The 72,089-nt window shown below is 40.9% G+C and overlaps 1 protein-coding gene across 1 annotated transcript; it reads left to right on the plus strand.

Annotated features, from left to right (window-relative positions):
* The first annotated feature begins 13,664 nt into the window (after positions 1-13,664).
* On the plus strand, positions 13,665-40,322 carry LOC131096055 (solute carrier organic anion transporter family member 4C1-like). Its single transcript, XM_058044293.1, has 13 exons — positions 13,665-13,899; positions 18,728-18,991; positions 22,733-22,927; positions 25,506-25,602; positions 26,492-26,613; positions 27,460-27,575; positions 27,856-28,000; positions 29,886-30,081; positions 33,250-33,403; positions 34,949-35,136; positions 36,690-36,754; positions 38,520-38,657; positions 40,198-40,322. Exons 1-13 carry the CDS (start codon positions 13,665-13,667, stop codon positions 40,320-40,322), a joined length of 2,040 nt encoding a protein of 679 aa, XP_057900276.1.
* Positions 40,323-72,089: the final 31,767 nt, after the last annotated feature.

A 72,089-nucleotide genomic window follows, 5' to 3' on the forward strand; every position in this document is an offset into this window, starting at 1 on the left:
CCCTCAACCAACCAATCTACTCTTTTATAACACTCTTCTTATTGGCTACAGCTGCGGCCTGTTAACATCAGGCCTGCTCCTAATCCTTAATAATTGGCTCAGCTGCAACTTTTTAGGGAGGTAAGATTATTTTCTATACTACCTTTATTTACTTATGTTCTATCACTCTACAGTCATTGATTACTTCACAACTCTCTGGGAGGCTGGAGGTGATTTTTGCTCCCTCAGGTCTCCTGAAATTTCACAGTCTCAGTGTGTCAGTGCTGAAATTGCTACTTGGAGAATTCAGGGTGTTTATGGAGAAATTTGACTAAGCCACTCTTCAGCTGATCCTTAGCTATTGAGAGATGATGACTAGTAGCAGAAGATTCATGGGCTGTTCTCCTGCCTACCTTTACAATGTCCTTTTCCAAGTTACATAAGTGAAAAGATGATAGCAACCTCTCCCCCATCACATAACTGAAGCCTCAAGCCATCTTGGGAAACACAAGAGGTTTCTGCATGTCATTTTAGCTATACACAACTTAGACTCGAAATGTTAAAAGCATCGCCATTGGACTATCAATAATTCCTTGATTAGAGGTCTAAGTGTGTTTCCCCTAGAAATGTGAGTTTAACAAACTATTCAAAATTCAAGGAAGCTATTCCAACTTGGATCCCATAACCTGGTGATAGTAAGACGGGCCTGTAGATCTGTCAAAATCTTCCCATGCCTTCCTGTTAGTGCCACGTCTCCTGAACCTTCTGGTGGGTATGTTATGCCCTCTCCTGTTGCATTTAGTGGGAAATCCTCTAATCCTTTTTCACCCTATAGCTCTTTTGTCACTCTTGAGGCTGTTAAATAGATTGACTGTAAGGTTTTGGTTATTTAATCTTGTGTTGAATACAGCCCTTTCTTTTTGCAAGGTACTTTAACATCACCTACTTTATTAACTATACATTATACAAAAATGTAAATATAATTTATTTCATAGAAGACCATCAGTTTAGCTTATTTCTGTTTTCTCAGAGCTTCAGCTTCCTAATCACATAATCTCCAGCAAATTAGGTAGCTCTGACCCAGATACTTTACTTGTATGATCTGAAACAGAAATCTTGTTATTCCATTGCATTAGTCACTATAAAAGTAAAAAAAAAATCTAGTACAAAATCAGACTGTATATGAAGCAAATTTTAAATCTGGTATATACAATCTCTCAATCAAAAATAAAGAAATAGAAATGTATTATTATGGTTTCTTGTGACCAACACATATCATATCATTTTATGTATAAATAAATTGCAATTTTAATTATTGTGCTATGGACCTCTAAAGTGGTACTTGAAAATAAACCATTGAATGAAGAACAACACTCTTTTCCAGTCAAATAATCACTTGAGCATTTTTGCAAAAAATATAAAAGTCTTCTCATTATTTAACTTCATAATTTGGCTACTGCCTTTGTTAAGAGCTAACATACAAAGGGTTTGAGGTTTTCCTTCACTTACATTTGTTTGATATACTCCATGAATTATATCTACTTGCTGAACGTGGTATTCAGTGGGCTGCTGAGTAGGTTAATTGTTTAATTTTTAGCTAAAATTATTTGAACTCCAGTGCAGTTTTTCAATTGACTTTGAGTTGTCAAGTTCTCTATTTTTTTCTTTCCATTTAGAGCTTTTAATTTATACATTTGCTTTTTAATGTTATTTTCAGTATTTTGTTGTTTTCTTGTTTAAAATAAATAAAAAAAGGTAATTAATGTGTGCAAAGCTTAAATTTTCTGTTAAAAACAGTATTTTTCTGTTCAAGTGTTCTGGTTTGAAAGCAAAACCAGTGAGAGACTCCAAATCAGGAATACAATTTATTAGGAAAAGGGAAAAAAAAGCCTAAAATACATGCAATAATACAAAAGAAAAACCACTGACAGAGTCAGAATACAACCTAACACCCTGTTGTCAGGATGTTGGTGGCAGTCCAGTTGGAATGATGGCTGCAGTCCTCCTGGAGCGGCAGATATGGTTCGATTGGAGCAGTGATCCTGTAGAAGAGTGTAGTCTTCCTCTGAAGATTCAGTGGAAAAAGGCAGCTGTTCCTCTGGGAATCCAGTGGAAAGGCTGTTTTGGGGTCCCAAAAACTTGGATTATATCCAGTTATGCAGGCTTGGCTCCTCCCTCTGGGCAGAGCATCTCACAATGGGATGATGTAATTTTTATCAGTCATGCAGCGACACTCAACAGCCCAGTAACAGCAGGTATCTCCCTGGAGGGAGGGTTGGTTTGTGGAAGAGATAAAGAAAACTGCCCGAATAACAGAAGAGAACTGCCACACTTCTAACAGATGGCAAATAGAATACATATTGCCTTGCAATCTAGGGCATCAAGGAAACATTTGAAGGCTTAATTTGTTAATAGATTTTTGTGATAGAGATATTTTATGGTGTTGTCCAGATTAATAATTTTCTGGCACAGATTTTTCAATTTGTAATATATATTACTGGTCACCTTTTATATACCCCATATACAATTATCATGACTAAGCACATATAAAAATAAACCTGGAAACATTTTTAGCCAGGAGGATAAGTGAATGAAATCATACTAAAAATCTCCTATACAAACAGAAGCTTTATAAATTCAGAAAAATGGGAAAATCCCTGAAAACCCCAGGTAGGTTTATGCTGCATCAATAAAATCATGGGGCAAAACTGTGTAATTTTAGTTTTATTATACTTAATGTTAAGATTTTCCGGTAAAAGGCTAGAACAGTTGGAAATATTTGACATTCTGAAAATCAAAGCAACAAATTCAGAATTTATATATTTATCTGGATATACTCTGGCATCTAGACAGAAATATCTGCTAGTAAGATGTTTTCAAGCAATGTGTGGCTATGATTTGCTACAACCACCCTATATGTGGAAGGGGCTAGCAGCAGGCCTGTTAGCTAAAGGAGCGAGAAGTAAGAAGAAGCTGAACCAAGGAAATCGAGAGAAGAAAGAGCATTCTGCAGCTGGGTGGGAAACAACTGGACAGTGTATAAAAGATCAGCCATTTTCACTAATAAAGTGTTGCCAATGGTTGCCAGCGGTTGCAAATGGTTGCTAACGGTTGACAACTGAGACTGAGACTGAGAGTGCTTGTGGTCTCTGCTTTAATGTCATGACCGCCTCGACTGCGACATTTTGGTGATCCCCGATGTGATAAGAACATAGTTGGTGGGGGCCCATACGGGGTCCTAGCAATTGGCAACCGTGACCCACTGGGACGTGGTGGGGGAGGCGGCGTTGGTGCAGCTGAGTGGCAGATGGAAGCCACAGGGAGGTCCGGACCTGATTCTCTCAAATCAAGACACCTGGAAGTAGGTGAGCCACCAACTGGTAATAATGGGACAAAATTTATCTAAAGAGGAAGAAAATGTTCTGTCTACATGGAAAGTTTTGTTAAGAAATAAGGGAATTAATACGTCAGACTATGCACTTCGTAATATAGTGCTGTGGGCTAAATCACGGAATTTTGGTACTGATTCCGACACAGCATTTATTGTTAAGGCATGGAAAAAGGTCAGGGACAGACTTTGGCAAGTCATTCGAGCGGGAGATAAAACAGTTGTTGATCTAGCAGTTACTTGGAACTTGCTCTTTGAGGCTTTAAAGGAATGGAAAATAGAGAGAGAAACGGAGCAAGATGCTGACGAAGAGTCAGGCCTGATAACAGAACCTGACGGGAGGGCCTCTGAGGTAGAAGGGGGCTCTGAGGGAAAAGCTGCCAAGGCTTCTGGGAAAGCTGCCAAAACTTCTGGACAACCTGCCCTAGCCTCTTCTTATCAGACCCCTAAGCCTCCTTATCTCACACCTGCGCAGCAGCTTGCGAGAGTGCCTGTATATACTACACCTCTACGCCAGTTAGCTGAAATGTCTCTAGCAGATAGAGAAACCCAGCCATCTGCCCCCCCCACTTCCCTCCTCTCTGGTCCAGCCGTCCACCCCCCGCTCCCCTCTGAGCGGCTTGAACAACCTGCAAGGCTGTATCCTCCTTTACCTGACAGTGACAGCAACAGCGAATCAAGTGATGAGTCGCCCGCAGTAACACCTGACTTGGGGCAAGGAGCTCTGGTCCCTTCATCTCCTAAGAGCTCCAGCCTTACTGCCTCATGCACTTTGCCTCCATGCCAAGTCACTGTGCTTCCTCGACACCCTCAGGAGTTTTGGGAATTTGTTAGGAGGAAAGCAGTTGAAGAAAAGAATTGGGACATCATAGAAAGGTTAGGTGCTCCAAGAGTACCTAAGGAGAACAGTGCCAATGCAAATGTTGCTTGTGATAATCCTATGGCTTTTCCAGTTTTCAAAGCAGCTCCTGGAACAGGACAGAACGACAGTCATCACGTCTTCGCCTGGAGGGTTGTGCAAGACCTCCAATCGAAAGTAGCTCAGTATGGTATTAATTCCTCAGAGGTAATGCAATTAATATGTGTGATTAATGCAGATTTGCTTGCACCTTATGACATCACTCATCTTGCTACAATTCTATTCCAGCCAGTACAATATGGTGTATTTCAAGAAACTTGGAGGCGAGTGGCTGAGCGCACGGCTTTAACAAATACACAGTTGCCTCAACATGACCCTCGTCATGCTGTGGGTGTTGATGCCCTACTGGACACTGGGCCTTTTGCTAATCCAAATTTACAGGCAAGGTGGGATCCTTCAATTTTGGCACAAGCTCAGCAAATTGGCATGAGTGCCTTAACTAAAACAATGGAAATGGCAGCTCCAAAACAGAAATATGTCACTATACAACAAGGGACGAGAGAACCATTTTTGCAGTTTGCAGAAAAACTTGCTGCCGCTATTGAGAAGCGGGTAGATGATGAAACTTTGTGAGACAAATTGTGCGTACAATTGGCTAAAGAAAATGCAAACCCAGACTTCAGAAAGATTATTGACACTTTGCCTGGGGAACCCACCTTGTCTGAAATGGTTACTGCTTGCTCGAAGGTTGGTTCAGTGGAGCATAAAATGGCAGCTCTTGCTGCAGTGCTAATACCTTCAGCGAAGTGTTATAATTGTGGACAACAGGGGTACGTAAAGTCACAGTGTACTGTCCGGAAAACAACATTTATGCCAAGTGCAAGCAGTGATGTTGTATGCAACCGTTGTGCTAAATCTGGGCACTATGCTAAGCAATGCAGGAGTAAACATCATGCAAATGGTCAGCTATTGCCAGGAAACCCAAAGAGGAGCGCGAGGGGGCGCGTGGGGAAGCAAATAACCCAACAACCACAACAGCAAATGCGGGCCTTCCCAGCCCTGCAAAGCTACCCATTTGTGAACAATACTCAGGGGCAATAAGCGGGTCCGCAGGGATTGATGTACCCACAGCTGACACAGTAACCATTTTAACAAAAGAAATATGTAAAGTGCCTCTTGATGCCTATGGTCCAATAGGACGGGGATTGAGTGTATTTTTGATAGGGAGATCAAGTACTAGACTTAGAGGTATTCGTGTGCATCTAGGGCTTATTGATGCTGATTATTTAGGGCAGATTCATGTTATGGTATCTATTGATGACCCTCCTGTCACTATTCAGAAAGGAACTTGCATTGCTCAACTTGTACCTTTTGTGAGTTCTGTTCCAAATACAGTGGACCGAAGTCGCAGCACAGGAAGCTTTGGATCGACAGGAGTACCTCAAGTGTTTTGGACTGAGAAAGTAACAGAGAGCCGTCCAGAAAAGACATGCACTCTCACCGCCAGTGGATGTCATCCAGGAGCTATATCAGTTACAGGTTTGATTGACACTGGAGTAGATGTCACAATACTCTCGCGACTTTGCTGGCCTCAATTGTGGCCTCTCACTCGTGCAAGTTTTGGACTCCTGGGAGTGGGTGGTGCTACAACAGGTGGCCTGTCAGCCATTGTAATTAATGTGAAACATCCCGATGGCCAACAAGCTAACATCAGACCCTGTGTTGCTGATGCTCCTCAAAGTTTGTGGGGACGAGATTGTTTATCTCAATGGGGTGTCAAAATTACTATGGATTTTTAATGGGGGCCACTGTGTTGCAGGGCAATGAACGTCCAGTTGTACCCCTGACATGGTTGACAGATAAGCCTGTCCAGGTTCGCCAGTGGCCCCGACTACTGAAAAGCTTACTGCCCTGCAAGAATTAGTTACAGAACAATTGCAAACAGGACACATTGAGGAATCATTCAGTGCCTGGAAAAACTATTCTTTCCTCTTGTCTTGACTGTCATATGACTCATGTCACTCAGAATAATGGTACCAACCCTAGAGGTCTTTCTGCGTTAGAAGAATGGCAAACTGATGTTACAAAAATGCCAGAATTTGGTCGCTTTAAGTATGTTCATGTTACAGTTGATACTTTTTCTCATGCAATGGTTGCTTCAGTATTCACAGGAGAAAAAACTTGAGATGCTATTCATCATTTTTATAATGCCTTTTCTATTTTAGGTGTTCCATGTCACGTAAAAACAGATAACGGCCCAGCATATGCTTCACAGAAAATGCAAGCATTCTTTCGTGCCTGGGGCATTGAGCATTCAACAGGTATTCCACAGGTCCCCATGGGCCAAGCAATTATTGAATGAGCTCACGGACTTCTTAAACATCAGGTTCAAAAACAAAAAGGGAGAATGCAACAGGAGTCACCTCAAGTGAGATTAGATAAAGCTGTTTATGTGTTAAACTTCTTGCGTCCCCTACCTGACTCACAGTTATCTCCAATCTTTTGACATTTTTCTTCTTTGAATTCTAAGCAACCAAATTTCCATAGAAATGTTAAGGTATGGGTCAAGGATTTGATTACTGGTATATGGTCTTGTCCAGTGGAACTGCTAACCTGGGGGAGGGGTTATGCTTTTGTTTTGATAGATAATGGTCCTCAATGGGTTCCTGCTCGCTGTGTCAAACCTTACCTAGAGCATGCGGGAAAGGACAGGATCGATGGTTCTGCAGCTGAAGCAGAACGTGCGGATGACACTGGCTAAGACCATATATCAGTACTTAAAGATGGATGAAGGACAGGAATGATTGTATTAAGAATGGAAATTTTGTTGATGGTTGTGATTGTGATTTTGTGTGTCCCCTCTCTGCTTGGGCTTTTGCAAAGAGCCCTGCAAAAATCCATAGCAGCTGTATTTACAGTTCAAAAAACAAAAAAAGGGGGAATTGTGGAAGGGGCTAGCAGCAGGCCTGTTAGCTAAAGGAGCGAGAAGTAAGAAGAAGCTGAACCAAGGAAATCGAGAGAAGAAAGAGCATTCTGCAGCTGGATGGGAAACAACTGGACAGTGTATAAAAGATCAGCCATTTTCACTAATAAAGTGTTGCCAATGGTTGCCAACGGTTGCAAATGGTTGCTAACGGTTGACAACTGAGACTGAGACTGAGAGTGCTTGTGGTCTCTGCTTTAATGTCATGAACGCCTCGACTGTGACACCTATATAATCTTGATGACTTGAATTACAAAGAATGTCATATCAATTGACCCATCCCTTACAAAATAATGGGTTTTCCAAAACTGAAACCATAGATTTTTTTAGAAAAATGTGAGATTCAGGAAAGAGAAATAGAGAAATATTAATTATTTATTATTAATAGACCAAAGTCTCAAGTCTCTGCCAATTTAATTTAGAACTCAAATCTTATAAAAAAATAATTTTATAATCTATTTTTAAAGGTTAACTATATGGGCTGTACTTAGTACTGACTGGACTTCTTTTGTAGCCCTGTCTCTAAGATATTAGCAAGTTTCTTTTTTACACATTTCTGTCAGGGAATTTTTTTAACAGCCCAAGTGTAGATATTGATAATTTCTCTTTCTGCATGCACATTTACAGCAGTGTTCTCAGTTAATAAAGAGGAAAAGTCAACTAGGCTACTTCCTAGACTAATAACTAGAACTCTGACAAAAGAGAATTATTCCATGCCACTCCAAAATATGCACTTTTTTTTTCTGCTGTTGAAATATATGTTTATGCAACAGAGCACAGAATGACAGACTGATCAAACATGGCAGGGACCTCTGGAACCAGTCTGGTCCAACAGCCTGCTCAAGCATCACCTACAACCAGGTGCCAAAACCATATCCAGTCATCATTTTAACATGTGTAAGCACGGATATTTCCTCAACCTCTCTGAGAAACCTGAGAAACCACTTGAGCATCCTCACAATTAACTGATGTTCCGACTACATCCTGTGTCTCAATTTGTGTCCATTGCCTTTGATCCTGTCACAGGGCACCACTGAAGTCTGGCCCTGATTTCTCTGCTTCGTCCCTTCAGGTACCTTGATAAGATCCCTGTCCAGAGCCTACTCTTCTCCTGGCTGAAGTATCCTGTCTATTTCAGCCTTTCCACATAAGAGAGATTCTCCAGTCCCTTCAACATTGCAGTGGGCTTTCACTGCACATTTTTCAGATCCATTTCTCTCTTGCTGTGGCGCAAACTGGACAGCTCCATGAGTGTGCTCTCACCCATGATGAATAGAACTTACCTGGGAATGAAACTAGTGAAGCAAATTTAATACAGAGTGGCTGTATTGTGAACATTATATTTAGATCAAATTCACTGCTAAAAAAAAGAAACTGCCATTATTGTAAGCATTGTATGTAAGACAGAAATGCTGTGAATGTTCCTGCTCTGGATATGCAGAATTTACTGTATGTCATAAAACTTTACTAGCTGCCTGCCACTACAGGCCATCTATTTGCTGATGAAACAAACAATGAAGCAGATCCAATTTTTTGGCCATAACCTTTTCTGGCCATAACCTCATTCTGAGCTGAGAAAACAGAACAATTTTGTGTCAAGTCCAATAGTGCAAAAACAATCAAATGACAACCAGTCTGACTGCAGTACAATGAAATCCTGCAAACTTTTGTTAGCTGCCATAGCTTGCAGGCAACATACCCACAAGCACAACAGCAATTGCCACCATTACTTAAATTTGGGCTTCATAGTTAAGAGAGGTCAGTTATTCTGTAAAAGCATGGGTCAAAAAAGGGACAAAGCAACCAAATTCTGTAAAATTGTTTTGTTCAATCTGTGAACCAGGCAAAAAGAAAAGAGTATTTAGAAAATACTGAAACTAATGTTTCTGAAAAGAAATAATTCATTCTTCTCTGTTGATCTACTCATTAAATTCCAAGGCTAGGAAAATTCCAAGGATGAAACTTACTGCATGAAAAATCAATCCCTCTGGTAGTGGTAGTAGTATTGTATTAGATAGTGGCTCTGAGTATGTTTACAGCTCAAACAACATGAGGGTTTCAGAAAGCAGGTGAGGTTTGGCTGAAACAAAAAGATTATGGCATTGAGACAAAAACAGGAGAAGCCTTAAGTTTCCATATTGAGACATATTAGTTAGGCAGCTTAATAAATTATGGGAATTATGGAACTATAGATATTAATTGTAGGATATCACTTTAACCCTCTTAGTATCACTAATCTAGTAATCAAACAAGCACAGACTTAAATGTGTTGCCGTTCAGGATGTGTTGGTTGGACTTAAAATGGGATGCCTTAAAAAAGATTTAAGAAAATATCTCATTTGTCATATATTCAAAATAGGAAAGTTGATATTGCTTCCTTTGGCCCATACTAGTGTCAAAATTAGGTACAGTCCAAACTAAAAGCTACACTGCTGTAATTTATGTAGATAAAAGAGTCTAAATAAGCACTACTGTGGTGACAGAAGAATATGATTTCCCTGAGGCACAATGGGATTTGGAGATACAGACAGCTATTTCGATCCTACAGAAGTGTACATAGCTGTAGGTTTTCTTTTTTCCCTTAAAAAGATATTAGGGTTTTCAAAAGGAGACCAAAGCAGATAATTTTTACATAAATAAGTAGAAAACTACACAGGGGCAATAAAAATGCTTTTTTTAAACATTATTTTGAGAACAAACACACCATCAGGACTGGAAAAGGATTAAGATCTTACAAACGAATGAAGATAGTCTAGAAAAAATAACTAATATATAAAATTCCTAGTTCTATAAGTCAATCAAGCAGGCTAATTTCTATTTCATTCTGACTCTCTCTGGTTACTAAAATTCCTCTTCAAAACAGGAAATACACTTGGTAAAACTGCTAGCTGCATCTTTAAATAGCAAAAAGTATGTAAAAATTCAAGACCAAATTTCATAACTTGAAAAAATTTAAAAAGAAGATGCAAGAGGAGATTCTTTGTTAAAAAAATAAAAAGTAATACTGTTTTTTCATAGTATTCTTTGCATGAATTCTGACCCAGCCCAAACTGTAGAAAATTATGCAGAGAGAGCTAGTGACAAAAGAACTAAAAAAGGAGGATTTTTGCCAGTGGCAAGGTATCAGAAATAAAGTTGTGCAAGCATTTGAAGTCTGAAACATTCAGCAAACACTCAAAAGCTGCCTGGAAACTTTGTTCTAAGGACCCCAGGTAATCTACTTTGCATCTTATTTTATAGCTGGCTGACTCAAAGGAAATATTGTATTGAAAAAATGTTTTACTGAGTTTCTGGGAGATAATCTTGCAATATGAGAGTGGGTTTGTGCTCCACTTGGGCTTTATATGACAGGGGATGGCTTTGAGATCCTTGAAAAAAATATTTTGGATATGTATTTTCCCCTATCTGCCTTATCTGATTGCAAAATCTCAATTACTTGAAATTCAGAGAATGGCAGTTCTGAGACTTCATAATGCAATTAATATTTCTTAAACATAACCACAGGTATTATCTGGCATTCCCATGACTGCAAGAAATGTGACATGGCATGATAACATGCAACTGGACAACCATGACTTGTGAGGGTGCAGACTCAGTAGCTGATCAAACACAATACTGTGAAGTTAGAAGGGTCACAATTTTATAATTCTTCTAGAAATTTAGCAATTTTTTTCTATAAAATGGTTGTTTTCTTTAAAATAGGGTCTTTGCAAGGTATTCCAGTTTAAATTTTATTATATTCCTCTGTAATAAATGTCCTTGTTTTTCCCCTAGAATATGGTTTCCTATTCCTCCTTTACACTTAGGGACTGAAAGGGACTTCCTAGATAATCAGTTCTAATTTCTTTACCCTGGTTATAACTTGATACATCTCCATTTGGAATTTTAAAGTTCTGTAAATCCATTACTATTGTGTTCCAAAAACTCACCTCTACTGAAGATTAAAAGGCTTCTAATGTCAAAGAGAAAATTAATTAGTTGGAAAAGAGAAAATTAATTGTAGTCAGTTTGCTCATTTGTTCTGAAAGTGTCTGTTGCATTTTATCTTTTTCCTTATGGTTGCATATTTCATTAAACACTTCAACTTTTTAGATTGAACAAACTTGTTTTGTTCACCTTTTTGTAGAAAACAAACTTCTCTGTAATATTTCTGCACATTTTATCTTGCAAAATTGATTCCATCTGAAGTTGAGGATGCAAGTAGTACACTATATAGAATAACATAGAAAAGAATTTTAGCAGATACCTCTGACTTCAATACACACATAAACTGTTGGTCATATTTGCCCTTTTGATGAGCATCTTTGGTCTAGGCAAATACCTCACCAAATTCACCTCACAGTCTTTTTTTTTAATCTGAGCACTCTAGATACTATCAAAGAAACCACTTATATTTTGCCATTTTCAGGTAGGTTTTGTATCCAGTCTTAAATGCCACGAACTTAAACGTCTGTTATGGCTTTAGATACTGTCTCAGAGAAAGCAGTTTATAAAAGCTGGTTAAATCTTCCTCATTTCTCTGTAAATTGCTTTTGGGGACATAACCAGCACAAAAACACATATTTTATTCTCTGTCTCTCTCTTCTTGTTCCTGTAGGTTTCTCCTAAAATCTGTGCTCTTCTAAGTTGACCCAATTTAATTTCCTTGATTATTCAATTCCCTATTTAATTTTTAGATTAGACTTACACCACAATGCTACCCTCCTCACCAGTTTTCTTAAATATGTTGTTTGCTTCATATGAACACTCTTTTTTTTTCATACCAAGCTCCACTAGCTTCTCTTTTTGTCTTCCGTTCTGTCACCTTCCTGTGGTGATAAAACAATGCCACCAATTGACACAGTGACAACTAGATGAAGGCAACAACAAACCTAGCTGATGTGGCAGATCAAGGGAGGTTTTAATGTCTTATTAGCAGTATAATAGTTAAGCAATTTCATGGGTTACTCTTACTATACAAGCATGTGGGAACTCTAGCAAAGATCAGGATGTTATTTCAAATGGCATGTCCTACTTTAATTAGGAGGATATAAAAGAAAAAAAATGGAAACACAAAAAGAAGTTCCTTTAAACTGGTGTGCCAGCTAGTTTAGGTATATTCTTAGACCTCTCATGAAGCTGTTAACTGGGATATATCTTGATAGCCACTTAAGGAAACAACATTCTGGATTAAAGCCTAAAATTATAATAAATTTCAGGGCTTGGGATCATCAGTGACCAGCAGAGGAATGCTTCACTGGGAAGCAGCTTTCTGCACTTCTGTTGGCTTGGGAAGGTGACTTCTGGCTGTGGGTGTGGGACAGCACCTTGGAGGGACCCTGAGGTGGCCAAGGAAGAGGGTGCAGAAGACTCAGGGAAGTCCATGCCCCTCCAGCTCCAGCCACCACACACTGTCCCTACAAGATGCTGCAGAAACATCTGTTACACCTGATTTCCCATTTTCAACCTATTTGAATAAATAGAAACATATTCTCTCATCTACCTTACTTGTTTTCATTTTACAGAAGAATGTCTCCATTAAGTTTCCGTGTTGTTACCTAAATACTGGAAAATGTTTGCTTGCATCTAAGAACAGTTGGGAATTCAAAGTGATGCCCTGGCTTTCACTGTGAAACCAAAGTCACTGCTGATGCCTCTGGTTTCAATCCTCTTCCTCTTGATTCTAAAATGTCTTGGACTCTTTAAAAAGTGAAGAACTTTTCAGGGCTGTCTTGTACTGCCCAGAGATGAACCTCTGTGGTGAAAGCTCTCAGTCTGGAGCCCCAGACTCTCTCCCAGTTATGCTTGCAAAGATGAGTCAATTTATACTAAATGCAAACAAACTCAGACTTTCTTATGCCCTTGACAAATTCTCATGATTGATGTCTGTAACTGAGCCGATGTGTTTAATGACTGGGAACGCTGGCATGTGGAAAGTTTCTGAGGTACAGGAAGAGAATAGTATTTCAAAAGGACAGCATCTGCAAGTGTCCAGAGTTTTTGTTGTGGGCAAATCATGTTGCCTCAAGTGGGAAAGTACTGTATCTGGTACATTTTGCAACTTTTCCCTTTTTTGCAACACTTACACAGAACATTTTAATGTCTTTGGTTTCTTTTCTGCTTCTCGAAAGGAACATTCCTGATGATTTTTCTCAGGTACGGGATTTATTATTATTACTATTACTTCTTTTTCCCCTCAGAAGAATGTTGTTGGAGAACATTGACATGCTTGTCCACCTGCCCACGTTCCGTAAATCTCTCAAAGCTGTAGATGTTACGAGGCCGCGGTGCGGGGAGAAGTCTCTGCAGGGCTGGCCGCGGGGCAGGAGTGGGGGCAGGAGCGAGGCGGGCCGGGGAGGGGCGGCGGAAGCACCGCCACATGCACGGCGGAGCTGGGCCGCCGTCGGGGTATTTAGCAGAGCGTTGGGCTCGGGTGCCGGTTGCAACCGTGGCTGGCAACAGCTTTTTTGGGCGCCATGAAGGGCGGTGGTATCGACAACCCAGCGTTCGACACACCCTCCTCCGACTTCGGCCAGCAGTACCACGCGGGCCCCGCCGGGGCAGGCGCCGGCGCCGCGGCCCCCGCCGGGCCCGGCCCTTACCCCGAGGAGGGGCCCTGCGGGTGGGGTCCCTGCGCCCCCAGAGCTCTGCAGTTCTGCAACAATGCCAAGGGGTACTTGGCTGCTTATAGCCTGTTGGCCGTCTTCCAAGGTAACCTGTCCCTGCTGCCCAGGGCACATGCTGTTCCCCTTCCCGGGGCTGGGGGAGCCGGGCGGGAGCCTGGGCTGGGGAGGGCGGCGAAGGACTGGTGATGTTTTGGGTGGTGGGTTCGTCTAGTGCTGTGGCTGAACAGTGACGGTAATGGTTTGACTAAGGGACGAAAGTATACCTTCTTCTGTGCCCAGGATGGGGACGTTCCACAGTATTCCTTGTTCTTCATTCCGTTTGTCCTTTTCCTCTTTTCGCACGTACTTTATTGACCACGAAGTCCAGGCTCTTTGCTTCACGCACTTGTCAGTGCTGCATCCCCACTGCCCACAGGGAAATAGCTCTTCATGTGCACACACAGGCAAAGGCTTAAAATCTAGGGATTAAAACACCAATATAAAATTGTAGCACCCCACTACTTTCTTACCTGCTTGCTAATTGAATTGAATCCTGGCCTGGTTGTGTAGGACTTTGGGTAAATTTGAAAACAGCAAAAAAATGTGATTTTGTTCTGTGAATCACAGTGCAGCCGTCTTCTTAAAACTTAACTAATGATTTAAGTTGACCTTGGGAGTAACCTGAAGTTTAGCTTGCCCTAAATTCCTGTTTTTCAGCTTCAGAGATTCTTGTCCATCGTTTTGTTTTCCTGTAATGATTGGTTAGGGCCTTAGCAAGCCTTAGACTTAGAAAGTAGAAATGCTCACTGAGGGGAAGAGAAGAATTACTGTAAAAAAAATTAGAAAATGAGATTTGTGGAACTTGGATGCATGTCTGCCAAAGGGAATGACTGGGTCTATATTCATAACCTTTCAACTTTATTTGACTAGCTAGGAAAGAAAAGGGTATTTCCTGGACAATTTGCTTTGAAGCTCCTTGTTGTTACTCATAAAGGGATTTCTACAGAGGCATGGAGGGGAATATTTGGATATTTGATGTTAGAGGAGAGAGCAGCCTGTACCAAAGAAATGCATTATTTGGATGTCTCCATTCCATGGGGAACCACACTGAGGCAGCTGGAATGGTGTGAGGAGAAGAGAATTGGAGACGCTGCTTAAAACCTAGAAGATTACAACGCTCCTTGTAATGCTTGGAGATTCTTTGCATGAAGTAGTGCCTTAGTATGTGTTTCTGAGAACTTTTTCTGGTTTAATCCCCTTCAGATTCTGATCTTGTCTTAGCATATAGGTTTCGTTTTAGAAAAGAAGTATTTAGAAAGTTTTGGGATAAGCCTGTTGTTTCTTGCTTGACTTTGGAAGGTCATGCTATGGCTGGTAGGGTCAGGAGATTATTCCTGTTGCAGTTGTCCTGCCAAATTTGTTTTCTCTATAAACACAAAGAGGTGGGGGGTGGGGTGTGTCTGTGGAAAAACTTTTTACATCATAGCTTTCAATAATAGCTGAGTAGTAAAATAGTAAAATACTTTCAGAATACACATATAAAATTTTTTGGGTGGCATAAGAATAGGGATGGGCAATTAAAAATGCCTTAATATGACACTGAAAAGATTGTTAAAACTAAATATAGTGTCTTGAATGTTTCTAATGTGTCTGAATTTCTTAAAATCAGTCCTTTGTTCTGATCTGATTGTTGAGCTGAATAACAAACTCAGCATACTTTAAAATCTTGGTTGTAGACTGGATAGGTTTTCAACTGTAAAAACAACTTGTATTATAAGAATCTCTGTCCCCTTAGGAGGTTATTTGTGTTGCTTGTGCCACTTGTCCAAATATTGCTTTGGTTATTTAATGTTATATGTACGCCAGGCACCTAATGAATGTAGTTCAGGTTTAAGGCCTTAAAGGATAGAAACTGAATAATTTTTGTTTTGGAAGCAGGTGTAGGCATGGCTATTACAGATCTTGTGACATTCCTTATGCGTTACCTGGATTTTCTGACAAGAATCTTTCCTTTGCTTGAAACATAAAGGAAACTGGGTGCTGAAGACTAGCTGCAATTCTTTTTGAGATGTGTAAAACTAGGTTCATCAGCAAGAAATTCAGGCTTGTGTGTGAAACTTTGTGAAAATATTCAGGTCTTGCAGCTTCAGAGTTTAGATAAAAGCACACAAAACACACCTAGGATTTTGAAGTTATGTGACCTAACACTGTACTCTAGTTTGGGTTTACTCTCCAAATTACAGAAACCATCACTGAGGAAGATAAGATGTATCTATTAAACTTGCCTAATGTGCCTCTAGAAAAGATTATTTCCTAATGCATTGAAGGTTAATGAAGTAATCCATAACACACTTTCGCTGAATGTAAGTTGTTGTCCTAGTCTTTCTAAATGAGAGAACATAGTGGATGATTATCTGTAGTGATCTGGTATGTTGTGAATCTAACTGAAAGCATGTATTTGTCAGCTTATTTTCTAGCTGCTCTCAAAAATAGATTGTTGTCATTAGCACCTGATATGCTGTATTGTAGCTTCTCAGAAGATTTCAGGTGGAACTTAACTCTAATTTCTGGCCATTTCTGTTTCAAGTACATGTGAAACTTGTATTTCCAGAGCACAAAACACTTGTTTGCCTAGAATTTTTTTACATGACTAATACCTGCTTTCTCTATGGCACTTAGAGTTGCCAAAATGTATGATTGCATCTAGTAATACATTAACTGGATATGCTGCAGTTCATAGCTGTAGTAGAAAACAAGGCAGAGATTATCTCACTATTTTGAGTACAAGAAGGACTGTTTATTTCTCATGTTGTTAATGATTTTTAGTAAATAAAAAAACAGAACCACAGTTTAAGACTGTCCAGTCTAATATATCTAAAATCTTTGTATATCAGTAAGATTTTATAGGCTGATTAGACCTGGTACTTTTACCAAGGCATTTTTAATTGTTACTTTTATGTGTTGTTAAAGCCACCATTCTTATGACAACTGCAAAACACGTGTTTTTTGTTGAATGGATGAAGAAAAAGAATACTCTTGTGTTTTGTGATAGCAAATAAAGTTGGTGTATAATTAATCTGGATTTTGTGTCAGTACACACTCTACCTAAATCCCTAACAGATGTGGCAGGACAACAAGGTTTTGGTTGGTAATTTCTATACTACAGTTTTAAGTGTTGGGATGTCCTTACAGAATTTGGTTTTCTGATCAAACTACTATCAGTCAGATTCTGTCTTTCTTGAAGAGACTTTAGTGATTAATCACTGGATGATGTAATTGGAGAAGTTATGCTGCCATTCATCACATCTGCGTTTTTACAGATGAAGTCTAATTATCCAGTATAATTAAATGGAAGGCTTTATGAGTTTTAGAATGTAAATTAAAGGTAGTAACTTAAAATACCTGTAAAAGACAATGCCTTCTAGCTCTGTAATCCACTTGCTGTGTAGCACACCTTCACTCAAGTGTTTTAAAGCCTTAGTAAGTGTTGAAGTTCTGGCAGGTGGGAAAAACTTGTTTGTTCATTCCTTCATGCTGGTATTGTTATTTGGTTAATGCTTCTTAAGAGGAAAATAAAGTTACTGAATGTATAACTAATGGCACTGGAAGGACACCTGTATAGTTGTGTCAATCCCAAATGAATTTAAGTGTGATGACTAAACTAACGGATGAAATTGTCAGCCTTAATAAAGAGGCCATAGTAGGGTATTGGAACTAAGATTGTGCGAAGAGTTGTTTCCATATAGAAAGCTGACGTTTGGCTATTAGAAAATGGCTGGTTTATTTGGAGTAATTTTTTAAATAAATTAAAGTGCTCTAATAAGATGTTGAAACTTAGGTCAAGTAGTTGTACTTATGGATGGTGCAAAGCTTGATGAAAACTAACTTAAACACATTTCTGTCACTAGTCTTGTACTCTTTTCTTAGATAGACAATAGAAAAGCATGCTTTAATTTTAAAGTAACTGAAGGGCCTGTGTCAGGGAAGATCCTCATCAGTCATCTGTAAGGTTACAGAACTCAAACATGTTTGTACTTCTGACTCTAAGACTTCACAACTATTTTTTCAGGTATCTCTTTTATTATAGGTACAGTTTAATTAGACTATAATAAAGTTATCTGACAGTGTTATAGTTACAACTGTTTATCTTGTAACTGAATCCTATTTTGGGATTGCTGAAACCAAACTTACCAAAGTTTAGCTACCTAGTCTTTTTCACAGAAACACAATGTGAAGCAGTGTAGAAGATTTAAGTTAGTCTACAAACAGTGCTCATGTAAAAATGGACATAGAGTGTTTAAGCATGCACTGGCAATTGTGTGCAAAAGCTGAATTGTACTTTTGGTTAATTTTTTTGCAGTTCATCTGTGCTTTGGTAGGGCAGCTTGTGCAGTGATTTCTTTCCAGGTTGTTTTGTAACTTCAGGGAAGTTACAGATTCAAGGGGCAAACCTTCTTTGATTAGTTGAAGTAAATCACCTCAGTTGCTCTGACACAGTTGCAAAGAATTATTGAATAGCTTTACACTTTTTTATATTATGGAGGATTCATGTTTGTTCACCTTCTTTTATCTTCCCTTTGTGGTGGCAGGGAAGTTGGGTGTCTGCAGTAAGTAGAAAACTATGTCCTGAACTTGCTTCAGCCATAGCATGTATTCTAATGCAAGTTATAACTTTGACTAAAATACCTTTAATTTTTAAAGTGTCTTGTGACACCGTAAAGCATTCTGTTTGAAAGCTGTGCTTCAGACAAATACATAGGTCCTGTACAATTTGACTGGCTAATCTGGCGCTTTATTACCTACTATGTACCTGTATTTTGTAGCTAGTAAATACCTTATAAAGCAGCCTTGTATAAATATATATAAAGTTAGCTCTGCAACTCTGTTGAGTTAAAGTATCTTTGACTAATTATCTCCTTTTTTTATTTTTGTAGGTATTGTGGTAAATGGCCTGATTAACATTAGTATTTCAACAATTGAGAAGCGTTATGAGTTGAACAGTTCCCTCACTGGTTTAATCTCTGCAAGCTATGATATTGCTTTTTGTTTACTGTCACTGTTTGTATCTTACTTGGGAGAAAGAGGGCACAAACCACGATGGCTTGCTTTCTCAGCATTTATGTTAGGACTGGGCTCACTTGTATTTTCCTTACCACACTTCAGCAGTGGAAAATACCAGTATGGAAGTAAAATTGAAGGTAAGCTTACAGTTGTTTTGAAAGTTAAACTAAAAAATTTAAATCTTTGCATTAACTTGGTGCAACTCCTTATTTTCAACTCCTTACAACATAGTTAATCTCTCTCAATGTCCTAAAACAGGGTGCTATCTGTAACTGAAAATTGATTCTTTGAAATATGGAAGTTCAAGAGCTGCCTCTCTGCACAGTGAACTTTATTTTTCCAGAAGGAATATGAGTGTCAATATCGGTTCTTGCTATTAAGCAACATTTGAATAAAATGCTTTTTTTTCTTGCCTTGATGAATGCAATTAAAATTCACTAAAGAAAAAAATTATGTGGCATCTCTTAGGAGATGGAATCAAGCTAGGTTAGCAAGGTAGGGGAAATGTTAAAGCTGTTAATCTTGCCATCTTACCTGAAGGTGACTAGTGCTTGCATTTCTTTGTGGTTTTGGACTGTTAAAGGCATGTTCATTAATTCATTAACAAGTTTTTCTAAGTTCTTTTAAAAGATGTTGATTTTAACTTAAGGATTTACTTGAAATAGAGAGGGAACAAGCAGTACTGAACTGTTCTGAACAAAGCAGTACTTAAGTCATTGGTGTAGCTATCCCTCAGTTCTTAAACTTTGTTCACAAAACAAGACTTAGCACAGTGTGATTAATGCCAACTATTTGTATTTCAATTTAGTGGCACACCTATAATACAGAAATGTTCAGATATGTTTAAAGCAGGATGACTTAATCTTTTAGGATTGTCTTGTTATTGCAGTCTTTAATCAAAATAATGCCTTCAATGACTAAATATATTAGAGTGCTCACTAAAAAAAAAATCAGTAGCTATGAAGAAACATGATGAAAGGTTGTTGATCCTCAAATTGATATCTTCAGTAGTAATCAGTTGTAATTTTGTCCCCTTCTATGAGCTGTCTACTTGTTAGTCTAAAAGGGTGGGCAAGCTATTTTTTCCTATCTAATTAATGAGGATCTGAAATGGAAGTTAACTGAACAAGGTCAGAAGAAAACATCTTTACTGTTTTGGGGGCTATGAGCAGATAATCACTTGTTAGCTCTTGGGAGAAGGACAAAAGGGTCCTGGCTCTGTTACAGTCCGATTTTCCTGTAATTCTGGTTTCAGTATTCACCTTTCTACTGCACTTTGATGAAGGGGAAGCTAAATTTAATACGTAATACATAAAAGTTTGATTTTTTTTTTCATTTGGAACAAGATACTGACAGTGTGAGAGAGTACATTACCAGTTATTCCAACTGATTTTCCCCCTTTCAAACAATTGTAGTTGAAATTCCAAGGAGCATGTTACTGTTTTATCCAACATCCATCATTGAAGATGGCTGTATATATTGATAGCTTTATTAGGTACATGTTCCCCATGGAGTTTTGAAACCTAAAAGGAGTGGGGAATTTTTGAATTGGCATGTGTTTCTTCACCATAGCACTGTCAGGTGACAGCTTGCCTGCTGTTTGGACTGTTGTAATGCAGGTGCCTATGCTGTGCTGGTGGTGAACACATTCCAGATCTTAAGCTGACTTAAACAAAACACTATCAAAAATAAATGAATGAGAGTGCAGGGAATGTCAGCACTGGGGCAGTCAAAATAAATCTTCAGGTGCAGTGCAACAGCATCTCTTAACTGTCAAGTAAACCACAGCACAGGTTTATGTGTTGTCTGGTTTAACTAGTTCTGAGGTTGATGAAACATTTTAGCTATACAATTAGTTGCAGGATTTAATAGCACCACACCCCAAAAGTGTTCCTTTTAGTTATTTGTTCAAGTTGCTTATAGAGATCCTAATTTTTTTTTTAAATTAAGCTTGTATTTTATGCTTGTATTAAAATCCACCACTGAATTTTTTCTGAACAGGCCTTATAAGGCCAATTTATTTATCATAATACTACTTCCTAGAAATAGTCTAATCCATTTCATTTTGAAAGATCTGCTAATCAATTGTCTGCCTATTATTGTTTGTTTCTTTGGAATTGTGTTTTTTTGGAGGGAGGGGGTGGAGCGGCTGAGTTGGTTTTTTTTGGTTTGTTGGGGTTTTGCGTTTTTTTTAAGACACTGTAAAATGTGTTTTCTATTTTCCAGAAAGGTTTTAGACTCAAATTTGTAATCCAGGTACAACCAGCTGTTTGTTCTGGTAAATTTCCAGGTTGCATGGGCTGCTGGTGCCTCAGCTGGCTGTGGTATGTGCAGTCAAGGGCTCCCCCTGCTGCCTTAACAGAATCAATTTAATTTGATTAATTAGCACGGAGGACTGTGAGAACCACAAATATTATAAGCAGTGTACCTTTAAACTTCAGTCTCGGATTTTATTTTAAAAATTAAACATGTTTCAGTATGTCTGTGGCAGCAAATGAGAATCCTAGTTTCTCACTTGACACAAGGAAAATAACTTAATTGTGAAGACAGTCAAACATTGGGACAGCGTACTCGGGATACTTCCTAAGTTGAAAGGAAGGAAAACTTTAAAGACTCTTCCTTTTGATGTGAGGTTTTCTTATCCCACATGTTGGCCTGTTTCTGTGCAATGGCACTGTATCGCTTATGTCTGCTAGAGGAAGTAATGATTTAGATAAGTTTTCTTTAAATACCTGGTGCATGGCTAGCACTTTCTTAAGCTTTGTTTTGTGAGACCATAGTGTGGATTGATCTTGGCTCTTCTATGTGTAAGTAAAAAGTGTTCTCAGATGTAAAAGGATCTAAGAAAAATAAAGGCTGTAATAATTTTGTAGTGAAGTAGTGTGAATTAATCAGTCTACTTATCTGATCTGGATGACGTTTTCATATATTTGTTTAGTGGGACTCATTACTACCAAATGGATGGGTTTATCCTCCTTCTTAGGGTTTTATGCTCTTATGAGGAGAACCATGGAAATGTTTCTCCTACATCTTGTCTCTTGGTGTTCTGCTACCAAGAGTGCAATGATAGCAAGAGAAAGGAGAAGACAACACGGTACTACCTGTTTTCAGTTCCTCTTTTCTCTTCCCTCCTTGTAGTGCCAAATATTACACCAGCAGACACAGCCTTATGCTGCTGTACCACTGCTTTCTTTTTGTGTGTGTGCATAAATGCAGAGGTTTTACGTTAACTTCTCCTTTTAGAGGCATAGCAGTGTGTGTTCTGAGAGAGAGCGGTGTAGGTTTTTAAGGTTTTCATAGGTGAACACTTTAAAAAGACTGAATGTAAAGAAAGGATTATCTTTGCTAATGACTTCACTTTCTGTCAGGCAGATTTCCTCAGGTTGGGCAGGCTGCTCTGTCATCTAAGAGTGGGAGTTGTTAGTTCTCCTCAGAACTGTTATAAGGTGCAGGCACACAATGAAGTGTCTGTTACATGGGAGTACTCATAACCTTTGGAATGACCATTTGACAGGTGGTTGGTTGTTTGGTTTTTTTCATACAATAATTTCTGGTCAATAATACTTTCAGTAAGCCAAAGCATATTTATAGGGCCATTTGATTCCTGTTGCCAAAGCGTATTCATAAGGCTATTTCAATCCTGTTTCTTCATAGAGAGGAAAAAAAACCCAAGCCCTGCTAATAAATCTTTTGAGCGATATGATATCACAGAAGGCTTGGCACTGCAATATTGGATATATTAACAGGTGTGAAAATTAAAATAGGAGCCTGGCATAACAGCATTCATTGTAGTTTAGCTTTTAGTACAGATTATTCTTCAAGTTGGACTGTGAGTTTAGGTAACAGAGTTGTAAAGTCTTGCTGTCTCTGTTTTTCAGACACATGTCAAACTGCAGAAACCACCTTTGCTAATGCCACTTGCAGTGCCAGCACAAGCTCTCCACTTCGCAACTATCTGTACGTCTTCATCCTCGGACAGCTGCTGCTGGGAGTTGGAGGAACTCCTCTGTATACTTTGGGGACATCTTTTATTGATGAGAGTGTCCCAAAACATAAGTCTTCCCTTTACATAGGTAAATTTAAAACTGTTTATAGAACACTGTCTGCATAGATTATAGACTGCAATGCATTTTAAGTATTTTTATGAATTTGTCTAATTTAAAAATTTTGTGATTATTACTTATGTGCATGAAGTATTTCTGCATCAGTTACAATGCAATTTAGATACTAATCTGCTCTAAGTACCAAGTCTTATCAATTTTCATTTTGTAGAGCATGGTAAAGCTTCTTTGAGCACCCTTGTGTTACCTTTTCATGTCAGTAACTGAAAATTGTTAAATGGTTCATGTAGCTTGTCTGTAAATGACAGAATAAGTTGTTGCAAAAAACTTGCGCAGTATTTTTCAACACCTGTGACTAAAAAGTATCAGTCAGGTCAGTAGCTAGATCATATTATATCCTGTAATAATTTAATTTACTTACCTTCTCATAGTAGACTGTCCGCTCAGTGCATAAACACTGGTGTGTCTCATCTGATCAATCCTGTTCTCTAGCCACATACAAATTTGGCACTTGGCTGGAAGTACAGAGATTGCCTCACTGGGAGTGTTTAAAAGCTAAGGAGTACTAATACTTAGCAAAGGTTTTTAATCTTTTTCAGTCACCATTCTCTAGGTTATATGCCATTTTTTTGCCAAGTTCATTGCAGTCTAAGTGTGTTTTCTATGGGTATGAAGATATTTATTTCCCCTACCTCATATGTAAGCTGGTTCAAAACATATTATCTATACTTCTTACTTGCAGGAGGAAGTCAAAACATCTCAGGTTCCAGGATTATATTCAGACTAGAACAATATTTTAAAGGGCAGAATTGAAATAATTATCTGTTTGCATGCAAATTTTTCACAGTTTTCTGAGGCAAGTTACTTCATTTGATGCCAACAAACAGGATAGGTGCCTATGACAACTCTGAGATGAAAAAGACAAGTTTTGTTTTTGCTGTTTCTTTATTTTGAGAGGGATGATACTGCATTTTTTCTTCCTCCCCTGAATCCAGTGAAATAAATAGAGCAGAATTAGGGTTGTCTGCATAAATGGGGAAACAAGAAGTGACATGAAAACTCAGGAGAACGGTGTCAGTGTTTATACTTTTAGAAAAAGATCAATACAAAAAACTAATTCATGCACAGTCTTCAGGCAACTGAGTTGACTTCAGAAGAGCAGTGTATTCTGCCTAATATAACAAAACTGGAATGCAAGTGAGTGCGTAGGTAACTAACTATTTTCTTTGCTTCATGCAATGTGTTAAGTATTTAAGTATATTGTGTTGCTTTACCTTTTACAAGAAGGCTTATGCAGTGCAGAAAAAATAACAAAGCCCAAAAAAAAAACAACCCACAAAACAAAACCAAAATAGTCCTAGAACCTACCCCTAAAATGGTCCGTAAATAGCTGCCAGCACCTTTTGCTGTAAGCCTGCAACTTACAAGTTGGTATTTTCTTTATCCTCTATATTGGGTGCATGTTCATGAGGACTAGTACATCTACAACTAAAGCTAAACAATTCCAAATGTATTTAAATTGAGTGTGTGGGAGAAAATAGGCACTTTCTAAGCTCTGTTTGAAGTTCTATAGGATGAATATGAACTTAACTTAGAAAGTTCCTGTGACCATGTCACTGTTTCTGAAATATAGGAAAACCTGGGACATATCTACTCAGTATTTAATTTTACTTACCTGACTGTCACATTCTGCATTGCTTTGTCCTCTTGCACCCCTGTCACCCTCCTGGCTCCCCCATCATTTCCTCTTACTAACTAGAGGAAAATTAAGTACTTGTGATCCATGCACTTCAGAAACAAATGAGAAATCCAGATTATTCAACCTGGGGAAATGGTAGGAATGCATGTTTACTAATTAAAGATGAATCTAGTTGCTATTAATTGGAAACCTTAATTTGCAGAGACAGTGTTCCTGCTGTCAGTGAGTGCTAAACTGCCTGCCAGAAATGTGTCTGATAGGCCAGGAATGCTATTGTGACATCAAAAAAGTCTTATACTCTTTTGTAGGGTATGGTTACACCTGCAACTTTGCAGGTTAGTGATTTCTTTTTTAGGGGGAGGGGGTTAGGGTGTTTGTTTTTGTTGCTTGAGTTTTTTTCTTTAAAACTGCCAGGAGCTGTTAAGAGCCTTGGCTTTGTATTTTAAGGCAGATATTACTCCAGTCACACACTTTGATGTAACTATCTTCTTGTTTTAGAAAACCTAGAAAACAACTTAAGATTGAAAAATAGAAATAAGACAGCTCTTAAAGATTGTGGTTAATACAGTTAACAACCAATGTTCATAATTTCACTATTTTTTTCACTAGTTATTTTTTAAATGTAGGCACAAAGTGGGGAAAAAAGCAATCTAATAATGCTTAAAGGTGCAATCAGCCTTTTGCTGAACCTGAAGCTTCTGAGAGCTGCAAATTTCTTTGTTGAGGCTTAATTATAGATTTTGTCTTCCAGGTGCTACAACTGTAGTGACAGTAAAAGAACAGGTTGACTTACAGAAACCCTTTGGTCTGAAGTTGACTTAAAAATGTTATTAAAAGAGAGCTTAAAAAAATAAAGAAGTTATCATGAACTTGATGTATTTTCACTTCTAGGAGTTGGCTATGCCATGTCTCTGCTGGGTCCTGCTATTGGCTATGTCTTAGGAGGGCAGCTGCTTCAAGTTTATATTGATATCCAGATCCCAAAAAGGCAAGATACAACTCAGTTTATTGCTTCCTATTTTCTTTTTCTAATATTTTTTACTAAAATATTCAGCTTTTCTCCCTGTGAGGAGAAAATTTTTCAGAAAATACTGTGTTTTCAAAAGCTTCATTAACTTGAAACAAGTTGCACTTGAAAAGGCTTCATGTTAGTGAGTTACTTCCTAGAGTGAGTAGTGACTCCATTGTGTGTGGAAATTTCTCTGTAGTGCAAATAGTTCTAGCATTTAAATATTCGCTATTCTAAACCTCAGTAGCAAAAAATGGTTTTCCTTTTGCTTAGTTGTATATTCGGGGTTAAACCTCCATCTACTGATGTCTTGTGGAACTGTTTCCTTGAGCTGGAGTATTAGGATTAGAATTCTTAACTCCTAGAGAAGAGCTTGCTAGAAAATCTTTGTGTTGAATAATAGTCCATTTTTTAAAAAAGTGTTATAAATTGTACTAATAGTTAAACCAGCAGCTTCATTTGCACTTTTGTTTCCTGTGTTTTAGAGCCTTCAGATTGATGCAATGGCATTCTGAACTTCTGAATTGGTTTTGGTATAACTCATTGATTGAGGAATCTTTCTAAATCCAGCATTCCCAGTACCTTCATAATGCCTCAGAATCTTGAAATCCGGGCCATAGAATAGTCTTTAAATTGGAATGACATTAACTAATGAGTTGAAGGCTACATTTGGTAGAATTCAGTATTTTTATAATTGCCCAGTGAAGATGGTTTACACAAGCAAGCAATAAATTTAATACATATAAAACTAAGGAAAATAGCAATATTAAAAGGCTTTATTTTAAAATGTATTAAAAGGAAATATTCCAACTCACTAAAATGTGAAATTCAGAAAGGTAAACCTGCTTTTTCTGAATTACTTTTCCAGTACAAAGATGGATCAAGATGACCCACGTTGGCTTGGAGCATGGTGGATAGGATTTCTTGCATGCTTTTTTGCAGTTTGGCTTCTTATAATACCGTTTTCATGCTTTCCAAAGCACCTACCAGGTAAAGATTTAGCAATGCTTGGCTACTTTGAAAGAGACATTTGTTCATATTTTTGGGTTATAGAGTACTGAACCGAATGTTTCCTGTTTGATTTTGTTTCTCAGTTAACTGTCTTTGACTAAAATCTGAGGACAAGTTTGTTTGTTTGTTTGTTTGTTTTGTTTCCCCCTCCAATATGCAGCCTTTAAAACAAGGAATCAGCTAGAGGGAGGATCTCATGTATGGTGGTCTTGTCCATGGCCAGGGGGTTGGGAATAGATGATCTTCAAGGTCCCCTTTCAACTCAAATCAGCCCATGATTCTGTGATTCTCTGTAATGATGGACTGGACTGGAAACAAATACCTAAGTGTGGAGACTTGTGGTCAAAGTTTGAAAGGTGCTTGTAGCTAAGCAGCCAAGACTGTATTTAAAGCTTCTGTGTTACCCAGCAAGAACAGTGTAGAAATTCCATGAGCATCCAAAGGGACTTACTGTGGTAATATTGAAGGAGAAAAATGATGGAGGAGAAAAAGAAAAAATAAAGTAGGAAATGGAGAATGTGAGGATGTTTTTTAAAAAAAAGGGGCTTCAGCATACTCTGAAGTTTTTAGGATGTCCCTGATAATATCTTCTTGCAGCCAAGACCTTCCAATGTCCAATGAAAGTACAATGCTTTCAACAAACACCTTTGTTCAACAATACAGTATTGATCTCTTTAAAAATCTGTGCCAATAAAACAGGCAAGAAGACCTGTAATATCTGAAAGCACTTTCCCAACTAAAGGAAACAAAAGTTTTTGTGGTTCACATTGTCTAAGAGTGCAGGTATTCAGTGTTTTCATTGTTGATAAATATGACCATTTGTAGGTACTGCAAAAATTCAGGCTGAAAAAATCCCTGAAACTCATGATGATGGAGGTCAAGTACTGGTTCAGACCAATGATATTGGACAAAGTTTTAAAGACTTTCCTATGGCTCTCCTGGTAAGAAAAAATTCAAATTTGCTAAAACTGAATATATTCTGAGAAATGAAATTATTTTCCAGATGTTAGAGGCCTATAGAAATGGCTTTTTGTGTTGTGAAAGGGAAAACTTCAATATTACTGATAACTTAATGCACATTCATTTTGTTGATGCCTGAGATTGTTAGAAAGGCATATTACTGAAGTTCCATTTCAGAGGATCTCCTTTTAAAATATAATGACTTTAGTTGGTACCAAAATCAAATAATTTCCAGAGTGTTATGATAATTTCTCCCCATAGATACTCTTGAGGAATCCAGTGCTCATGAGTCTAATAGTAGCCAGCTCCTCAGAAGCTTTGGTTGCCACTGGATTTGCCACATTTCTACCTAAGTTTATAGAAAATCAGTTTGGAAAGTCATCAAGTTTTTCAGCAACTCTTGGAGGTAATATGGCTTTTTAATTTTAAATCTTATATATATATTGTGTTGAACACTTCATTAACATTAGAGGTGGAAGATTATATGGGTATCTTTTTTGTTTGAGATGTTTGTGAATGTACTTAGGTGGAATGCAGTAATCAGAGCAGTATTTTTGTTATTCTTGCCTGCCCTTAAATACTCTAGTACTACTTAAGTACTCTACATATTCAGAGTAGACTGAGGATTTTGAATGCTGCTGAAACTTTTAGTTTATCTAGTAGTTTATTCCTTTTAGTAAACTTTTAGTTTACTAGTAGTTTATTCCTTTCTTATTCTTGGTGAAAAACATTTAATTTTCCTTTATTTGAAATTGCCTGAAGGAGCAGTAGTATCTTAGTCCCTACTAAAACAATCAAGATGAAGGGCAACTAGGGAAAAAAAGCAGTGCTTATCACAAATTAGAAGTTGATTTTGCCTTTCTCTTCTTTAATTCCACACTGACATTACAATGAGTTTGCAATAAAATGACTGATCAGGATATGTAGTAAGTCTGTGATATAACTGGCTCTGCTGTAGTTGGGTTACTGTCACCTGTTTTTATCTGATATGCAGAAGTAATATGTAGAACAGAAGAGAGCTTCTATGAAAAACTGAGTATTGGAGGAACAGAAAACATCAGACGGAAGAGCTGTGCTCAGTAGACTCACGTTATTGACATAATTAATTCTGAAGAATAGCAACCAGATCAAGTCAGAAATGTCCATAATGCAAACAGATGCTTGCAATATGCAGATTTAATATTCATAGAAAGTGTCTTGCTAAGCTGTAGAGTGCTGCACTATAACTGTGGTAGTTGAGCTGTTCTTTTTCCAACAGAAATGTGTTTGGGAAAGACTTCCTAAATTACTTCTTTGGGCAATATTAGATAGTATCATTGCATCAAAACAAATCTGTAATTTTACATAAAAACACATTGGAATATATGCCCAGTTGTTAACCAAAGACTAGGAGTGAAGTGAAAAGCTGAGTGTTGCATTTTTTGTCCATAGACCTTGACTGAATGTCTTTGAGTTGAAAATATTGAGAGTGCCTATTAAATGTACAGCTTTAAAGAAATGCCTACAGTAATGTTGAAAGCTGGCTGTACCTGAACTGAACTAATTAGTCTAAGCATTACCAATGGTTGTGGAAACTATTTAAACTGTCATTGACTGTGGTTTGTGGAATTCCCAGGTCTGTGGCCTGGGCAGTTTTGTCACTGTACCTGAACTGTTTGTAAAGTTAGCTGTCTCAGGTTGGTGTAAGTTATACTGAGTTCTGTGTTGTATTATACATTAGCCATATAAAAATGCTCAGTTATTTATCTGGAGTGCAAAGAGGATAAATCATGGTAGACTATATAGACTATGACAGCAAATCTGACCCACTGATCTAGACTTCTTTAAATCTTTCAGTAGATGTCTTCTTGCATCTTGTGTTTCTTGTATAACAGAGTTTATGTTCTTTTATTAACAAGTTCATAACAGAGGTATAAGAAAGAACATGGACATGTCAAAAAACCACTGAAAGAATGAAACAGGATTTTCTGTTTTCGTGGAGACACCTACTGGTGTTCAGACATTCCCACCCCATAATGCTCCTAAGTCATCTAGTTTGGCTGTATTGAAGTTGGGTTTTGGACAACTATAAATTATACTTTCCAGTTAAAGCTCTGGAAAGGCTAAAGGTGATGTAACAGTACAATAAATTGCTCATGTAGTTAGATTCTGGTAGTATGGTTTGAAAGCAATATCGCATGGACTGCTTTTTGCAGGTAACTGTTTTGATGTTTGTTTTTCTTAGCATAAAATTGCGTCACAGTTAAGTCTTGCACTTTTATGTAACTGCTCCTTGTCTTGTTTTCCTCTAGGACTTGTACTAATTCCAGGAGCAGCACTAGGCCAAGTCATAAGTGGTGTCTTGGTTTCCAAGCGCAAAATGGATTTGAAAAGCATAATCAAGTTCATGATAGTCACCTGTACAGTGGCCTTAATATTAAACACAGTGTTCTTATTTGCTAAATGTGGGAATGAGCCTTTTGCAGGTGTCTCTGAAACATATAATGGGTAAATATATTTTAATGCACTCTTGGCTTTCATATTAATATTTATTCAATTGCCATAGTTTCAAATAGTACACACCAGCAGTATTTAAAAGCAGAAGGAGGGCAACTAGCTATTCCAGAAGTCTGCTCTCAAGTGGTCAGTTATCCCATTATAAATTAACAGAGGCAACAGCAGCTGTTTGAAGGTCTGTCAAAGAGCTAGATGGGGCTGTGCAAGATAATTCAAGTAGTCTGGTACTTAGGAACTGATACATGCCATCTAAAAAAATCATAGGTGTCAGTTGTATGCTGTGTAAGTTGACAAATAACTTACCAATACCTATTTATTGTTTTCCCAAATCCCCCATTTTACGCAAAGGCTAGATACTGCTATCTTGTATCAAAGCATAATCTCATAGTTCTTCTCCAGTGCATAAAGAGACGCTTGAAGCTAAATGAGATGGGGAAGAGGAGTGGTGCAATTTGCTGACACATTAGCATGATATGTACCATGAAAACAGAGGAAATGGGTTGGGGAGGAAATTTTTTAGCCTCAAATGCCCATGCAAGTTGGTGGAAAGTAGAAATTTACTGGTATACAAAAGTATGCAAAATGAATCAACAAAGTTCCATACACTGGTGGCTGAAAGAAAATAAAAAACCTTGAAGCCCAAAAAGGCCCAAGTTATGACTCATTCTGATTTCATCTTTACAACTTGTTATATAAATTGACAGCATATTTAAAGGCCAGTGTTGAAATTGGATGACTAAAATATGGCTTTGCGACAGATGACTTAGACAGCTCAGAACTGTGAATCATAATCCAGATTTTGGCTACAGCAAGGTTATGGTTACATATTTAGCGAAAGAATCTGTAGTCATCAATAAAATGCTGAAGATACAGTATAGAAAATGGTATATGAAATTACCTGTATTTTTATATCAGGTCCTATAGTAACAGGCAGCAGACAAAAGTTACAGCTGAACTGATTTTCATCCTAAGTTAAATACCACTAGCTTGTATTTTACAGTTTTGTGTAACTTTATCAGTTATGTAGCTTAACTATTGCTAAAGGCTACTTAGCTACAGCAAGTTAACCAAGTTGGAAGTTAACCAGTCCTGAAATATATCTCTTCTCTTGGTATCCATTATAAGAAATGGCTCATTTCTACCTTATGCAGTATTACTGGTTGGCTTATACTTTACTGGATGTGCGCATCAGAATAGTTAGTGGCATTAATACAGTGCCAGTTCTTAAACTGTTTTCCATACAGAAATAAAATATGTTTTAAAAGCAGTAGCTGTTTTAAAGCAGAAATTTTAAAAAATAATAAATGTGTAAACTTGTGCAAGAGCAGCCAAGTTCTTTGCCTTCATGCTACTGAACAAATGCTTCTGAATGAATAAGTTGTGAGACTACTCTGAGGGTTGACTTAGAATTTGATGTAGATTTTTGTCGAGAATTTAAAGAAATCCTTCATGGCAAGCATTATCTTCGTATTGAAAAATAGCTCAGAAAGGTGAGAGAAGCTTTTGCAGATTTTGTCTCAGAATTATGAGTACAGGATCACTTGTTTGTGTTAATGAAAACAGCATCTTACTTTAAGTAACACTATTTATTACTAAATAGGCTATCAGCAGAACTAACATAATTTTGTCCAACAGGCACTTCAGAGAATTGCTTTTGCCAAATTCTATTGCCCAGTGCTTCCCTTAAAACTTGAAAGAACAGAAATGCAGTGACTATTTCTGTTCTGTTCTGTACTTTATTTCCACGTGTCTCTGGGTCTCTTGATTAAAAACTCCTATAGAGTTTTTTAATGAGCAATTGATAGTCTCATCAGCTAGATTTTTTAGAAAAACCAGGAGTATCTTTTTTGTTTTATTTTTCTCTGACTGGGTATAACTAAGTGTTCATTCCCTCTTTGGAGGTCAGGGAAAGAGACACTGCACATGTAAACAGGACAAATGCTACCAAATTGATTAAATATTTCTAGGCTTTGCATGCCTCTCAGGCTAGGAAGGCACTGAATGTACAAATCTGATTAGTGAATTTGCTTATGGTGCAAAGTAGTTCATTCTTTGTACTTAGAAGAATTGAAGTTAGTTTGCTTAGGCTTAAAGCACAAATTAATTTAGTGGAGTTCTTCTGAATTACAGCAAAATGGATTTTATATGTAGTTATGATGTCCCTTATATTCCATTTGAAGTCTGACTGTATGTAAGTTAATTCCTACATAAACTATTTCTTGTATTACTATTTTTTTGTAATCTCAAATTCTCACAAATAAGCATACCTTTAGATAATTGATGTGGAACTTTAATTTTACAGTACAATATTTAAACTCCAGTGGCAGTGTCAGAACTTGGATTTAGCTGACTGAACTTTTAAGCTGTGAAAATTCTTTACTTATTAATGAACTACAATTTGAAAATCAAAGGATGTTTTTATTCTCTCTGGTTATGCCTTAGGACAGTCCTCACACAAACCAATGTGATCTTTCATGCTAATAGTACAGTGGGACTACTTCAAATAAAACCGTATGATTACCTGTATTAGAAGTAAATTGAAAGTAAATATAGTGTGCAAGAGTTAAAGTAAACTCTGTTATTAGTTATTCCTTAAACAGCCAGAGGAAATCTTTAAGGTCCTTCAGGGTGTCATTGCACTCTGCATTTAACGTGTACAGTTGTCTTTGTGCTCATACAATTTAGATGTCTCCATGGCAGTGTTAGAAATAGTAAAAATAAGGTGGCTTTGCAACTGGACTCAAATCAAAAAAGGGGAAGAATGTTGGAGTATTATGAGTAGAATAAAAAACTCCAAATACTGGTTTTAATCTTGTATTTTTTTCTTGAAATTATAAATGGAAGAAATTCAAATACCTAAGTGGGAGGGGGAGGATGATATAAGAGTTGGGCTGAGATGCAGTATTTTGTAATCTCTTTTTTTAAGTGGAAATGGGAGGAATAATCTTTGGGTAGAATAAAAGCATAAAAACCCTAGGTGTATAATAAATGGAAAATCCAGAGCTCTAACTACTATGCTTATTTTTAAACAACTAAGTGCATAAGTAACATGAATAGAGTATTTTAAAATTTATTATGCTATAAATATTGCTTTACTTGTTTACATATCTTCTGTTTTCCAATTGCTTTTTTAAAAGCCTATTAACTTCTGCTTTTCAGAACAGGCACTCTGTATAACTTAACAGCACCATGCAATGCAAACTGCCGGTGTTTGCGCTCCGTATACTACCCAGTTTGTGGCAGTGATGAAGTCCAGTACTTTTCTCCCTGTTTTGCAGGTTGTGCCTCATATCTTGTAAACAACATGAAAAAGGTACTTTATGCAATGAAGATAGCTGATATGGTTTGTTCTGGTTTCCTGTAAAATGCACTGTATTTCAAGATGTCTTCCTCCAATACCAAATATAGGTTGTATTTAACAAAATCCAGCAATTACAATACACAGTTCATTTACGGTACCAGTGTGACTCCCACTGCTGATCTCAACATGTTCACTGCACAGTGCTGGGCCTCCCCAGTTATTGGGAAGGTATTCATGGGTTGAAGCCAGGTCAAGCCCATTACTCTCTGAAATGTTGCTGGTAGTTGTCTAGCTTTTTATACTGTGTGTTGGAGTGAGCTACACTTCCTTCCCTTCACCACCCCCCATGTTCATGCTGGTCTGGCTAACTTAGGAAAATGTTTCCACTCTTATTGAACTCAGAGAGAAGCATTTACATCTCTTTTGATTCACTGAAGTGGCACAGCTGTTTGTTTTCTATATAGCTTTTTTTGCAACATTTCTGGTCATTCACAGCCTGTGTTGTTCTGTGAGTTTTCTGGGCACAACAGTCTTTCCCACCTCTGGGCCTTCTTTTGTTTTAAGGGTTTACTGGTTAGCCACAGTGTTTCTCATTTGTGTGATGCCATTCTCCAAGTGTACATCTACCAGACTTCCTAATGCTGAAAATAAGTTAAATCTAAATGTACTTTAAATAGAATTGACAATTGGAAAAGTCAGCAATTGTCTTGAGGTTCTGAAGAACCTGGAGTTCTTATCTAGATCTTTAAGCAAAATGCAGTGTTTATTGTATACATATACATGACAACCTGCTTCCGTGAGTTTTGAAAACTTGAATCTCAGTAGCCCCTGATGCAGGAATGGTAAGCTGTGAAAGTGCCTAGGTTATTATCAAGCCTTCCTGGAACTGAGGGGCTTTCTGTGCTTATCTCTTCTAGTACAATAGACTCTTGAGAAGGGATGTGGGAGCAGTATAGAGAGATCCAAAAAGCAAGCTGACCCAGGAAAGGCCTTTATACTTTTATATTGGAAAATGAGAGAAGGTATTATCCATAAGAAAATGCAGGAGAGTAACTACTTCTTGCAGTCAAAATTTCACACTTTGTTGACATGTTATATTTTTCTTTGAAAACAAACTCTGGGAGTTTAGATAAAGAGCATATTCTATTTGTTCACCTGCATATAGAAGTGGTACTATATTGCTTCTATTCTTTCCTGTTAAAGTCTGAAGTGTAGTGCTTGCCTCTCTGCATATGGTTTGCCTCTAACCTCTGCAACTTTTTTATGAGTGTAGCTAAAAGCTTACAAAGCATACAAAATGGAGGCTGTCACTGTCTTTTTAGGTCAAAAATCCAAAAATACCTTTTGCTCAGGTGAGGTGGATCAGTCAAATTCTGGTGAGCCAGTTTTAAAAATTAATCTTATTTTCATGTGCTCATCAGGAAATTAACTGTTTCCCATATAGTAAAGTCAATGTTTATTCTTGTATTCTGTGATGCAAATGTAATGAAAATTTACCAAAAGGTGTAATTTTGTGACATTCTGGGAGCTAAATTTTGTCTTATAAATTATTCGTAGACATACCACAACTGTTCCTGTATTGGGAAATCAAAAAGAAGAAATGGTTCAGAAGACTTTCTCTATGAAGCTGTTCCTGGGAAATGCCCAACAAAATGCAAACTTTTACCTTTATTCCTGGTCTTCTTCTTTTTTACTGTTGTTTTTACATTTATGGCTACTACTCCAACAACCGTGGCCATTCTCAGGTACGTTTTTTGGTCTGCAAGAAAGGTGACATTGTTTTGAAAACTACTGTCAGTGAAATACTTAATTCTTTTGCTTTGCAATGCAGTATTTTAACAAGGTTATGTAGTAAGCAAGCAGTACTTTAAACAGAGCATAGTCATACCACTGTTCACTTTTGTTAGTAGATGAGTTTTGAAATTATTTTTAAAAAATCTCTGTAGCGTGAAGCTAAGTCCATTTTATGAATTTTGAGCACTCTTGACTGTTTTAGTTGAAGCAAAAAGGAATAAATGTGCTTTGTGCTTTGATCAAGAAAATATTTGTCTAGCCTATTGATAGTGTGGGCATTTCAAATTGTGTCAGGAAAAGGACAAAATAACAATTAGTCTTCTATTTTCTACCTTAGATTCCTGTCTCAATTCAGAGTTCTAGCTTGAAAAATTGTAGTCTGTCAAGAACTGTAGACTATTTCCCATGATACTGATTTTGTATGTATGGTGGTCACTAATATAAAATGTGATAGTGAGTTAACCAGAGGTTTTGCTGTCTTCCAAATTGCTGAAGCTTATATGCATGAAATATAGTTTTTGTTTGTTTTTATTTTTAAAATGTGCTTCTCATTCTGAATTCAGAGCTCTTTTGTGTTTGTTGAAGTCAAACTACAAGTTTGACTTGTAGTTCTAATACTTCCAGTTAAAAGATAACCATGATGCAATAGCATGTTGCTTTGTGAGGATGTGGCTAGATGCCCTTTGGCGAGAGGCTGAGGAAATCAGTAACATCCTACCAACAGTGCTTTGTAATAGCCTCGTGTCCAGGTTTGGTGTAAATCTGGAATTAACAGCTTGTCATTAGTGTGGAGGCAGAATAGCATAAAGTTCTGCATTATCTTCAAATTTGAGCTGACATAGTTTTATTTCAGTAATTCTAAGCAGTAACATTTGGATATTTGAATCCTTATATAATTCAGCTGAAATAGTGGAACAGTTTTTTATGAAAAAAAGGACTGTAAGTAGATTAATTTTCAAAGACTAATTTAAATAGCTAAAATGTCAGTAAATTTTACAGTATATTCCAATGTCTTTTCTGTAAGCCTTTTTTGTGCAATTTCAAACATAAATTCATATATTCATGACAGTGTTCTACTGCTAGAAAAAATCTACTGCATGATGTGGAACTCATTCTCCTTCTCTTAATTGCCTTTATAAATAATAGAATCCAACACTTACTTCTTTTTGTATAGTAGCTCTGGATTGCATCCTAACACTATTTTAATTTCCTTGGTTATTCTATGGAAAAAATGTTTATATCAGGACGCTGATAGCAAGCTTCCTTTTTATTTATACTATTTTGTTAAACTAGTTAAATCTAAAATTTCTTGATGGGCTACTGGTGTTTTTTCAGTCTTTTATCTAAACACCATTTTAAATAGTTGGGTTACTTGTTCTGCACACTGGATTTATAAACCCTTCAGCATTTAACAGGTTAAAAGAGTATATAGAGAAAGCATATTCACACAGCAGAGAAGTAGAAATTGTTTACTCTGTCTTAAACTGCAAATCTTGTTTTACAGATGTGTGCCAGATAAACAGCGTTCATTTGCTCTTGGAGTACAGTTACTGTTTCTGCGAATACTGGGTATGACATTCTTGTTGAAACATAATGCCTTTGAGTAATCTACTTATTTGACATTTTTTTCTCAACTTTAAAATAATGCCTTAAAAAACTTTCAGGGGCGCTTGAAGCAGTCTGTCATTGGCTTAGGGAATACACTTGTAAGGTTACATCTGGATTCAAATTCATTGTTAATAGAGCATGAATGCTCTCTTTAGCCTTTCTCACTCTTAAAAGCACAAGCCAAATAGAGGTAACTGCCATTCTGTCAGTAAAACACACCTGGTGCTATTTTCCCCAGAAGAAGGCCTATTCTGAAAACCGAGATAAGAAGAACTGATGTAATAGAAAACAGTTTCATGTAACATCTGAAATCCAGAAGTTTAAAAGAAAAATGAATATGTGGAGCCTTTCCTCTTCTTCTTCCTTTAAAATGTCTTTTACTAACTTCAGCATTTCTTAAGATAGATAATTGTACATAATTATTTACAGAGTATAATGTGGGAAGTATAATACTTTAATTCCATATCTAAGCATCTCCAGCATTTCAGTAGGACAGATGAATTTTTTTAAGTAAAACAAGGGTAAGCATATGTATTTTCTGGTCCACAAGCATTTGAATTTTCTCAGGCATAATGAAAATTCTTGTTTTAGTAGTAGACAGTTTAAGAATGGTATATTTAATTCAAGACTGGGACAAGACACAGTTGCTGATTGGACTTTCATGCCAATATTTAGTACTGTAGCCATTCCCTCTCCTTTCAGATTACATATCTAACACTCGCAGTAATGATTTCCGCCTTGCTGTATTCAAACTGTGATTAATATAAGTTATTCTGCTGATAAAGTGTAATAAAACAAACATCCCCACAGGCAGAAATAAGCTGGAAGTCTGTGATCAGTGTTGTATAAGGGTCCCTCTGATTGACTTAACTCAGAGTTCAGATATTTATGCTAGATCTCGAACTCCTGACTTCACTGTGGAGTGATAGAACTTTTTGCACTGCTTGTACTATGGCTGAAGAAGGCAGTACCAGAGTTACTTACCGGGACCTTTTTTTGCTGTAGGCTTTAAGAATTGCACAGGGATTTTAGGCTGAAGACCTAGTGAGGGACATAGCTACTTGGTTAGCTCTAGGAGAGTTTAGGCCTTGGGTAGTTGGGTAGACATGCAGTGATGTACCTGGTGTGTTTATTCTAAAATTGGCTGTACTTGGATGCAATACACTTGTGCATTATAACACACAAAAATCACATGGAGTTAATAAAATCTGTACAAGAATAATTTTAAACAGTGCTTTTTTTGGTGATTTTTTTACTGGAAGCTTTGCTACATATGAGGAATAGGGAGAAATGTGTAACTGAACATTTAACATAATTATATTTTAGTTCTCATAATTTGGAACAGGGTGGTGTGTATGGTCAGAAGAAAGGAACTTTTTTCCTTTCAGTTACATTCCTGATTTCTTGATTAGTTTTTTCACCATTGATTTTAATTATTTTTTTCCAGTTAATACAGAGGAAGTTAAGAATCTCAAGTCTTTGAATAAATTTCTTGCTTAACAAAGTGAGAGCTGTATAATGAATTAACTGTCTGCATCCTACCTGTTAACTGAGAGCATTGCTAGGTGCAGACTTACTATGTAATATGAAGCCTATGACTTTGATTAAAATTGTTACATTTAGTGTCTGGTTCTCCCATTTTATCTTCCCCACCAGCTTAGCATTTCACATGAAAACTAGTATGTCAAGTAACTCAAACATTCTAATGTGTTGCTGTGTTTTTTAGGTTCTATTCCTGGACCAATTTTGTTTGGTGCTGCTATAGACAACAGTTGTACTCTGTGGGATATTGATGAATGTGAAACTAAAGGAGCTTGCTGGGTATATGACAATGAAAGAATGGCTTATTTGCTCATGGGCATAAGTAAGTCTTTTATATTAAATACATATACTAGGTAATATATATACTGACCTTGTCCGCTAGGTGGGGATTATTTTGATATAAAACCTTACACTTTTTATTTTTGGCAGCAGTGTTTTTTAACTTACTTTCATAAATGATCAGCAAAATATTGCGGAAGGAGAAACACCACAGTAAGTAAACCCTAAACATTACTTTAAAAATTCCTTTAAAATTACACAAAATCGTTTTGGTCTTTGATCTTGCTTCATTGTCATACTTATTTACTAGATTTTTAAGGGACTGGCTCACACTTCAGTCTGTCTTCAGGGCAGTGAGCATGAACAGGAGTGTGAAGATGATGAGAGGGATGGAGCACCTCTCCTGTAAAGAAAAGGCTGAGAGAATTGGGTTGGTTCAGCCTGGGAAAGTGAAGTCTCCAAGCTGACCTTATTGAGGCCTTTCAGTATCTGAAGGGGAGCCTACAAGAAAGATAAATGGAGAAGGACTCTATAAGAGAGAATAGTGATGGAACAAGGGGTAGTGGACTGAAACTCAGAGGGTAGGTTTTGGTTAGATATTAGGAAGAAGCTGTTCACTGAGAGGGTGGCCAGGCATCGGAACAGGTTTCACAGACAAGTTATACATGCCCCATGCCTGGAAGTATTCAAGGTGTGGAGCCTTGAGCAATCTGATCTAGTGGAAGGTGTGCCTGCCCCCAGCACAAGAGTTGGACAGACTTTAGATTCCCTTCCAACTCAAATCATTCTGTGATTATCTGGGTTGCGTGTTGGCAGTTAAGGTCTGGGGAGCTTTCTTTCTCTTTTTGTATCTCAGTTCTTTTCTGTAACTTATAAAAAGTTCTTGAAAATATGTCTGAACACTTGTCCGAAAAAATCCTGACTTGTTTAACAATTTGTTCCCTTCAAACGTGTGGTATATATGCCAGTGGGAGAGAGGGTGTAGGCTAAGCTTGCATGAGATTAAGTGCTGATGTCCTGTCTTCTAGCAACTGTGATATTTACAGTGTGTGAGCTGAAGTACTGATGTCTAATCCTGAAACTGAAAAAGCAGCAGTCACAACTTGAGGATAAGGATCTCAAGGCGTATTTGTGATCAAATACAATCCCTCTGGTTTTGCCCTTCTCCTTGGCCTTCCAAGTTGTGCAAACACCTTTCTATAGCCTTCTAAGACATCTGACCAGAGAATACTTAAGACATATTCTATGTGGGAAGCTTTAGTTTCTGGAAAAGAGAATACTGATATAACAAATTGCAGTACTGAAACAAGAAGTAAGAAAGATTTGCACTTCAGGCTAGAATGGGGTGAAGAAATACAGGAGCAAAGCAAAAATTGGCAGGCAGGTGAGTGGTCTGAATTCAGCTGTATGACTGTCTTTATCTGCCCTTTGTCATTCACGTAGAGTACATTTAAATGAAGGCTGTGAATTTCAGTCTTACAGGATGTATGTAACTCACCATATGAAGCTTTATAAATGAGTGAAACATTGCCTCTGCTGCTGAAAGTGAGTGTGATAAAAACTCTCCTGTTCTTTGCATTCAGGTACTGCTTGCAAAATCATCACAATCATCTTTGTGATCATGGCAGTGTATTTCTACAAGCCTCCACCATTAACTAAAGCCCTGCAACAAAAGACTTCAGAAAAGATATCTGCTGTACACACATAAATTATGAGCAAATCAGGGACTTTTGAAAGAAAACTGTAAAAATAAGCATTATTACAACACTTGTACCAAAGTTCTTGTACACCGTTGCCTAAATATAAAATATCATATTCAGCATTGAAGAACTTGAAATATTTTGAATCTGTGCTATTCTCTAATTCATTTAGTATTCCATTGTGGCTGTCCAAAGAAGTCACACTGAAATTTGCAGTCTAATTTTAAAAGTCTAGTATGAAATTTAATTGAAGTAAGATGGAATACTCTGATCATAAAACAGGAAAAATAAAGTGAACTGAGCTGTGTTTATCCCTAAATGTTACTGTAGTGGGAGAAAACAATTGACTTGGTATATTGAAGGGAACTGTGTATGTTTAGAGAGGACTTAATGTGCACATAATTTGGGCTAGTGCCTTTGGGGATTTTTCTGTAGGAACACTTCGCAAAGTGTGAGTTTGGCTGTGTTTTAGAAATATTTTTACATGTTATCTTAATGGCATAAGTTCATATTTTAATATTTGTAGGAAGATGTCAATAGTTATGATAGAATAGCTGGGTTGTAAAATCAAAGTATTTGTTAATTTATGTACTTGAGTTTGTCTGGATTATATACAGAAAGTTGCTGCCCAGCTGCTTTATTTAAGCAACCTAAAAATGCTTCTATAAAATTTTAAAATAAAACCTATTTTCTTACTGCATCTGTGTATGCTTTGTCATTTCCAAATGTGACTGAGTTCTTCTTGATTCCAAGAAACACAGTGATGAAGGGCTAGCAAGAATGTGGATGGAAGCGTCAAAACTAAAATATGGCTTCATTTTCTTTCTGACTTAAGTTTTATTAAGTTATGAGTCATGTTATTAAAGCCATATTTGTATAGCACAGTGCAATTGGTCACAAGTTAGCCACTGTTACCAGACATTAAACAATGTTGCCTACCTCTGAAGTATCATTCAACATTGACAGGAAAATTTTAATAAGTAAGTTACCCTCTACACTTGCTTTACTTTGGTAGTATTTTTTTTTCCTGTTGCATTGGCTGTTCATGTCACTCTTATGAAACTGTGTGCCTTCTTCCTTGGGTTACAAGGACTGTGTTCAGTGACTCAGTCAAGATTTTTAAACAAGTGCTAGAACAAAGGATTATGACATATGGCTCAAGTTTCATCTAATTCTCTAAATATAGCTGTTAAATTAGGTAGAGGTTAAATATGCAACTGAAGAAGATCCTCTGTTTGTAAAGAAAGATTCTGGAAATTAAAAAAAAATTCACTGTACCCTATGTGAAAGCACAAGACTTGATGGCTTTTGAGGGAGAGAAGAAAAAGGGCAGGATTTGCTTGCTTCAATATAGATGAATGTCTCCTGATAAGTTTGGTGCTTGTTTCCTGATGAATGGGCTCCTAGCGAGAGATTAACTAGCCCTGAAAGAATGAAATACTGATCTTCCTTAATGTTTGGCAGTGTGGCCTAAAACTCTGAATTAATTTTCTAAGTCTGACATGGTTTGTGTGGGGTGTAGCAGATCATTAAAAGACATATAGTACTGTAGTTCAACTGGTATACTTGTCTCTTTTGTTCTGTCCTAGACTCTGAGATCATAGTTTAGTTTCTGCTGCTTAATGTGGTTGCATAAATTACAAAACTTGTGGGACAGAGCAATGAGAGCCTTCTCTTCTGAAGAAGTTATCAGCAGTCTTGCTCTGGAGTGGTTATTTAGGAGGAGAAAGAAGGAAGAATTGCTTTTGTAATTTATAATCTGGCTTTATGACCCATTAAAGATTTCCCTTGCTGGTTTAGGATTATCACAGTAACTAGAAGACAGGCCAAATAGAAGTATATCCATTTACCTTGTTTCACAGAAATACATAGTGGAGGCAAGTAGATGTCGTGGAGGCCAGAGGTTTCACAAAGCAAAGGTAAACATCACAGTGAAGTGTGTTGTATGTATCCAGACAGGGAGGGTGAGCTAAAAACTGACCTGGTAACTGTGCCCAGAGTGTCAAAGCATGAATCCAGGTTGAATCAAGTCTCTAGTGCTGAACCCCACAGATCAATACAGGGGCTAGTAAAATTCAACTCTTTTATGATGGCCTGAATGATGGGATATATTGTGCAGTGGACAAGTGACTGATAGACTGGCTGATTGCTGCTGTTGAGAGGGACCTTTACAAAACTGAGGAAGGGGCAAACAGGAACCTCATGAGTTTCAAGAAAGTAGCAAAGCCTGCACCTGGGGGAAGAATAACCCCATGCAGCAGTAATATGTAGGGGACCACCCAGCTGGAAAGCAGCCCTTTAGAGAAAGCCCAAGAGTTCATGGTGGACAAGCTGACCACAAGGCAGCACACACTTTCTGCAAAAAAAGGCCAGGGATGTCTTTAATCTGTTAGGCAAAGCGCTGACAGCAGGTCTAGGGAAGTGATGCTGTCCTTACTCAGTGCTAGTGTGATCACATCTGGAATGCTGGGACTAGTTCTGGGTTCTCCAGAACAAAGGTGTTACAGACTCACTGGAATGGGTGTGCTGCAGGACTACAGAGGAAATTAAGGAACAGGAGTATCATTCATACTGCAACCTAGGGAAGTTTCTTCTGGCCAGCAGGTCAAGCTAAAGGGAGTTGAAGAGGTAAAAACTACACTGTTGTTGATTCTCAGCTTTCTGGACAGTTAGGAGGCAGTGCACACAAAGTAAACACCTGAAATTTCCTCTGAACACAAGAAATTTTTAAGTGTGAAAGTGGTCAAACTGCAATAAGTTTTTCCAGGAATTTGTGAAGCTTTTCTTGGTGATTTTTAAAATCTGACTGGCCATGATTCTGAGTGATCTATTCTGGCTGATTTTCCTTGAGCACAGGGTTTGGACTAGATGATCTCAAGTCTTCCATCCTGAATGATTCTGTGTTTCTGTGAGATGGTCGTCGGTGAGACTTTTGCCCCATTCACCTTATGATGTGAAGCTTCTATATGTGTTCTTACAATGACAGAGATTTATCTGGTTTTGCACAGTGTTTTTTGGTTTATTTTCTTGGGTTTTGTTGCTGTTTTGTTGTTTGTTTAACATCAGCCTGTATTTCATATTAATATTAAACAACCCTTTAGCAAGTAATATTCTGTGTATGTCTCACTGGGTGATTATATTTCTTTTCATGGTAGCAGTGGTAGAACATTTCAAATAGAAGTTGTGATTTTTACATGCTCTGTGAACTGCTATTTAGAATGGCTGGACTGTTAAATTCATGGACTCTGTCTTTGAGGTTATATGAATTACCACAGATTTGGGGTTTTAGAAATTCAAGTTTTGTCCAAACTAAGGATGATTTAACATAACTTTTTGAAAGTTATGTCTTCTAACTAGCATGATTACTTTTAGAAACATATCCTACTGTAAACAAGACTGTCTAACTAAACATTGTAGTAGAACAAACATTGTAATTCATCGGTGAACCAAAAGTAAGCTTCTAAAACTAGGTACATTGCCCTATATGGCTAGTGCAAATGAATTATCCAAAAGTTTATTAGAGCCTTTGTCCAGTAAATATATAGGATTCCATGAGTCTTACAAGGGAGTGACTGTAATTAACTGTTAGAGGTGAGACTAAACTGATCTAAACTTTCTTAGTTGTTATATGGATTTTTAATCTCAAAACCAAGACTGCAAACTGCATTTTCTTTCATTTGAAGAGGAAGGATGATGATAGGGTAACCTCAGCCTCTGTCTGGACAGCGAAAGCAAGCCACTGTTAAAAAAGCTAATTCTTCTTGTTTGAAAACTTCTCTAAATTTAATAGCTTAACACCAAAATTTACTTGCAATGACAAGAGTACATTTTTTCTGGTGTTGTGAATACTGAGAAAGGGGAAAATAATAGGAACTTTGTTATGCATGTGGCTACCATAAATATAATTACTTAAAACTTTAAAATATTTTGTATACATGCCTGGTTTGTGAGGTCTCTTTGCACATGATTAGAAGCATGTTAGAATATTAGAACCTGAAATATGTTGGTTATGAACACAGTAGACCAAAGTATATCTACTGACTGATTATGGACAGAAACATGGGAACCTTAGCAATGCTGCAGCTTATTAGCTGGTTTTACATGTTTGTTGACCATTACTGAGATGATGACAGTATGAAGAACTGGTAGTTAAAGCAGTTACCTTAAGGTAGGTTCAGGTGTAAGCAACTGTAAGAAAATTACTGAAAAACATCTGTGTCTGAAATCCATCAAAAAGGGCTATGGGTTAAGTAGTATTTCTTTTTATGAATTAGTGAGTATAAAAGACTGTCTTAATCTTTAAGACAGACAAACATACAGTAAGACATTAAACTTTAGTTTTTTTGTTTGTTTGTGGAGGTTTTTTTGTTCAGTTATTTGTTGTGGATTTTTTATTGTGTGTGTGTGCTTTTCCCCCTCCCCACCAGATGGTTCTGTTTCTGCTAAAACCAGACAATTTTGTTGGGTTTTGCATGCAATATCACAATTTTTACAACGCAGAGCAATAATATGCAGCTTTTGCAAAAATACTCAGTTAATGAAAGTCTAACTTTGCCTTTTGTTGGCTTGATTTCTGCTTTTGCAGTGGCAGGGATTCTGTTTTTTGTGGTAAATAAAGGAATATGTTTGTTTATGACTTATTTTCTTTTCATGACATGTCTGTGAAGCTCACTGTACAGCTCTGTTTTTATATGGGTGGAGGTTTTTTCCCCCAAAAGACAGAAATCCACAGGCAAAAAAGATCAATGTTAGATTAAAAGAAGCTTTAGAAAGTTACTGTTACTGAGGAATACTTTTACTCTTGTATCTCAGTAATATATGATGAAAAAATTGGGAATAAATTATTTGTGTGCTGCTTCCATGGGAAAATCCAGCCAGAAGAATGACTCTGCTATACAGAGGAGTCTTACGAATTTGGATAGCCTACACATGTGTATGCCTTTCAAAGTCTGTATAATGGAAGTGTTGGTAACTGGTTATAATTCCTCTCCAGTCTACAGAATACCTTAGTAAATGCCCAAAATGGAAGTACAAGTGGTACATATAAAGTTTCTTTCTGATCATTATTAATCTTTGAGCTTTTGTAATTAACATATTAATTTTTAGTATTAAGTGGAGCTCTTGAGGAAAGGTGAACTATAAACCAGAAAAATCATCATTCTCTCCAAATTATTCAGGTACCTTAAAAAATTTCTGGGCTCAATTGATCCTTGTTTTGCCCCCAGTATTTTATTCTGAGATTGTCTTTAAAAGACACAAAATGAAGGAAGTATCTCATTTGTATGGAAATAAAATCATAAAGTATGGGTCTGAAGTCTGTGAAGGTTTCGCTCATTATTTAAGGGAATAAGGGTGCTTAGATAAATTGCAAAAATAGTTGTTTGATGTGTGTTGTGTGATGTGTGTACCATGTATCTAGTTGGAGAAAGTTTCTGTCACAAAACTGAAAGGGTTTAGTAACCTATAAACCGGGTAAGAAATGACTGAGCTATGACAGAAATGCAAGCTAGAGATAGAAAATTAGTGCTTTTCAGAAATTTTTTTCCTACTTAGTCATTTTTAAAAAGTGTCTTACTTGTCACATTTTAATTCACTTGATGTAGAGTTTGGTTTCAAATATTAGGAAAAGCCTCCATTATAAAGCAAATCCACATCTCTACCTTTGCACTTCACATTACTCAAGCATGTCTTGCTGTTCCTTCAAATGGCAAGGTGTCAGGTAATGGAGGCTCCAAAACTGAAGTAATTACCTGCAATAAGTGAGCTGAAGCAGTTTGTGCAGGATATTGGCAAATAAACATGCTGAAAAAGCTATGTCAGGAGATTGGAAATGAAACAAAACAAGTGCAGGCTGAAAATCTGACACAGGCAAATTCATATCGGATATTAAGAAGATTACATTGATGATGTATTTTATTATAGTCAAGTTAATGACCTCCATTTGAAGAGCTTTGTAAATAAGTTATTTTTGTCTACCAGAACACAAGGGCATACAGTTGATAATTGCATAGGCACAGAATCTCCCGGAAACAAACCTGGTAGTGGGAATATTGCAGTATGTAGTAGATGTTGTGGTTTAACTTCATCTGGCAACTAAGCCACAAAGGGCCACTATTTTACTCCGTTCTGGTGGGAAGATGGAAGAATTAGAACGGTAGAAGTGAAAAAACCTTAGCATTGAGAAAACTACAGTTTAATAAGTAAAGCAAAAGTCACATAAGCAAAGAAAGCAAATCAGGGAATTCATTCACCCCTTCCCATAAGCAGGCAGGCGTTCAGCCATCCCCAGTAAAACAGGTTTATATCACTTACAATGATAACTTGGGATGAGAAGCTAAACACTCCAAACATCCTCCACTTCCTTCTTCTTCCCTAAACTTCATATGTAAAGCATGATGCTATATGATCTGGAATATCCCTTTGGTCATTTGGGGTCACCTGTCCTGGCTGTGTCCCTTCCCAACTCCAGCCTGCTCACTGGTGGGGTGAGAAGCTAAAAAGCCCTTTGCTCAGGAGGTTGCAGTGAGAGAGGGATTGGTCCCTGCTACTGTGCCTGCAGAGAGAACCAGAGGCAAAGGCCTCAAGCTGATACACGGGTGTGCTGGTTTGACCAGGAAGTAGGAATTCTGGGATGCTGTGGTCAAACCAATGGGTGCTCAGATTTTGATATTGGCACCTGATGTAGCCAGTGGGGTTCGGACACACCTCTGAGAACACACAGGGGTTAAAAACTAGACCTTCAGCCCTGGGAGTTTCTCTTGGGACTTCGAGGTGAAGAGGTCAGATCTCCCTCCCCTGCCCAGCTGCTGCTGCTGGGCGGGGGAGGGGCAGCCCTGTGGTAGGCCTGGGCCTGGACAAAGATGGGGGGTGAGGAGGCCCTTGAGGATGGAAGGGTGAAAGAGCACCAAGAGACATTGGGCAGCCACCCCCGGCCCCCCAGGAGAGAGAGAGGGAGAGCCAGCAACAGAATGTGATAGCAGCCGGCCAAGGAGGAGAAGGGGGGAGTGCGGCAAGAAGGTGCCTGGCCAGGGCAGCGTGGGAGTTCTGGAGCTCTGGGACAGGCAGAGACTGAAATTTTTAACCCTTTTCTTGCCTGATAGAGACCTTGCAAAATACTGATCCTCCTGGAGCTGAATGAGAAGAGAGATAAGAGATAAGAGGGAATGGGCCATAAGGGAAGTGCAGAAGACTCTTGAGTGGGGGAGAGATGACAGAGTGGCCTTTTGGCTGGACTTTTCTTGTATGGCCATAGACTGAACCATTTTTTTTTCCTGTGACACAGAGACTGCAATTAGGGGGAGACCGTGCCTCAGAACCAGAAGGGTTTATTGTGGGTACCCCTCGGCCCCAGGGGATGAAAAATTGGGGGGGACAGATGTCCCAAAGGAGAGACTGTGCCTTTTTTTTGGAGTGAGACAAGGCATCCTTGAAAGACAACCCTAGAAGCAACTCTGGTCCATGCACAGTGGTGAGAGCACTGGGCATGGAAGGCAAGATGTCACGATGCAAAAGGGCAGTGCTGAGTGACATGGAAACACACGAGGTTTCAGCGTGTTTCCAGGGGATGCCTGTGGTGCAAGAAGGACTCCTCTTCATGAACTGAAGACTGAGTATTCTAAAGGGTGGTGCTGGACTGGGAGTTGGTGATTTGGGGGAATGTATTGAATTGGGAAATTTGGTGGGGGGGAGGAGGAAAGTGCTTTTTGTGAGGTTTTCAATTTTTTCCCTTATAGTTTTTTCCCTTCTTTTCTTGTAGTTTAGTTAGTAAAGTTTTCTTTATTTCTAAGCTGGAGCCTGCTTTGCTTATTCCTGGTCACATCTCACAGCAGACACCAGGGAGAGGGTATTCTCATGGGGGCACTGGCTCTGTGCCAGGCCTAAACCATGACAACAGGAGATTCAGATTAGGTACTAGAAAACAATTTTCGTGTGGTCAGGAACTATACCAGGCTGCTGAGAGAGGTGGTAGAGTCACCATCCCAAGGTACACTTAAAAGACACGTGGATCTGGCACTGGGTGGTGTGGGTCAGTGGTGACAGTGACAGTGTTGGTTGAACTAGATGATCTTGAAAGTCTTTTCCCATCTTGATAATTCTTTGATTCTATGAGAACACAGAAAAACCTTCATTGCATTAGTCAGTATCCCTCCAGATAGTTTGAGGACTGCTTCTGGAAACTGTAAAGCACTTTTATATTTTGCATGGGAGACCAAGTAACAAGATACTAAAACTTCTTGAGTAGCTTCTTAGACAGACTGAGCTAAGACATTTAGTTTTTTTCAACACCTTAGTGGCCAACTCTAACTTTTAAACAGAAAAAAATTTCATCAGGCTTGTGTCATTCTGAAACCTAATAAATCTCACTTGCTTAGGTCTGCTCACATAACTGGCATCAAAATTTTGAAAAAAATAATTTAAAAACTAAACAAAGTGTCTGTTTAACTATTCCCAGAATGGTAACTTCAGTATTCAGAAAATGTCCAATAGAGCTTTTTAGCAAAACAGGCAATGAAAAAAAAGGGTGGGTTTTCTACTATACCAATAAAAATTTGGAACTCCAAAAGGCTCTGAGAGTTTCCTTATCAGCTCAAGTACTCAAGAAAACAGATATATCCCAAAAACTCTTCTACTGAAAAATGCAGTAAGATCCATAAGGCAGGGCAGTCTTACTACTACTGCAAATGAATTAACTGCTTTTGCAATTGGTTTCAATAGCTTTCATAGTCTTTTCTATGGGTTTCATGATTTCAGTGAGAGTACATGGATATCTGAACATGTGAATATGATGAGAAATGTGGACTGGATAAAATTTGATCTAGTTGAACATCTGTCCCAAATGCTGGAGTTAAGACATATTTGTCACCTAAAAACAAAAGCCACATAAATAATGGAGAATGGGAAACACATAGGTAAGTTATAGCCCATTGTTACTTAGTAAAAGTACTTAGTGTCCATGAATACAAGAAGTATATTCCCATGATCATAAAACTGAGTAAAAAGGAGGAAATTTTTTTACACATTCCAGTTAGGTGTTTGTATTCAATTAGCTTTGCACTAGTGTTGTTCCCTATTCTGCTAGAATATATTATTATTGTTATTTGCTACGTGCTAATGAAGATTATTGTACCATGAAGTAAATTTCAAGAGAAGTCACAGAAAGAAGAAATTAAATTGGTGCAGGAATGATTATGGAAAAAAACTGTGTTATAGTTCTGGTGAATATTCCATTGGTATGTAATACCTTGCATCTTTATAATTACACGTTAACGAGTCTTTTGGAACTTACTCTTCAATGTCAGTGCTTGAGGCAACTTGTGTTTTGCACATTGTTTTGTGATGGCATTTGATACTTAAAGTCTCAATTCAAGATTATATCCCTTGTGTACATAGAGGGCAGTATTAAAGTTGGTACGGTCACAGTGACTAGGTTTACTTCATTTTGAAAAATTATCAAGCTAAACCAGACTGACAACAGCAATGTAGTTAATTTTTCCATTTTTTGGTTTGTCTACTTTGTTTATATGTAGTCAGTGTCTTCCAGTACTGTGGTCAGCAGAACTGACCTGGACTCCAGCATCATGGCTGGATGCTGTTATTCTGTGCTCTGTGAAAAAGTGTGAAATCTTATACATAGTGAATGGTAGGTAGTATCTTGTTTATAAGACTCTGTTGTTTGAATAGTTTAGACTTACTTTGAAGACATTTAATTCATCCTGAACTCCACGGTGGTTTGCATGAATTGCCTGGTCCACCCAATATGTATTCTACTGTCCTTCACTTTCATATTGAAACTAGCAAAGTGCTAGCTATTCGTTTTATCTCATAACTTTTTCACATTGTGTTAGACAAAATATTTTCCTTGCATTTCTATTTTATGATTTGGTTTAGAAAGTGGTACTTGTAATGTGTTATACAGAATTAGAAATAGGGAGAATTTTTGGGATGAGGAAGAAGGACCATTAGAAAAATGTGCTCATTAGGTCCATTATTATTTTTCAGAACAATAACATCCTTTTAGAATAGTACTTAACATCACTTGTAGATGGTTAAATAACATGATTAGGAAAATGGCATATTGCTTATTTTAACATGAGCCATGTTTTCCTGTGGAGATTCTTCAGAGTGTTTGGGTGAAGCTCTACTGAAAGACTTATGTCCTCAGCAATCTGAAAAATAAAGTTCACTTAATGAGATATCTGAAGGGACTACCCATGTGTGTGTCTGTCCTGGTTTAGGACAAATTAGGGGAAATCTCAAAAGGGAGCCCCCCAAACAAAACAAACCTCCAACCACCCCTCCCCCAACACCGGGTTCGGGAAGGAATTTCTTGGAGGAGCAAAGTGGAAAACAAAACCTATTTATTTACAAGTAACAAAAGAACACTCCCCAACACAAGAAAAGAAAAGAAAAGAAAACAGACTGTGTTGTGAAGGGCGCCAAGCTTCTCTCGCAAGCTCCAGGTGTCCTGGACATCTCAGGTCAGGTCTGGAGCCGGTCCAGTATCTTCAGGGGAGGGTCAGAAAGAGGGAACAAAAGAAAAGGAAAAAAAACAGTGCAAAAAGCAGAAAGCAAGCAAGCAAAGCGGCTAGCCAACCCAAGCAGCCAAAAGCCAAAAAGGACCTGGTCAAACACTCCCCCCTCTCTTCCCCGCCCCGCCGCAGCAAGACGGCCGGGGGCGGGGGGAAGAGAGAAAAGGCACAGCTGCCAGACACAACACACGATATTGGGATAAAGGCTGTCAACCCACGACACTCCACCCCTTATCCCATATCGTGAATATACAATAAAAACTTTCATTTCACTTACTCACACCTTTGACACTTACGCATTCCTCTCATCTTACTTGCTCAGACCTTTGACACTTACAGTTTCCTTCTGTCTCACATTCAACAAACAATGACATTCATATATGAGTCTCATCCCACAATCAGGTCTCCCTGAGGCACACACTGTGTTGTTCCATCTTTCTGCATTATGCACCATGTATAACCTGTCCTTGAGCAAACGCAATCCCACGGATGGGTTTGTCTGTACTCGAGGCAGGGTTGATCCATACTGTCTTTCCCAACAAACCTCTGACATGGGCCACTGGGGCTTTATCCCCATCTACTATATTAAGGAGCTCAGACTGAGCAGGACCCGCTCGGTTGGTGGAACCTCGAGTGTTAAATAACCAGGTAGCTTTTGCCAAATGCTGCTCCCAGTTTTTTAAAGACCCCCCACCCAATGCTTTTAAGGTGGTTTTTAACAATCCATTGTACCTTTCCACTTTCCCTGCAGCTGGTGCATGATAGGGGATATGGTATATCCACTCGATGCCATGTTCCCCAGCCCAAGTATTAATAAGATTGTTTTTAAAATGAGTTCCATTATCCAACTCAATTCTCTCTGGAGTAACCGTGCCTCCAAAGGACCTGCTTTTCAAGGCCCAAGATAGTGTTACGGGCTGTAGCATGAGACACAGGGTAGGTTTTCAACCATCCCGTGGTGGCTTCTACCATGGTTAGTACATAGCGCTTGCCCTGGTGGGTTTGAGGCTGTGTGATATAATCAATCTGCCAGGCCTCCCCGTAATTGTACTTGGACCACCACCCCCCATACCAGAGGGGCTTCACCCGCTTGGCCTGCTTAATGGCAGTGCACGTCTCACAGTCATGAATAACCTGAGAGATACTGTCCATGGTTAGATCCACCCCTCGGTCTCGTGCCCACTTATAGGTGGCATCTCTACCCTGGTGGCCTGAAGCATCATGGGCCCATCGTGCTAAGAATAACTCTCCCTTATGCTCCCAGTTGAGATCTATCTTCAACTCCCCTATCTTTGCAGCCTGATGTACTTGCTGGTTGTTTTGCTGCTCTTCATTAGCTCTACTTCTGGGGACATGGGCATCTACATGGTGAACCTTCACAGGTAACTTCTCTAACCGAGTAGCAATATCTTTCCACTCTTCCGCAGCCCAAATTGGTTTTCCTCTTTGCTGCCAGTTCGCCTCTTTCCATCTCTTCAGCCATCCCCATAGAGCGTTGGCTACCATCCAAGAATCGGTATACAAATAGAGCCTTGGCCACTTCTCTCTCTCTGCAATACCTAGGGCCAGTTGAATAGCTTTGATTTCAGCAAATTGACTGGATTCGCCTTCTCTTTCAGTAGCCTCTGCAACTCGTCAAGTGGGACTCCATATAGCTGCTTTCCACCTCCGTTTCATCCCTATGACGTGACAAGAACCATCGGTGAATAGAGCGTAACGCGTTTCTTCTGCTTGCAACTGATTGTATGGCGGAGCTTCCTCAACCCGGGTCACTGGCTCTTGTTCCTCATCCGCGACACTAAAGCTTTCACCTTCGGGCCAATTTGTAATTATTTCCAGGATCCCAGGGCGATTTAACTTCCCAATTCGAGCACGCTGCGTAATGAGGGCAATTCACTTACTCCAAGTAGCATTGGTGGCATGGTGAGTAGAGGGAACCTTTCCTCTGAACATCCATCCCAGCACCGGTAGTCGGGGTGCCAGAAGGAGTTGTGCCTCTGTACCAATCACCTCTGAGGTGGCTTGGACTCCTTCATAGGCGGCCAAGATTTCTTTTTCTGTTGGGGTATAGTTATCTTCAGACCCCCTGTAGCTCCGACTCCAAAATCCCAATGGTCGGCCTCGGGTCTCGCCAGGCACCTTCTGCCAAAGGCTACAGGACAGACCATGGCTCCCGGCTGCAGAGTAGAGCACGTTCTTCACATCTGGTCCCATCCTGACTGGACCAAGCATGAGCGATCTCCTGCTTGATCTGGATGAAAGCTTGCTGCTGCTCAGGATCCCAATGGAAGTTGTTCTTCTTGCGGGTAACCAGATAAAGGGGTCTCACAATCTGACTATACTCAGGGATGTGCATCCTCCAGAAACCTATAGCACCTAAGAAAGCTTGTGTTTCCTTCTTATCAGTTGGTGGGGACATAGCAGTGATTTTGTTAATAACATCCGCAGGAATCTGATGCCGTCCATCTTGCCACTTCACCTCCAAGAACTGAATTTCTCGGGCAGGTCCCTTGACTTTGCTCTTCTTAATGGCAAATCCGGCTTCCAAGAGAATATGAATTATCTTCTCTCCTTTCTCGAACACTTCTATTGCCGTGTTCCCCCAAACAATGATATCATCAATATATTGTAAATGTTCTGGAGCCTCACCCTCTTCTAGTGCAGCCTGGATCAGTCCATGACAGATGGTAGGACTGTGTTTCCACCCCTGGGGCAGTCGGTTCCAGGTATATTGCACTCCCCTCCATGTAAACGCAAACTGAGGCCTGCATTCTGCTGCCAGAGGGATGGAGAAAAACGCGTTAGCAATATCGATGGTCGCGTACCACTTTGCTGCCTTGGACTCCAGCTCGTACTGCAGTTCCAGTATGTCCGGTACAGCCGCACTCAGTGGTGGAGTCACTTCATTCAAGGCACGATAGTCCACAGTCAGTCTCCATTCTCCGTCAGATTTTCGCACAGGCCAGATAGGGCTGTTAAAGGGTGAGTGGGTTTTACTGACCACCCCTTGGCTCTCCAGCTCTCGGATCATTTTGTGGATGGGGATAACGGCATCTCAATTCGTCCGGTACTGCCTGCGGTGCACTGTTGAGGTGGCAATTGGCACTCATTGCTCCTCTACCTTCAAGAGTCCTACTGCAGATGGGTTCTCTGATAGTCCAGACAAGGTATTCAATTGTTCAATACCCTCTATTGCCACTGCAGCTATTCCAAAAGCCCACCTGAATCCCTTAGGATCTTTGTAATAGCCATTCCGGAGGAAGTCTATGCCCAAAATACACGGAGCCTCTGGACCAGTCACAATCGGATCTTCCTGCCACTCCTTCCCAGTCAAGCTCACCTCAGCTTCCAACAAAGTCAACTGTTGTGATCCCCCTGTCACTCCAGCAATGGAAACAGGTTCTGTCCCCACGTGTTCCGATGGCATTAAGGTACACTGTGATCCAGTGTCAACCAATGCTTCATAGTCTTGTGGCTCTGATGTGCCAGGCCATCTGATCCACACCTTCCAAAAAACCCGGCTCTCCCGTGCCTCTTCCTGGCTGGAAGCAGGGCCCCTCTAAGCCAGATTGTCCTTCTTTCCTTGGGCATATGCCTTAGAAGTTCCTTCAAGGGGATCGGACATGTCATCATCATCAGCATACTTAACATCTCGGCTACGAACGACCGGAGCTGCTATCTTTTTGGTAATACTTTCTCTTTTCTTCAAATCACGCACCCGTTGTGCCAAAGCAGCGGTGGGTTTTCTATCCCATCTCCTCATGTCTTCTCCAGACTCACGCAGAAAAACCCATAACTCAGCCCATGGGATGTACCTTCTCTCCCCATCAAAGGAGCGCCAGCATTGGACACCAGGGCCTCTAATTTGTACAGCTGAGATTTGAATAAGGTCCTCCTTAATCTCTTCCCAGAGTTTCTTATGATTCTCCTCTATTTTGTCCTCTAGTTTCTGCAGTCGGGTTTCCACTGCTGCAATTCTGGCATGAGTTGGGCCATGCACAGCATCTGCATACGCTCAAAGCTTCTTTGCCATATCAAGCACAATCTCATATGTATCATCCCGCTTCATTATTGCTAGGGCAGAAGCGTATTCAGGTGGCCCAAGTCGCACAAGTTTCCTCCACATTACAGGTGTGCATGGTACCAGGTCCGGATTCCTAGTTGTTGTATCATCTGAGAAAATGAGCTCTGCCACCGCCATCTCTCTCAGGCGTTGGATCCCCTGTTCTATGGTCTTCCACCATGTCTGCTGCATATAGAGATCATCCGTACACAGGTATCGTTCTGCTACGCTTCTTAGGACCCGTTCCCAGAGGCTGTGAGGGTTAGCCCCCCTCATGATACCTTGATCGATGACAGGATCATGTGACAGGGATCCCAAATGCCTCGCTTCAGTACCATCCAAAATCGTAACCTCCCCTGCAGCATCCCAAAGGCAGACTAACCAACTAATTATAGATTCATCAGGTTGTCATCTGTAATCCTTTCTTAGGCCTCTGAGGTCCTTCAGAGAAAAGGAGTCAATATTAGCTCCAGATTCTGTGCCCCTTGATGTGGCCTGTGATTTTGGTGAGGGTCCTTCTCCTGCATCATCATCATTATCCTCCACCTTTCGATCGGTCGCATCATCCTCATCATCCTCCACCTTTCGATCAGTCTTGCCTTTACACTTTCCACCTCTTGTATTAGCTGCAACAGCCATGGTTTGGGGCCTGTTGTCTGATTCAGCTGCTAGCCTGGAGCCTGGGATGTTAGCTGCAGCCTGGGTCACTGGGATAGTAACTAACTTATCTCCCTGTTCCCTTTCTGCTATCTGCTGCTCCACAGTATCTAGCAGAGTATGGTAAACAAATGCCAAGGCCCAGCTCACTGCAGTAATCCTTTCTTCCTTAGTATTACCATGGCACTTCTCCCTCAAATACTTTGCCACCTCGACTGGATCCTGAATTTGATCAGATGGAAAATCCCAGTCAATAGGATCAGAAAATTCCTTTAAAGTCTGGCCCATATCCTCCCATTTCCCACTCCAGTCAAGATTTTTCCTGCTTTGTTTTACTCCTGAGTCAGGAGTGTCTCTAACCCCTCTAGAAATCTCAGCTTTCATTTTATACACACTCCAGACAGTATAGAAAAGGCTTAATAAATTAAATGCCAGAAAGATGATTTCTTTCAAACTCAGGGGAAATTCAGTATTTTCTAATAGAGATGTCAACAATTTGGAGGAGAAGAAGGAAGAAAAAGGCTGAAAAGCCCCTTCCCCTTCTTCTCCCCAAACAAACTGAGTACACAGCCATAACAACAATCCATACGTTCCTGAAACAAAGTCCAGCATTTTTATCTGACACATCATCACACATAAGACCAGCACAATGACTATTCTGGTTAGTGCCCCCCGCTTACAAAAGCTACTTATTAGGGACAACACCAGAGCTATTTTTGGGTAAGGAAATAACCCTAGGGACCACAAAGGTATTAAAACTTCAAAAACCCCTAGGGACGAGAAATACCGGCAAGCTTCCACTCCAAATGACATTATGAATCACCAATATGCCCACAAAATAACCAAAACCAAAATATTGTTGTTATAGGGTTTTTTTCCACTGTTTTTTGGCCTTCGTTTTCCCGGCCAATGCACCAAAAGATATACTGTCCTGGTTTAGGACAAATTAGGGGAAATCTCAAAAGGGAGCCCCCCAAACAAAACAAACCTCCAACCACCCCTCCCCCCATACCGGGTTCGGGAAGGAATTTCTCGGAGGAGCAAAGTGGAAAACAAAACCTATTTATTTACAAGTAACAAAAGAACACTCCCCAACACAAGAAAAGAAAAGAAAACAGACTGTGTTGTGAAGGGCGCCAAGCTTCTCTCGCAAGCTCCAGGTGTCCTGGACGTCTCAGGTCAGGTCTGGAGCCGGTCCAGTATCTTCAGGGGAGGGTCAGAAAGAGGGAACAAAAGAAAAGGAAAAAAAAACAGTGCAAAAAGCAGAACGCAAGCAAGCAAAGCGGCTAGCCAACCCAAGCAGCCAAAAGCCAAAAGCAAAAAAGGACCTGGTCAAACACTCCCCCCTCTCTTCCCCGCCCCACCGCAGCAAGACGGCCGGGCGGGGGGGGAAGAGAGAAAAGGCACAGCTGCCAGACACAACACACGATATTGGGATAAAGGCTGTCAACCCACGACAGTGTCCAACTGGAGTACATGCAGGTAGCTGAGCTCCATTTTAAATACTCAAGGTAGAAGCAACTGCATTTATCCAACAACTTTTGCTTGTTCAGGCAACTTGAGGTGAAGTTTTCAATGCAGATCTCAGGTAATCCTGAGTTTTAATTTCCATTTAAAAGCAAAGTTTTCTGTGATTCCACTATCTGGCATTCTAAGTGTTTATTTGTTATTATAACCTGGAGCCAGGTCTTGTTGAAGTAAGTAAATTCTCTTCAGAAAGGATATTCTTCTCTTGCTTTAGAGCATAAGAGTAATTGAGATGGACAAACAGGGGCACTGAGATCCCCTTCTTCCCCTCCCCCGGCATATACTTCTGAACTATTAAATTAACTAGACTGTAGTGACTACATAATTTAACAGTACAAAAATATGCAGTTGCTGCTCTCCTAAAATATGATCCTAATGGGAATTTATGTCTTCAAACAGAAAATTCATTTGCTGAGAGCAGCATATTCATAGAAGAAAATTAAAATGGAAGTAAAATTGTAACTGTCAGCATCTGATGCAGAGCAATATACCAGTAACCATTATATTTTCTTGTTCTCTCTGCAGGGGGAAAGTGATGATGAAGATTACTTATTCTAATACTTCCACTTCAACCCTGTTGCCTGTTATAAAAAAATTATGTGCTTGAACAAAATTCACTTTTCTTTCTACAGTATTAGCCTCAGATTTTCCCTCTATAAAGATTCTTACAAATGAGATTTACTATTTTCATAGGCTGAAGAGAAGCAAAATCTGAAACATGGCAGGTCAGCCTCTTTTCCCTTGGCAAATCAAAACATTTTAGTGGCGTACAGTGCACCGGTGCCAGAAATTTTGACAAGTGTATAGTACCACACAATAGTCCAGTTCCCATTCCCAGCAGGAAGCTGAGTCACTGTCAGGTGCTGTGTATATAGTGGGTCCAAATGGCTCTTGAAAAGCTGTGGAAAGCATCACATCCTGATGCTGCATGCTTGGCAGGGATTCAAAAGGTTTGGTGTTCTGCATTAAAATTATTGTTGAATTCTGAATAATAGGCCTTAAGTTGACAAGAAAATACAAATCTGTAGCTGTTCTTACCACGCTCAAAATAGTGAGATGAGCCATTTCACCCTTTACATTCTTCGTTTTTCCCCCTCACTTAGTTCTTCCCTCTCAATACTTTTGTATTTTCATGGTTTTATCTTCAGAATACTGAAAGTGTATTCAAATTTATTGTGATTATCAACTTGTTTTGAAAGGTTTGAACAATCTCTGGGTATGATTGGAAGTATTTTTGCTTTTGCTTGGTCCTATGTTTTCCTGTGAAACCACATGATTGAAGACTGAGGTTAAAGAAAAGTTAGGATATGGTCTTGGATTGTCTTTTTTTTCCCAACCTTCTCTAATGACCTTAATTCCTTAATTCCTGGCTGATTTAAGTCATCTATTGATGCATAATTTTATACGTTTACCACAGACAAGTTTATAGTATCTACATTTTACAGTAGACAACACTGTTTCCACATTGCAAAACAAAGTTAGAGGAGAGATTTGTGTTTTGATTAGGGATAATTTTATTAATTCTTTAGTGTGACTCAAACATCTCATGCTTTGCTTGTGGAAATACTATCTAGGCTTCCAATACCATGGGGGCAGCCATGGGTCAGTGTTTGTCTCAGTTCAGTGATAGTCTGTTTTAATTTCATGCTTTCATGCCAGATTGTAGATATAATATCTATGAAAATGTGTATTGATGAAGATACTCACTTTCTCTTTAGTATAAGAAAAATAATAAAAACACTAGTTCATCTTTTCTAATACCATAATGATTTCTAATGCCTTAATAGTGTAATTCAGAAATATATTTTCCTGTTTCATAAAGGCATTGAGAACACAGGGGGAATCAGACTCAGTCTCAGAAGACTACAATACCATCACAAGCCTGGTAACCCTGAGACAACTCCTGGCCCAGCACAGCTTAACCCTCCTTGACAGAGCTTTGTGTTATTCCCTTGGTTCCAAAGCAAAGAAGGCTTTAACCATCTCTGATTTGTGTAAGTCCCTGTTCAGTGAAGTGACCCTCTCCATGATGTGACTGGCCAATGATATTTCTAATATCTATTTCTAGACTACATTTACCTGTTAACATATTTTTAAAAGTTCTTTTTATTGTTGCAACAGTCTGTTGGAGGTTGATTTATTTCTCTTCTTTCCTTGTTAAATATGGAATTTTGTTCCCATTGAGTTGCTAATAAGCACAGATGGCGAGGAGGGGGAACTCCTTTGGGTTTTGGGAGTTTCTCTGGTGGGGGGGGGGGAGTAGAGGGGCGCAGGGGGCGGTGACGGGGAGGGCAGAGATACCACTGCGAGAATGGAAGTAGGTAAAAAAGGAGACGGGGTTGGGGGCAGTCCTCTCTCGCTTTGCAGTATCAGAGGCGGACTGCTAGGCTGTTGCTTACTGCGGTGAGGGTGTATCTGGCCTGGGTGGTCAGTGTCCAGCTAGCAGAGGGTAGGCTGACACCCAGCTGCAATCCAAAGTGAGCACCCCTCAGCGTCTGAGGGCCTCAGGCTGTGCTCGCCTGTGGACTGATCTCACCGCCAACGCAACTGGAATAAGGAGCTGGACTCTCGATGGGGTCAAGTCTGGTTTAATGAACAACCCAAGACGACATCCAGGGAGAAACCCCAGGGAGAGACCCCGAAATGGGGGTGAAACGAGGTTATAAAGGGGGTGGGTGTACAAAGGAGGGGTTTACAGTGAACCAATAAGGAAGGGTGGAGGGATGAACTTAACATAACTGATATAAACGGGAAACCAATAAATACAAAGTAAAGGAGGGGCCCCGAGACCACAGCCAACCACAACCCCCAGAGGGAAGAAGATTCTAGAAAGCTAGGAGGGGTGGGGGGTGATTGACTGGGCCCAGGGAGGAGGGAAAGTCCACATATAAGGAAATAAGGGGGAGGAGGAATTATATAACTTAACTGACAGTTAATGCCAATGGCGGGAAAACTGGGAAGGGCAAAACCATTTACACAAAACGGGGGGAACAAAACAAAATGGGGAAGCTATACAATAAACTTAACAAACACACTACTACATCTCCCCGTTTTTTACCAAATAAATAGAAAAGAACGGAAAAGTCCATGTAAAACTTAAAACGCAGGGACCCGCGGCTGGTCCGGCGAAGCCTTGCCCTCCTCAAGTTGGAGTCCATCTGCCCATAGGTGGTCAAAGGGCGGCGCAGTAGCCCCCTCCACATCCACGGCTTCTTCTGCCTCCGAGGAGAGGTCCTCCAACTCGACAGGCTCACTTAAAGGAACAGTGACGTGGTTCACTCTCGGTGCTGTCACTTTTGTTATCAGTCTTTTGACCAGTCTGCGGATCACAGCAACCAAAAGCAGAAGTATAATCAAACTTAAAACGACTTTACATACTGATTCTATTATTGAACTAGCCCACCTGCTAAGGCCCCAACCCTTGAAGATGTCCCCCAGCCAATCAGATGTTTCTTGCTTCACTTTGTGAAGAAGGTCTTGTAGGCGCTTCACTGACTGCCTGGCATCCTCAGCTTGGGAGGACAGGTTCATGCAGCAGAGGCCCTCAAACTCCTCACAGTGGTGGTGATGGAGCAGCAATAGAAAATCTATTGCTGCCCTGTTTTGGAGCGTCACCTTCCTTGTTATTTCCTCGTCTGTGAGGAGGACGTATAAAGCAATTGAGGTAAGATTGGCTTGTTTAGCCACCTAACACTCCAGGCGGCCCAATTCACCCAGAGATTTCGCCACTGATACCCATGGTAATAGGATGGTAAAAGCAATGGATTTTGAATGAGACCAATGAGTAATTTCATCATCAGTCCTCAGTGAGATCCTTAAGATCTCTTTTAGACCTGGCCAATTTGGACGTGATGTTTGTCTTTTTCCAATTGACAATTTGGGTGATGTTGGGGATAACAGTGTCAGCCTGCCAAAAGTGCATGGCCCTCCGATCAGACCAGAGGGGATGCCTGCCCACGCTTGGTCACCACAAATTAAAAACGCTCCCCTAGGAAGGGCATATGGGGTCCATCCAGTGGTGGTGGGGCCACTGATCTTTAATACGGCCCTGCACCACTGATTTGCTTGATATTCTTCTTTGGTTTGTTGGACCACGTCACTGCCCTTGTCTATAGAGGCAAAGGTGTAATCAAATTGAAAACAAACAGGCGTTGGCGGAACCGAGAAGATGTAGTTCTGTGAGCTCGGAGGGTAAAGGATCCAGCCTAACCACTCTGTCTCTCCAGGCATTGCTAGAATCAAAACTAGGGAGGATTGTAAGGCTCCGGGCCAAAACAGGGGAAAGAGCTGACTGAAAGGCGGATGGGAACTCGCCTAGAGAGAAAGGGATCCCCACAAGGCAAGACGACATCGGGTCCTCTGCTGCGCCGGTGTCGAGGCAAATATGGTCCTGTCCCAAGGACTGAGCCAAGGCCCGCCAGACACTGACCTTTGGCTGGGGGATGACCCACGGCTCCGAAGATGGCAGCAGGAGTCCGTAGGTCGTCAGCAGTAGCAGCAGAATGCCCGGGTTGGGAGCCATTGGTGACGATGTGGGGGCCATCATGGAGATGTACTAAAACAAAAGAGAAATGGTGAAAGTATGAAGAAATCACTCACATGGTTCTGCCCCGAAAAATAAATCTAGGTCTGAAGAAAATGGGGACGAAATGGGAGAGGAGGGTCTGGACTCAAAAATCAGAGGAAGGTCTGCAGGTGGAGGGGAAGAAGGAGGAGAGGGCTCTTCTGGAATAGGGAGAAGACCGGAGGAGTAAGACGACCTTTTGAGGGAGGGTTTCCTCCACCGCCGCCAACACGCTACCTGTACCTGTGGCACAGCCCCTTTCTGAGTCCTCTGCTTCGGGACGAAGGGCCTGACCCATTTAGATGGTATCCAGCGTGGGCCTGAGGGAGTGGACACGCAAGCATATCCTCTCCTCCAGGTCACCAGGTCGAAGGGCCCCTCCGTCTGCCAGGTCTCTGGATCCTTAATAAGGACCGGCGGCCTGGCTTTAGGCTGCAGCTGCTGGTGACTGCCAAAGTGCTGGACCACTGGAGGATTCTGGTTGTGAAAGGAGCAATTAACGAAGTTGAGAGTGTAGAGTGCCCTTGACAACCGGACGTGGAGGGTCTCCACCTTCACAGCCGCTTGCTGACGTGCCAAGATCTTCAGGCTCTGGTGGGCCCTCTCCACCATGGCTTGGCCTGTCGGGGAATAGGGGATGCCGGTCTTATGCACTATTCCCCATTGCTGCAGGAAGCTCTGCAGTTCCTTGGACGTGTATGCCGGGCCATTGTCTGTTTTGATGGCCCTAGGGATGCCCAAGACAGCAAATGCGAGAAGCAGATGCTTCTGAACATCCGCGGCCTTTTCCCCTGTGTGGGCAGAGGCGTAGATAGCCCCGGAGAAGGTATCCACTGAGACATGGATGTAACACAATCGACCAAAGGAAGGGATGTGTGTCACGTCCATTTGCCACACCTCGCAGCTCGCCAAACCTCGGGAATTAGCCCCCGAGGCAATGGCGGGCATCTGATCTTTTTGGCATTGTGGGCATGTGGCCACGATCGCCTTAGCCTGGTCTTGGGTCAGGTGTTATTGCCGGACCAGGCCAGGCGCATTCTGGTGGAAGAGTTGGTGGCTGATCTTAGCCTGGCCGAACACATCTGGGAGTAGGCCCATTGTGACTGCAGCCGCGGCCAGGGAATTGGCTCGACGGTTGCCCTCAGCAATGAACCCAGGCAGGTCAGTGTGCGATCTCACATGCATAACATAAAAGGGATGCTTGTGGTGGGACACTAGGTCGACGAGCCTCGTGAGTAGGTCAAATAACCTTTGATTGGAGACCTCCAGGAGAACCGCAAATTGAGCTCTGGACACTACACTGGCAACATACGCAGAATCTGTTACCAGATTGAAAGGTCCCGGGAACCTCTGGAATGCCCTGACAACTGCGTCCAACTCAGCGATTTGTGGAGAACCCTCCACAACAGCAACATATGTCTCCCACTGCTGAGTCTGAGGGTCCTTCCAAGTCATCACTGACTTGTGGGATGCTCCAGACGTGTCTGTAAAAACTGTCACTGCATCCAGGGGCTCCTTGCTTTGGACCTTCTTTAGAGATAATTTAAATTCCAAATTAAATAATTTGTGGGCCAGCCGATTGACTGCTATACGCCCAGTGTAGCTGTCCAATGCAAACTGAAGATTTGCATTTGTTTGCAGCAGTTCATTGAAGGTCTTCACTTTTAGTTGGCCCAATTCCAATTCAATTGGTATGTAAATGCACAATAAATTGCACCCTGCCAAGTCCCTGATCCTCGATCTTGCCTTGAGGATCAGTTCGGCTACCAGCTCCTATGGCCTTGTCATTCTTTTGGACTGATGGTGGCTGAGGAAGACCCACTCTATGATTAAGAGTTTGTCTCCCAAGCCTTGATCCTTTAGAGTCTTGTCCCACTGATGGATTATGCCATGGAGGTGTGGCAACTTTCCCAGTATGATAAATTTGAAAGGCAGGCCCGGATGGTAGCGATGGGCCTGCCTGGCCGAAATAGCCTTTTGGATCTTCTCCAAAGCTACCTAAGCCTCTGGGGTGAGAGCCCTAGGGGAACTAAGCCCCTCTCCCCCTTTCAACAAATTGAAAAGGGGGGCCAGGTCCTCGGTAGAAATGCCCAGCCAGGGTCTCACTCAATTTAAGAACTCACACAGTTGGTGTACATCCGCTAGGGTCTGGACTTTCATCTGGATAGCCAATTTTTGCGGAACAATGGTCTGCTTGGTGATTTCAAGGCCCAGGTACCTCCAAGGTGGCATCCTCTGAATCTTGTCCTGCTGGAGCTCGAACCCTGCCTCAACCAACGCATTGATTGTCAGGTCAAGCGCATGGGCAAGCAGATCATCATTGGGCGTACACACGAGGATGTCATCCATATAACGATGAATCACAACGGCATCCCCGAGGGCTGCACAAATGGGGGACAGCAGAGAAGCAACGTACCACTGGCAGATCACTGGAGAGTTCTTCATTCCTTGCGGAAGGACCCGCCAGTGGTAGCGCTTGTCTGGGGACTCACGGTTGATGGAAGGAACTGTGAACGCAAAACACGGGGCATCGTCAGGGTGTAGAGGAATTTGGAAAAACAATCCTTGATGTCAACAACAGCCAGATTCCAATTTCGGGGGAGCATTGCTGGGGAGGGCATCCCTGGCTGGAGAGACCCCATATCTACAATTTTTTCATTAATTTGGTGAAGGTCGGTCAGGAGCCGCCACTTATCTTTATTGGGCTTTTTGATGACAAAAACTGGAGAATTCCAGGGAGACATAGTCTCCACGATGTTGCCCTTAAGTAGCTGCTCCTGAACGAGCAAGGAAGAGTCGCCACTGTTCTTCTGCCGGACCCTGGTGTCATTGGTCCGGCCCTGGTGGCAGCTGCGGCATCAGGATCTTCCAGTGTTGGAAACTCCGCGAAGGCTACGGACGCTCTCTTAGGGCGCACTTTCGGATCTTGCAGTGGAACCTCCCTGGCACACACGTCTATCATCTACTCCACAGTAGGTCAGGGGTTTCGAGGGAGAGATCGGATGGCCCGCCTACACGCTGTGTTGGCGTTGTAATAGGCCATCTGTCTCAACATTTCCTCTCTCTCCCTCTCCCCTGGAACCTGCACTTCGACGAACCTGTAAAGCCTTTCCATGAACGCCAGGTAAGGTTCCTGCGTGCCCTGCCTTATCTCTTCCTCCTCCATCTGGGAGGTAGTTGTAGCTAGTTTATAAAATGCACGTTCTGCAGCCTTCCCTGTTTCGACCAGCTGTTTGGTAAACACGGCCTTGACCTGTGCTGCCCCGCTCACCCACTGCCCGGTGCCCACAAGATGATCTTCAGAAATCACCAAGCCCTCGGTGTCATGAGATGTGGAGGGATTCACCCAAAGTATTGGGAGAACCTCCACAATCTCCCTCCTCCATTCTCCCGCCCAGACCCTGAATTCCATTGGGCCTAAAAGGCTGGAGAAGAGAGCCCTCAGGTCCGCGGGCACCAGAATTCCCTGTGCAAGAACCAGGTGAGGGAGCCCCTGGAAATACTCAGATTCCCGGGAGTACTCTCTCTTGGTCTTGCAGAGCTCCTTGATCTGGGCCTGGGTGATAGGCACCCATTGGGCCTGAGCACTCCCCTCCCCGCTGAGTTGGTATGTAACCGGGGCGGCTTTCAATAAAGGCACCTGTCCCGGCTTCCGGTCATCCAACCCCCACCCCCGGAATATGAAGCGTGGGAACCGGAAGGGGGAGCGTGGGAACCAGAATTGGAGGAGGTTGAGGTGGGGCTTGGTCCCTGGGCAGGGCACCAGCAGGGCTGTGGCGACTCTTTTTTCTCCACCTCCAAGGTGGAGTTGGGAGGCAGAGTGGAATAACGAGGTAGAACCTGGGAGGGGTCAATCGAGGGTGCAGTCGTGGGCGGGGTGAAGGGAGGAGCTGAGGGAGGAACCGAGGGCGGAGAAAGGGTTGGAACAGAGGGAGGAACCGAGGGTGGAGCTATGGGAAAAGAGGACGGGTCAGGGGAAAGGAAGGGGTTGGCTTTAGGGAGAAAGGGATTTGGGGTAGAAGAAGGGGCAAAGGTGGGAAAGACCATGCCGTCTCTGCCATTTTGGACTCCATGGGAGCCATCTTGGGCAACTTCAGAAAACCTCACAACCTTGGGAGTTACAACCGGGGACTTGGGGAGAGGAACAGGAGGATCGGGAAGAGAGCTCCGAAGAGCTTGGCCAGGGCTCTTTGGAGGGGGAGGCCGAGCCGGTCGCGAGGGAGCAGGGGCAGGGTGGACCCCCTGCTTCTTACTGGCCTTAAGGATTCCTCAAGAGGGCTCCTGCCGAAGGGAAGAGGGAGAGGAACGGAGGGTAGGAACACACAAACAGGGAGAAATGGGGAGCAAACTAAAACGTGATGGGCTTTTCCTCAAATTCCCGGGTGGGTGCAGTGTGGTTAGCACTTTGCCCGCCCAATATGCCACAGCGGATAGATGTGTCTCCCCAGAATTGACTTCGCTATCTAATTTTGCCACAACGGCTGCTGAAAACTGTGGCTCCTTTACAATTTCCGGGGTGACTTTGGGAAAATGAGAAAAAGTCCACTTAATTAACAACTTCAACTCTTTCTTGGGGGCAGCAAACCCTCCCCCAAGTAACAAACCTTTTACGACATAATAAACTCCTTTCTGGGATTTGCTCAAACCAGCACCCATGGTTATTCCTAAGGTATCTCAAAGCAAGGTTGCCTTAGGAGGAGCAAGATCCCGTGATGGAAAACTCCACCCACCTGAGGGAAATGAGAACTAAAACAATGAGACACGCACCGCCGGACCCCTGCTCCCCCTGATGTCCCCAAGTCTGGGGTTTCAACCAGGGGAAAGAAAGGATTTTTGGGTGGTGGGATCTGGCCCCAAGTCTGGGGATACAGACCCCACAGGAAAGAGAAAACAAAAAATGATAGGGGGCGAGGACTGTCCCTGGAAGACTGGGGGATCAGCCCTCAAAGGAAAAAAGGTTGGGAGCGGTCTCCAAAGCAGGGCATGGACTCCTAGGGAAACTTAAAAAGACAGGGGGGAAGCCCTCAGAGTCCCCAGCTCAGGGCCAGGGCTTACCTGATCTAGCGGTGTTGCCAACAAAAACTCGGGCAGATGGTCACAGTCGCCGAAGCCCTCCTAAGGTGCCTGGAGTTGCGGCTTCGGGTACACTGGGAGCGCTACCCCTAGAACGGGGTCTGCTACTACCAGGGGTAGCTGGCGGCCAAAGGAATTTGTAACTTTGGTCCGTGGGGTCTGGTGACCCGGCGTCCAGTCATCCAGCTGTCCAGCTGGGCCCCACGTTGGGTGCCAACTTGCAGCAAGGGTGTATCTGGCCTGGGTGGTCAGTGTCTGGCTAGCAGAGGGTAGGCCGACACCCAGCTGCAATCCAAAGTGAGCACCCCTCGGCATCTGAGGGCCTCGGGCTGTGCTCGCTTGCGGACTGATCTCACCGCCAACGCAACTGGAATAAGGAGCTGGACTCTCGATGGGGTCAAGTCAGGTTTAATGAACAACCCAAGACGACATCCAGGGAGAAACCCCAGGGAGAGACCCCGAAATGGGGGTGAAACGAGGTTATAAAGGGGGTGGGTGTACAAAGGAGGGGTTTACAGTGAACCAATAAGGAAGGGTGGAGGGATGAACTTAACATAACTGATATAAACGGGAAACCAATAAATACAAAGTAAAGGAGGGGCCCCGAGACCACAGCCAACCACAACCCCCGAGGGAAGAAGATTCTGGAAAGCTAGGAGGGGTGGGGGGTGATTGACTGGGCCCAGGGAGGAGGGAAAGCCCACATATAAGGAAATAAGGGGGAGGAGGAATTATATAACTTAACTGACAGTTAATGCCAATGGCGGGAAAACTGGGAAGGGCAAAACCATTTACACAAAACGGGGGGAACAATACAAAATGGGGGAGCTATATGATAAACTTAACAAACACACTACTGCATCTTACTGTGAGGAGAATTCACCAGCACCACTGTATCTCAGCCCTGAATGACCGATCACTATCTGCTTGTGGAATCCTGAACTTCACCTCTCCCTACTCTTCTCAGAGCCGGGCCACCGCTGTCCCGCCTCTGCTGTTTCTTCGTTACTGCTCTACATTTTCTCCATGCTGTAGCCTGTACCGTGCTGCCTTGCCGGCATGTCCCCACAGTTCCCGCTACTGCGAAAGTGCTGATATATCTTGCCCACTAGCCCAGGATTTTTGCTCATTGCTGCCAGCTCTGATAGCAACTGTACCAAAGGGCAGAGGGACTGCCGGCAAGGGAACTGTTACCGGGTCCCTGGTTCTGTTTGTTGTTAATGCCATAAATATTGTCGTTTTGTTTTGCCTTGTTATACATACTAGTAAAGAACTGATGTTCCTATTCCCATATCTTTGCCTGAGAGGCCCTTAATTTAAAAATTATGATAATTTGGAGGGAGGGGCTTTACTCTCACAGACATCTTTTGTAAAAAATCCTTTCTTTAGGATTTTTCCCCCTTCAGAGAAGCTGTGGCCTCAGCAACAAAATGTAAACAATGGTTATCTGCTGCTGTGGAATGCAACAGGTGGATGCGTGATTGATCTTGGGTGAATGTTTGGATTTATTGACCAATCATGGCAGAGCTGGGTCTCACTCTCTGCTGAGACACAGTCCTTTGTTTATTCATTCCTTTTCTATTCTTAGCTTAGTTAGCTTCTGAGAACTTTTCTCTTCTATTCTTTTAGTACAGTAATAATGTAATATATATATCATAACCTAATAAATCAAGCCTTCTGAACATGGAATTAACATTCTCATCTCTCTCTTCACCCTGAAAACCCTTGCAAGCCCTGTAACACTCTACCTTCTCCATTCTAAGGGAAATTTTCTGCCTTCCCTAGCAGACACCTTTCTTGTAGACCAAGACACAGCCCTAGACAGCTTCAACTCCAACTGAGCTTTGGATACACAGTTTTTTTGCTGTAGTGGTGACCAGCACACATCTGTACTCCTCCCACATAATCCAACCTTGCTTTCACTTTCCTTTTGGTCACCTTAGCTCCAAAGATCCCTGCTCTGCCAAGCGGACCTTCTCTCTGACCTGCTTGACTTCCAGCATTTTGGAATTGCCAAATCTTGTCCTAATGGAAAGTGATGCTTAAAAAGTGACCAGCAATGATGGGCCCCAGCACCTTCCAAAGCATTTATCAGAGACCTCACTATTTCTCTGAGCAACCTGCAGGCTGTGCTCCTCATATGCAGGAGGAGATTCTGAATATTGCCTAGGAAAACTTCGTCTTACAATTCATTGTGAGAGATCATTTGTATGCAGATGATTTATTGGTTTCTTTTTTTGTTTGTTGGTTTGGGTTTTGTTTGTTTGTTTGTTTTCTGCTTTACCTTTAGTATTTCTAGTCACTGAGTCTGGAATGGCCTTAAGTTCAGCAAGCTGACTTGATTCACCCTCTCCTTCAATGGCTTCTGTTGTGTGGGGCACCATACGGCTGTTTTCCACTTCCGGTTCATCCCTATGATGTGACAGGAACCGTCAGTGAAAAGACCATAGCGTGTTTCCTCTGCTGGTAATTGGTTCTATGGTGGAGCTTCTTCAGCACGTATCACTTATTCCTGCTTCTCTTCATCAATGAGACCAAAGTTTACACCTTCTGGCCAGTTTGTAATTACTTCCAAAATCCCAGGGCAATTTGGGTTTTTAATACAGGTGCGCTGAGAGCAATCCATTTGCTCCATGTGGTGCCAATGGCACAGTGGGTAGAGGGAACTTCTCCTTTAAACATCCACCCCAGCACTGGTAGTCGAGGTGCCAGGAGTTTTTTTCACATGCCAATCACCTCTGAGGCAGCTTGAACTCCTTCACAGGTGGCCAAGATTTTGTTCTCTGTGGGACTGTAGTTGGCTTTGGACCTTCTGTAACTTCGGCTCCAGAATCTCAGTGGCTGGCCTCGAGTTTCCCCAGGCACCTTCTGCCTCAAGCTCCAGGACAAGCCATTGTTCCCAGCTGCAGAATAAAGCACATTCTTCACCTCTGGTCCCATCCTGACTGGACCAAGGGCTATTGCATGAGTGATCTCCTGCTTGATCTGGGCAAAGACTTGTTGCTGTTCAGGGTCCCAGTGGAAACTGTTCTTCTTACGGGTGATCAGGTAGAGCGGGCTCACAATCTGGCTGTACTCAGGAATGTGCATTCTCCAAAAACCTGTGTTTCCTTCTTGCTGGTAGGTGGAGACATTGCTGTGATCTTATTGATGACCTCAGTGGGAATCTGACGCCATCCGTCTTGCCACTTTACTCCCAGGAACAGAATCTTTTGCACAGGTCCTTTGACTTTGCTCTTCTTGATGGCGAAGCCAGCTTCCAGCAGAATCTGGATGACTCTCTCCTTTCTCACATACTTCCATATATGTGTTCCCCCACACAACGATGTCATCAATATATTGCAGATGTTCTGGAGCCTCACTCTTTTCCAGTGCACCCTGGATCAGTCCATGGCAGATGGTGAGGCTGTGCTTCCACCCCTGGGGCAGTCAGTTCCAGGTGTACTGCATGCCTCTCCAGGTGAAAGCAAACTGAGGCCTGCATTCTGCTGCCAGAGGAATGGGGAAAAATGCATTGGCAATATCAATAGTGGCATACCACCTTGCTGCCTTGGACTCCAGCTCCTACTGGAGTTCCAGCATGTCTGGCACAGCAGCGCTCAGCGGTGGTTACCTCATTCAAGGCACGACAGTCCACAGTCAATCTCCATTCTCTATCAAACTTGGGACTGTTGAAGGTTGAGTGGGCTTTACTGACCATCCCTTGGCTCTCTAGCTCACGGATCATTTTGTGGATGGGGATCATGGCATCTCTATTGTCCATACTGTCGGTGCTGCACCATTGAGGTGTCAATTGGTACTTGTTTCTCTTCCACTCTCAGGAGTCCTACTGAAGATGGGTTTTCTGATAGTCCAGGCAAGGTGTTCAACTGCTTAATGCCCTCTGCCTCTACAGCAGCTACTCAAAAAACCAACCTGCGTCCCTTTGGGTCTTTGTAATAGCCATTCTGGAGGAAGTCTCTGTCTAGAATACACAAGGCCTCTGGGCTGCTCACAATAGGATGCTTTTGCCACTCTTTCCCAGTCAGGCTCACCTCAGCTTCCAACAGGGTCAATTGCTGCAATCCCCCTGTCACCCCAGCCATGGAAACTGGTTCTGCCCCAGTATGTCCCAATGGCATTAGGGTACACAGCTCACCAGTATCAACTAACGCTTCATATTTTTGTGGCTCTTATGTGCCAGGCCATCAGATCCACACTGTCCAAAACACCCAGTTTTCCTGTGCCTCTTCCTGGCTAGAGGAAGGCCCCCTCTAGCCCTGGTTATAATTTTCTTCCTGGGCATACATACTAGAAGCTCCTTCAAGGGGTTCTGACAGATCATACCCAGCAGCTCTGTCATGGGAGGTTGAGACTACCTTCACTTTAGTGGAACTCCCTTGGTTAGTGGTTCCCTCAGGTTGATACACCTGTGCTGCCAGGAGAGAAGTGGGTTTCCCATCCCACCTTCCCATGTCTTCCCCATGGTCACACAGAAGAACCACAGGTCAGCTTGTGAGGTGTACCATCTCCCTGGCTGGGGGACATTGGGTTCTGACTTTGGAGCCTGTGACTCACATTGGTGCCATATGAGAACTGTTCCTCCTCACTTCCTCCCTCATCTTGCCTTGGAGGCTCTTAATTACAGCAGAGACATGAGCCTGCTTCAGGCCATTGATCATACTCTTGTAATTTCTAAGCTTGTTGGCAACAGAACTCACTGTCTCTTGGTTGGTATTGGCATTAATTGCAATGAAGGTGGTGTATTGACCTTGTCAGGGTCATTCTCATGCTGTTCGTTCCTCCCAAAGAGTACCTCCAATACTGCCACTTCTCTCAGCTGTTGGATCCCTTCCTCAAGGGTCTTCCAGTGCATTCTATGATGATGGTCTTGCATTCTCTCTGTGGAAAAACCTCTTTCTTACACTCCTTAAAAGCCACTCCTAGAGGGAAAGGGAACCTGGCTCCCTTAAAAATACCTGATTCACACCTCAATCTTGGGTCAAGGGTCCCAAATTCCTTACCTCTTCAGCATCCTATTGCATGCCTGTACCCTTAAGTTCCCAGACTCAAAGTATCAAGGTTGTACATGCCTCACACCTCTGTCACACAATGTCCTTGTGTGGATTACAGAGACTTTCGTACGTCAGGGACTTGGTGATGATCTCAACCGTTGGCTCCCCTGCGAGTTGTGAGGGTCCTCCTTTCTTGTACTTATTATGTGGGTTCTTTGACTTCATCTTAGACTTCCTCATTTTCACAGGGGCAACTGCTGCTGGCTATGACTGCCTTTGTGATTCATCTGGAACCTAGACGGTTGTAACATCTGAGGATCCCATTGTTGCACCATTAGATTATCCCTCTTCGAGGCAGGGGGGGAGGG

The sequence above is a fragment of the Melospiza georgiana genome, chromosome Z (assembly GCF_028018845.1).
Source record: "Melospiza georgiana isolate bMelGeo1 chromosome Z, bMelGeo1.pri, whole genome shotgun sequence".
Lineage (NCBI taxonomy): Eukaryota > Metazoa > Chordata > Aves > Passeriformes > Passerellidae > Melospiza > Melospiza georgiana.

Coding starts and splice junctions, on each gene's coding strand:
- LOC131096055 (XM_058044293.1), top strand. CDS start 13,665: ATGAAGGGCGGTGGTATCGACAACCCAGCGTTCGACACACCCTCCTCC. Junction 18,992..22,732: donor GTATGGAAGTAAAATTGAAG/GTAAGCTTACAG, acceptor TCTGTTTTTCAG/ACACATGTCAAACTGCAGAA. Junction 33,404..34,948: donor TTGTAAACAACATGAAAAAG/GTACTTTATGCA, acceptor AATTATTCGTAG/ACATACCACAACTGTTCCTG.